Raw genomic sequence first — 70,206 nt, 5'->3', positions numbered from 1 at the left:
TTTTTGATGGACATATAATCTTCATACGCCGTCATTAAAATCTCAGACTCGTGTTTCCGTGAAATCGGCGATCCATTGAGAATGTCTTTATGTACTTGCTGTGTACGTGCATTAACCCAGGGTTTACTAAGTCGAGCGTAATTACGCCAACTCATATCCGGTCTTTTGGAACCGATATACACAGAGTAAGCAAGTTCAGGTGTATTTCAGCCAGAGTTCAGGTTTAAAGTCAGGGTAGCTTAAACATTCTTTCTGGAATACCCCCCTGTTATATCACTGTGTTTGTAACTGCCAAAACTTGCGATTTGGCGCCCCCTGCAGCTGCACATGTAGCAGCATAAAAAAATGATCTTTTTGTGTGTGTTCCAGCCGCGTGCCTATTGCGGGCGGCAGTTGGAAAGATCGGTTGGAAGAGGCTAGAATAAGGGCTGTTAGAAAACTAACGGGCAGATCAGGGCCAGCAGCTGTGATTGTTCGTGCGTTAAACTCATTACTTTGTTCTGTTTTTTTGTTGTTGTTGAAGTTCTCGACTGCAAATAAATTGTTCTTTCTTCATCACGCCTCGACTTTTGACGGGCGTAACAATTTGGAGGTCCCACCGAGATTTATTATTTTTGATTCTTAAAAGAACGATCTTTCGACGGGAATATTGAAGGATGTCGGAACAAAAAAAAGACTCTCGTATGGAAATCGAGGAAAAACTTTTCCAGCTGACTGTTGAAGATGTGTGCCTGGTGTGCGAGTTTTTCAAGATCTTGGGAGGTGAACGAGCGACAGGAAAGACGCTACGCACTCTCGTTAAACTAATCATCAATTTCTGTGAGCGAGAAGACTTGTTGCAGGAAAAGGACGAGGGCATGTCGGTGCTTCTGGAGCTGAACGATCAGCGTGAGGACGTGCTGCGGGGCCATTCGCCGGGAGGCGACACGGGAGCTGCGCGCCTGTCATCACCTGTGGGGGCGGAGCAGTCAGCTCCACCCACCGGCGGCGAGGGCCAAGCACAGCGGCCGGCGAACAGCAAAAGCACATCCCTGTCATCACAACCTCAACAGTTTCAAACAACAGTTTTCAAAGAAATTCAGGAAAAAGCGAAAGGAAAAGAGGAAGAGGAAGGAAAAGAAAGGAATTTAAGATAAAGGGACATGTGGGTGAGTCAACCTCCAGAGATACTCTAACTTTCAGCAGCTTGGAACACTAGATCGAAAGTGGCCTTAGAAAAGGTTATTCAGAGCTGGAAATAATAGAAGCTGTGATCGGAGCTGGGAGCCCTGGCCTGAAATTATGAAGCTATTTGGAGGGAAAAGCAAATCTAACTCTAATGACTCTAAGACAAATATTAAGAGGCCATTATGCAGAAAATGACGCAACTGTGCTTTACCAGCAGGTGTCAAAAGCAACCCAAGAACCTAGTGAAACAGCACTTGAATTCCTCATTCGTGTACTTGATCTACACCAAAGGGTTCTGTTTGCATCTAAACGTCCACAGTCTGGCCTCTAATACAACAAGGAACTTGTACAGAGCCAGTGTTTTCAGGCAATAACCTACGTGCACGATAGAACCTCCGGTTAACTTCCGTGTTTCGAGTGTAAGGCCGGCAACTTCCTGTTGGTCGTGTTATTGTTGTGGGGAGTTTTGTTGAGTTGCTAGTTTTAAAAAATAGGAGCGGATTTCGGGTAAAAGACAGGCGTTTGGTGTTTCAATGCGTGACAAAGACATCACAACATTGTTGTGTACCCGTGTGCGAATTTGTCAAAGTACAACAGTACTATAAGCTTTCCAGTAAATGTGTCGTGAGAGCCGAATGGATGGTGAACACGGCGGGAGGACTTCACCCCAAGCGAGACGAGTTGTGTTTTGTATTTGCAGCAATCGGAAAGAAAACATGTCATGTAAACACGCCGTTCGGAATACTTTGCCCCGGTCAGACTCGTCCGGTCAAAATTTCTTTCCGATCGATATAGCTGGGTTATACCGATCGTTGTTCATGTAAACGGTCATTCCGATCGTGTGTCACTACTGCTCTGGTTTACGTCATGCGTAGACGGTGTTTCGCTGAGAGAAAGCTTTGGAGCTCATACAGGACCAATCAGCTGCTCTGCGGACGCCCCGCGTAAAGCGCCACTCCGCTCTCGCCCCGCTGGCTCTCCCCTCTCTTTCACCCCTCACGAGGGAGATGCGGGGGGGATGCGTGTCCACTTACGTCTGGACCCGGCATCCGAGCTCTGCGTTCGGGCTCCGATGCCAGTGGACCGAGTGAACCTCTCTGAGCAGAGCAGCCGGATTTATTAATGTATTTGAGGGGAGGGTGCTTTGTTACATGTGCGTTTTGTTGTTTTGTTATGTGTGAGAATTTGGACTGCGAGCCAAACCGCCGCTCTGGGTTAGCAGCTGCCGGACTCGCGAGGACAGAGCAGAGCACACAGTGTGTGTGAGCTTTTCAGAGCAGAAATGCCGCTCAGTCCTTAGAAACTGTTCAAAAAAAATCACATGGAATTGTGTTTCTAGTTGTGCCCCGACAAAATAAAGGCTGATGTTATTCCCAGACATTTACGTGCAGCCAAGATGCAGATTGCAGCAGCAAGAGTTCCCTGGAGAGGACCACCAGACCCCAACTCCGGCCAACACCTCACAGCTTTGGTGCGTGGGGGTAGCCTTCTACTACTTCCACTCTGAAATACCTGTATATTAATAAGAAGGAGGCACATCAAACATTTACCGAGCAGATTTGATTACTTATGAGTTTTTATGACTATGTCTGCAGAAGTCCGGCAGCTATAAAACATCCTGCAGACATTAGTAAAGATGAGCTTTACTGTAAGTTTAACATGATGTCTTTTGAATCTATTCAGAAATAACAGCAGCTTCTGAGATTTTCATTCAGTGTTAGTTTGTTTAATAATGTAATCGGGTGAATATTATCTTCTTGCTGCAATAACAGAAACCTTCTCCATGAGCATTTTAATGTGTTGACGACCATGATTATTGAATTAAATGGACACAGACTGAACTCACCAGCTGCTGCCGTCGCCATGACGTCTTCTTCACCTGCAGGCAGATGAAAAGACAGTCAGTCTCCAAGAAACATCCTTTAAATTTAAACATCAGGAGTTAAGCAGAACCAAAGGCATGTGATCCACACTTGAACTATTGATATATCTGTCATTAAATTTCTACAGTTGTTTTCTATTAAAGTAAAATGTCTTTTTGTTTGTTTTAAATTACTTGTTTTACCCAAATCATCCATTATCTGTGTTCTGCAGCACTACCAGCTCCTCCTGTAGGGGGTGCTGTTGCTGTGGTGCTCATTCTTATTAGGACGGCTGGGGTCCCACTCTGTGGTCTAACAGCCTTGAGCTGAGTTTACACCGAACGCGATTCGTGCAGCGGAGGCGGCCCATTTGAATGTAAAGTCAATGTTACAGACAGGATCTGAGGTCCGGAGGTCTAATTTGAGCGGCGGGCCAGAGTTTAAAAACATTCTGAAATCTGGGGTCGCCGCATAACTTCAACCAATCAGGAATTCAACATGGGTATGTGACGTTTTCAGAGACAGCAGGTAGAAAACACATCCAATTTAGTGAATCAATCCACAGTTCTCCTGAACTTCCATGGACACAGATGGAAAGGCACCCTATTGGGCCTCCTGACATTTATATTTCCCTTATTTTTAATCGAGAAATAATAAAAAAAAATGATACCCTCATTTTATTCTTTTTATTTTTTCAAACTCGGTCACAGAGACAGAAAGACAGTCTTTCAGAAACAGCAGCAGGAGATAAGATCACTGAACGCAGAGAATCTGAAAGATCCCAGACATGGAGAGACGTGATTACAGATGTTTTCCTCCCCCTGCAAAAGAGTGCAGGCGCTTTTTCCCCTGCTCCTGCCGCTTCCTGCTTTATTTGCTTTTTAATCATTTAATTAATCATTTTTAATTATTTTACCTCATCCACAACTCCTGGAATATCAGACTGGTCATCCTTTTTTGTGACTTCCACCTATACAAATCAATATTTTTACGTCTGACAAGCCAGCGACATGTCCGGAGGAGGAAGAAAAACAAACTCCCACTGTGAACGCTGTCGGATCTACCAACAAGAAATAAAAGAGCTACAAACACGGATATTTACTTTGGAAACTGAAAATGGACTTCACAAGACCCTTCCAGTAACATCGGGTGGTAAGAAGCCTGCTCTTACTACAAATGAGAAGAATAACAGTGACATAGACCTGAGGGTAGAGCTGTGACGGTGTCGAATTTTTCATCACCGCGGTGATGAACCACCAGGGGGCGCGGTGTCGCGGTTAACCGCAGCCCCCCCCCAAAAAAAAAACAAAAAAAAAAACACAAAATCCCCCGGCGGCCGCATCGGAAATAAATACAGTTACAACGTACTATTCTTTGTTAAAAATGACAACAAATGACAACAACTAACAACTACATATCTAACTTATGAACTAACTATAGGTGTTGTAGATTGACTGTGTGTGTGAGCGCGGAGCGTCTTGTGTAGGTATAGTAGGAAGGTGCGCACACGTGTGTTGGGAGTGTGTGTTGATTCTTCTGCAGCGGACCGCTCTGGAGCTGCACGCAAGTTTCACCTGTGCTCTCTGGTACAGACATTTTCTCAGAATATTATTTATTGCCCAGTAATAAACAGACTGCAGACGCTGTCACCTTTCCGGTAGCCGTGAAGCCTGATACCCATGAAAAGAACGCGGGGCAAGAGGCTCCGCCTTTGTTTATACAGACACGTAACGTAACGTTACGCTGCAAAAAATAGATCCCAAACAAAACATGTAGTGATTTTCATGGAAATCTAACAGCGCGCGTTCATGTTTGGTGTTACGGATTGAAGGAGGACAGTAAGACCCCCCCCCCCCCCCCCCCAACACAAAATCCTCCGGTGGGCGGCCGTGTCGCGCACTTAGGAACGCACGCAGCTTGTAATGGATATGAATACAATGGAAATTAATAATTAGAAAGCAGTAAATTTGTCGTATTTTCTCACGAGACGGAAACTTCTGTTGTAGAATAAGGATGTGTGCTTCTGAAAGCGCGCGCCTGTTTGTGTAAACGGAGCCGCGTGAAGGCAGACACTGAGAGCACGAGCGCGGTGGGAGAAAAGGAGACACCAGTCTGAAAGAAAGAAAGTCTAAACACAGTACTAGCAGAAAAAGGAAATTATCAGCAAAGATGAATGTGTTTATTATAGTTCCAAACACCATATTCAAAACGTAAAAAAAAAAAAAGTGCGTAAAAAAAGTGCGGTGATGCGGTGATGAGGTCATCACCGCGATGATTACCTCATCACCGCGGTGATGCGGTGATGCGGTTATCGTCACAGCCCTACCTGAGTGATGTTGTGTCCTTTCCGAAACTTTGTGCGGAGGAACTCTGTGTCAAGCCAAAGCGTAAAGATGACAGAACATCCGAAATAAAGCTCACAAACAGATTTTTACCCCTAACACAATGTGATGTTAAAGAACAAAGTGAAATTGGACCACAGAATAGGAGTCATAATGTTGGCAACAAAGCTCAGGCAGAAAGAAAATCTGTGCCAAACGTCAAGGTCAGAGATACGCTGCTGCTTGGAGATGGTGCTATCAGTGGAGTCAGCCACAGAAGAATGCAAACTTTATGTTGCCCAAGTTCTACTGTTCCAGTGATTACAGGACTCTTATCTAAAGTCTTGTACCAAGGAGTCAAACGAATAATCATCCATGTAGGTGCTGTCGATATCAAAAAAGAACAATCGGAACATTTGAAAAAAGACTTCATCAAGTTATTTGAAGAGATTGACAAGGTAGAGGTTGAAGCATTCATCAGTGGACCTCTTCCTAACATCGATGGGGTGTCACTCAGGTTCAGCCGTCTGTTTCAGCTGAACAATTGGCTCTCCAGAGAGTGTGCTTCCAGAGGATTCCATTACATTGAGAACTTCAATACATTCTGGAAACGAAAGGACCTATTCATGGGAAGAGGCCCACACCTGAACAGAGGTGGAGCAAGAGAGTTAGTGAAGAACTTCCTCCACGCTCTGGGGCAAAGAGGCCAAGGCCCTGAAAAGGCAGTAAGGAAGGACCGAGCCAGTGTCCCAGGAACCACAGCACAACGGCAACAACAACTACCTCCACCACCGGTAAAAGACTTGGATCCGGCAGCACCAGCACCACAACCACCTCCATCTAAGGACTCAGCTGCACCAGCATCACAACAACCACCGCCAGCTAAGGACCCAACCGCAGAACCACAAAAACAACCACCAGATTTGGCCCCAGAAATACCACCATCTGACCAGCTGTGGGAGCCCCCTGCTACATCTACTCCCAGTGAAGACTCACTTTCCTTTTCGCCCCCCCCACTTTCACCCATGGCCCTACCTAGCCATTTTGATAGCCTCATTAAGTCAGGAATTAAGATGGCTCCCCTAACACCTGTGAGCCTCACACCACACAGGAGCTCTCCTACCCCTCCAGCGCCCCCTCCTTATCCTTCACCCAAAGTCCCTCCTACACGTCCTTTATCCAAAGCCCCTCCAACACGCCCCCTCCGTCGTTCACCCAAATCCCATCCAGCTCCCGCTCCTCCTGGTCCATCACCCAAACTACCCTCAACTCGACCTCCCCTGCGCGCCTCTAGACGTGCTATCCCCCAGAGCTAGGATGAAACGGGCCCCCAGTGTCCTAGGAAAGGTTATGTCAAACTGGGGCCCTGTGATGAACAGCTTCCTTCTGGTGCTATACCTGTAGTTGCACCACGTAGAATGCAAAAAAGGGCAGTTAGACTGTCCAATCAAAGAAATCTAGTTGATATCCCTTGCAAGAAGGTTTTGACCAGTCCCAAGGAAACTAATCTCAAACTTGCTGCACTCAATGTCAGATCTTTATGCAACAAATCATTTTTAATCAATAATCTTATCTCTTCTTTTAATCTTGATTTTATGTTTTTAACTGAAACATGGCTTGACAAAAACACAGGAAACATAGTTCTAGTCGAATCAACTCCTCCCAACTACAAACATGTATCGGAAATACGAGAAAATAAAAAGGGTGGAGGCGTTTCTGCACTGTTTAGAGATAATATTGCAACCCGCAGACTATCATTTGGTGTGTTTTCATCATTTGAGTATGTGTCCTTTAAGATTGAGTTAAAACAAACTCCTCCCTTACTCTGCATAGTCATGTACAAACCTCCTCAGCACAGCCAAAGTTTCATTGATGATTTCACTGAAATGCTCTCAGTTGTGTGCACAGACTTTGATGGTCTAGTCATTACAGGTGATTTTAATGTTCATGTTGATAATGTCAATGACAGAAATGCAAAAAAACTCAATGCTGTCCTTGAAACCTTTGATCTAATTCAGCATGCAAGTTGCCCCACCCACAGCAGAGGGCACACTCTGGACCTGCTCATCACAAAGGGGGTTAATATTTACAATGTCAGTGTGGTTGATGTCGCCCTCTCTGATCATTTCTGTTTATTCTTTGACCTGTCTGTTGCTCCCAAACCACCGCCTGGCCCTGCAGTTGTCCAAAGGAGACAAATAAATGAGAGCACTAGGGCACAGTTTGTAGAAATGATTAACCCTGAAACGCCTCTGGTGCCAATGTTGATGAAATGCTGAATTCTGTTACTTCTAGCATCTTGAATGTTCTGGATGCCATTGCCCCTATGAAGGTTAAATTGAGAAAACATAGACAGAAAGCTCCCTGGAGGAACGATGATCTAGTCAGGGCACAGAAACAACAGTGCCGCAGAGCTGAGCGAAAGTGGCGCAAGTCAAAACTCCAGGTTCATTATGAAATGTATAAGGGGGAGTTGTACGCTTACAACCAGATCTTATGCAGAACAAGGGAAAGGTACTTCTCTGAAATCATTGGAAGTTGCAGCAGCAACTCTCATGTCCTATTCACAACAGTAAACAGATTAACTAACCCTCCAACCCAGCTACCAATAGAACTGGTTTGCACACCTAAATGTAATGAGTTTGCTGTATTTTTTAATGACAAGGTTCAGGGCATTAAAAAAGCCATCAACTCCACAACACATATAACTATCGAACGGCCACCTACTCACTCTAAGCTGACTCACTTTGTACCTGTCACTGACCAAACTGTCCAAGAGACCATCACCCGTCTGAGCTCGTCTACATGCTGCCTTGATGTGTTACCCACTAGATTTCTAAAGTCTGTCCTGAGCAGTGTGTTACCATCAATTACTCAAATAGTTAACATGTCTCTTCAATCTGGAATATTTCCAGAGGCCTTAAAAACTGCAGTCATTAAACCTCTCCTGAAGAAAAGCGGTCTTGATCCCACTGTACTGAATAATTACAGACCTATCTCTAATCTGCCATTTTTAGGAAAAGTCCTTGAAAAAGTTGTCTACCAACAGCTCACTGATTTTCTCTTATTAAACAATTCATTTGATGTTTTCCAGTCAGGTTTTAGACCCCATAATAGCACAGAAACTGCTCTTATCAAGGTAACCAACGACATCCGCCTGAACACTGATGATGGCAAAGTCACTGTCTTAATCCTGCTAGACCTGAGCGCTGCCTTTGATACTGTTGATCATGGGATCCTTTTGCACAGACTCCAAGACTGGGTTGGCATCTCTGGATCTGCCCTAAGTTGGCTCAAGTCTTATCTGGAAGACAGGAAATATTTTGTTGAAATTGGGAGTTGTGTCTCAGACTACATGGCTTTGACTTGTGGTGTGCCCCAGGAATCGATCCTGGGACCCCTTCTGTTCAACCTCTACATGCTGCCACTAGGGCAGTTAATACGCAGTAATAACATATCTTATCACAACTATGCAGATGATACTCAGATCTATGTGTCACTGACAACAAGTGAATATGGGCTGGTGGATTCACTCAGCCACTGCCTCCAACAGATCAGTGCGTGGATGCAGAACAACTTTCTCCAGCTAAACTCAAACAAGACCGAAGTTATTATTTTTGGCCCACAGAAACAAAGAGAAAGTGTCAGCAGCTACCTTCATTCTCTGTCTCTAAAACCCTCAAATCAAGTCAGAAATCTAGGGGTAATCATGGACTCTGACCTGAACTTTAACAGCCATATCAAGTCAGTAACATCAGCGGCATTTTACCATCTGAAAAACATTGCCAAAATCAAAAACATAGTGTCAAAGCCAGACCTGGAGATACTTATTCATGCATTTGTCTCCAGTAGGTTAGACTACTGTAATGGCCTGCTTACCGGCCTCTCCAAACGAGCTGTAAAACAGCTTCAGTACATCCAGAACGCTGCTGCTCGAGTCCTGACCAGAACCAGGAAGTATGATCACATTAGTCCTGTGCTCAGGTCTCTGCACTGGCTCCCTGTACCTGAAAGAATAGACTTCAAAGCAGCTCTGCTTGTGTACAAGTCTCTCCATGGCCGAGCACCAAAGTACATTTCTGACATGTTAGTGCCATATGAACCATCTCGTACTCTGAGGACCTCAGGGGCCGGCCTCCTGTTGATTCCCAGAGTCAGAACTAAACAAGGGGAATCAGCGTTTCAATATTCTGCAGCTAAAATCTGGAACAGCCTCCCTGAAGTCGTAAGACAGGCCTCTTCTGTGTTCATGTTCAAATCTAGACTTAAAACATTTCTGTTTAGCCGTGTATATGACTTTTCTTTCCTTTCTTTCCTTTATTTTTAAATCAATTTTCATTTTTTTTTTCCTTTTCTTTTAAAGTAAATTTTACGTTGATTATTTCTATGATGTATTGTGATTTTAATGCATTTTTCTGTTTTGTGAAGCACCTTGAATTACTTTGTGTACGAATTGTGCTATACAAATTAACTTGCCTTGCCTTGCCTTGCCTAGATCTGTTCAAAATAAATACACCTGATCTCTCATCATCATCCATGTTGTCCAAGCTTTGTAAATGAAATGAACAGACACTACTCTATGTAGGGATCATCCTTCTTTTCACATTCCTCCATCCATTTTAGAAGAACATAAACACTCACCTGAGCACAGGTGTTAGCTCACCTTTGCACTAATAGTTTGCATGATTGAATGAATGATTTCATACTAGTTGGTTTAAAGGCATAAGTATACTTGTGTGAACACTATCTGTTTTGTGTACATGTTGACATGTGGACATCTTAGCAGCTAGCAGGTGTGTTGATAACATTTCAGTGGGTGTGTGGACAGGCCCCGCCCTTTTTGTACTACATTTGAACCTTACTGTAATGATAAACAACCAGTAAACCCCCCCCTCCTATTATCACCCTCCTACCCCCCCCCCCCCCCTCTCTAACATCCCTTTCCCTTATTTCCTTTTCCGTCCGGTCCAACACCAAAGATTTTCAAACATGATTCAAATGAATGAAGTTTGGCCTCAATTACAAAAGGTGTTTATTCAGACATACCTTTGGTTTGTCTGAAGATGAATAACCCCTCTTGTTAAAGTAAAATATGTCCAACACAAGAGGCCCTCAGCTCTCATCTGTCTGCCTAGCTGTTGGACAGGACAAGTTAAAAAAAATAAAAATAAAATAAAATAAATAAATAAAATTTCATATAAAAGTATTCAGTATTCATCAATAAATTGTTGTGTCTGGTATTGCCATGTCTGCACCACAATTCTGCATATATTATGAACCCTAAGGTCACATGGTTTGGGAGCTATTTAAAAAAATACCAGAATATTAACATAATAATCAAGATATAAATATATAAAGTATTTATAAGATATATATGAATAAGATCCTTTAAACACAACTTGGGGAAATGTGTCATTGTAATCCATTTCGTTTTGCAAGCCATTGATTTACTCTTGGATTGGTTCTATAATCTTAGCCATCAGTCATCCAAACTATATCTATTATAAACTTTGTTTACTGCGACAGATTGGCGACCTGTCCAGGGTGTCCCCTGCCTTCGCCCAACAAGTGGCCGGGATAGGCTCCAGCAGCCCCGTGACCCCGAAAGGGACAAAACGGAATAGAAAATGAAGAAATGAATGAATTAATGAATGAACTTTGTTTATGCAAAACAGCATGATCAGAATGTGTCAAACTGTTTTCTGGGATTACAGCTCTGTAACTTCATTAAGTGTATCAATAATAAAATAGGGTTTATGTCCTCAATGTTGCTGAATTTCTAAAGTCCATAAATGTAACAGAAGTTTGACACACATTCATCAAAATTCAATTAGAGTTCTAGCAAATATTTCAAAAGAACTTTTAAATTCAATTCATCAAGTTCAGTTGTGTGTCAAACAGCTTAAAACAAAGCAGAAAGTAACTCATCTTTTTTTTTAACAAAGAACTTTATTTACTGTTAGTTATAACACAGTGTAAATCAGCTTAAGGCTGCGGTTTGCTTTGGCCTCCCAGCAAAAGAAAATCGACATCACAAGTTAATGTACCGGTAATTTCTTTTTACTTGTTATTGATCTCAATCCTAAATTAGATCAATCGGACTTGAGTAAATTAAAAAATAAAGTTTAGTGGATTAGACCCAAAACAACACTAAGCAGTAAAATAAACCACTTTCACTTTACAACGCTGAAGTTGGCTTCCGATTCACAGCTTCCGATTCGCGAAGGCACTAAAGAAACATTCCGCTGCATTTTTCGCATTAAGATCACCCAAAACCGGGTCCTGTTCAAAAACCGCTGGACCTGGACTGCTCAAACCTGGATTAAATTATACATTAGATACTAAATAACACATTAAATATAGTTTCTGATTTGTGAAACCTTCCTCTGATTTGTGAAAATGTCAAATATGTTGATTTTTATCGCATTTTACGCACTGAGTCCACCTTAGACCAGGTCCTGTTTCAAAACCGCAGGACCTGGACTGCTCAAACCTGGATTAAATTATACATTAGATACTAAAGAACACATTAAATATACACTGTAAAAAAAGTCCATAAAATTTACAGTACAATTCAGTAAAATACCAACATAATTTTACAGTAATTAAGAAAAAAACAAAATGGTGTATTTTTTACGTGCATATGTAGCATTTAAAATAAGTAAATATCCTTGTTATTTTAACAATAAAAACATGTTAAATATGTAGATATTTCCTTGTAAAATATACGGGTCACAATAAAATAAACACAGTTGATTTGTCATTTAAAAAACAATATAATCTCATGCCACCAACAGCATAAATATGCGAAAAATACATTTGTCCTTTGTTAAGAAAAGACATTACTGTGTATAAATGTTTTTCATTGCTGATGTATTTTTGTTTTCGTGAGACCACACTTTTATAATTATATTAGTAATTATTTGTTAATACATTTTTTTTATCATTGTCGTTATATACTAAACATTTACCTATACCTCTGCACTTGGGCAAATGGAACCGGCGGAACAGGTCAGATAAAGGGCAAAAAGATACTTATTGGTGAGAAAGGGCTGCCCTTTATCACCGGTTCTGTGCATAGTCTTTACGGACAGAATTTCCAGGCGTAGCCAGGGCTAGAAGGCGATCTAGTTCAGGGAGCACAGGATTTCTTCTCTACTCTTTGCAGATGATGTTGTCCTGTTGGGTTCATCAAGACAGGACCTTCAAGATGCATTGGAGTGGTTTGCAGCAGAGTGTGAAGCAGCTGGGATGAGGTTCTCAGACATAGCGGTGCTAAGCCTGAGACTACTTTTCAGCTAAATCTGGGGCCATGGTTCTTGATGGGCGAAAGTTTGCCCTCTCTAGATGGGTGGAGTCCTCCTGCCCCAGGTGGAGTAGTTTAAAAATCTTGAGGTCTTGTTCACGAGTAAGGGAGGATCGGAGCGTGAGATCGATAGGCAGATTGGAGTGGCATCCACCGTTAAGCAGTCAGCATACTGATCCGTTGGGGTGAAGACTAAGCTAAGCCAGAAAGCAAAGCTCTTAATTTAACAGTCAATCTTCATTCCTACACTCATCTACATGATCCATGAGCTCTGGGACACAACCGAAAGAACAAGGTCCTGAATACAAGCAGCTTAAATGAGCTTCCTCCGCAGGGTGGCTGGGCACTTCCTTAGAGATGGGGGGAGAAGGTTCGTCACCCAGAGATCTCGGAGTAGAGTCACTGCTCCTCCACATCAAGAGGAGCCAGTTGAGGTGGCTCAGGCATCTGGTCTGGATACCTTCTAGACACCTTCCTATGGAGGTTTTCCAGGCATGGGCAGAGGCCCCAGGGAAGACCCAGAATGCACTCGAGAGACTGTCTCTCAATTGGAATGAGATGCCGTGTGATCCCCCTCTACGAGCTGGAGGAAGTGGCTGGGGAGAGGGAAGTCTGAGCATCTTTGCTTAGACTGTTGCCTCAGCAACCCGGTCCCCGGATGAGCAGAAGAAGATTGATGGATGGATGGGTGGGTGGATCAGAATTGGCCAAAAAAGTGCAAACTTCGAGTTAATTTTTAGTCATAAATAAGTGGATGTTAACTAGTTGTCATTAAACACGTTTACCTAAAATAAACACGGCCTGTCTGAATAACATGATTTGGCATTTTTACATAAATTCATCTTCTTTACCGTTTATTCCCTTTCGGGGTCATGGGGTTGTCGGAGCCTAACCCGGCCACTTGGGCGAAGGCAAGGGATGCCCTGGACTGGTCGCCAGTCTGTCGCAGGGTAGAATATCTTCAATCACACATCCATTTGCTCTCACACTTAGGGACAATTTAGATTTGCCATGAACTATGAAGCATGTTTTTGGACATGCGGGAGGCAGCCGGAGATCCTGGAGAGAACCCACGCATGCACGGGAGAACATGCAAACTCCACACAGAAAGGTCCCCCACTGATGTTGTGATTTTCAAGTACCCCAGCCGGGACTTGATACGGGGGCCTTCTTGCTGTGAGGCAAGAGCGCTAACCACTGCGCCACCGTGCAGCCACATTTTATTAATTTATTTATTTTTTTAATATAAAAATTGGAAATAAATAAAAAGAACAAAAGCAAAAAAAATCCTATATTGAACAGAACTGTTTCTTTAATGTAACTGTCGTTTTTGCTTATTTCAGTCCAAAAAGTTTTTTTTTACAAATGGCAATTATTAATAGTTACTTTATCTCTGCTCTAAATAACATTTGGCATTTTTCATTAAATATAGAAATAAATGAAGAGAGTAAAAACAAACAAACAAACAAAAACAATTGTAATTTTCAAAAACAGTTTTTTAATTTATTTATTATATTTTAGTGAAATATTAATTTGTCACTTTTGCTTATTTTAATGCAATATTTTATTTTATTTTTTTACATATGGGATCCATTAGTCGTTACCTTAACACAGGAATTACAATGCAACATTCCCTCCAGAAAACTGGGTTAGTCTTTAATTTCAAATTTTAGGCGCCTCACCTCCCCCTATCACTATGCAGATTAGTCTGCTTCTGCATGCTGATTGGAACAAGAGCGCACAGTCCGCCCTCCTGCTGGAACTTTCCATACGTGACCGACAGCCACGACAGAAGAGACCTGCGTGCGGTAAGCTTTTCTATTCCTTCCAAACTCTATAAAACGCTAATATTTTGATATTTTGCCGAGATTAATCTCATGTGTTTGTATTTTTAATGCTGTGGACTGACACTACTTTTGCTAATACATACAATGCTAACAGGTTTGTCATCGTTTACTTGTATTTCTGCTGCAGACCGTCGATGTTAGCTTAACATGCAGTCGTGCTGTAATGTGGCGCTAATGTTTGTTTCATCCTCACAGACAGAAGCTTCTAGAAAACTCCACAGATATGTGGGATTTATGACACGTTCTTCTTTAGCTGGGAAAAAATGTAATGATATTGTGTAATAGTATTTTATGAATTGTTGTTTTTTTTGTAATAGAGGTGAAGTTCAATCATATGCATGTTATTAGTGCTGAGAAAAGTTATATATTGGGCTCTGAGAGTTGTCAAATCACTGAGATTTTATAGAAAAGTCTAAAATCTACATATTTTTATTTGACTGACTAAATTAAGATGTTTTTATTTCTTTTATTTTTTTCTGTTTTAGAGCTTTTAGTTTTCAGGGTTGTTAGCCAGGACACACCAAGAATTTATAGAAAATTCAGGAAGCTGGAACAGGGGAATGTTCTGACAATAAACATGTCAATGTCTCTTGAACAATTTTGTCTTTGTACATTTCTGCATAGTTTTTAATTACTATTTTTCTCTCTCTTGTTTCGGTTTTTCAGGTGCAGTTATTGGGCCTTTCCTGAAGGACTATAGTTGGTAAATATGATTACATGTCAGTTTTGCAATTGAACATAAGAAACATTAAAGGGATTTACATTGTATTGTAATGTTCACAGAAATGAACTTAATACAGTGTTTTTTTTAACGCTATGACCCAAACTGCAAGCGAACATTTACTACTTGTGCTGCTTTTAAGGCCCATTTTTATCAGGTTTACAGTTTTTCCACACTAAAGATAATGCTTCTTGTGTTGGCATAGATTTAAAATGGGTTTTTGACCTGTGTGTCAACTTCATACTGTCAAAGAGCTTGTAGTTCTAAAGACCTGGTAAGGGAGGGTTGCTTTGTATCATCCAGTGAGTGGTTTTAAAAACACATTTAATGTGATGTATTTACTACTTATATGTCCAGGAAAAATAGAATATTCACATAGGAAAATATGTATGTAGTGTTCAATAAAACAGTAACTAAGCCTTCTGATGTCACTTATGCAGTGATCTGCTGCTGCCCGACTTGGACGAAAAGGAAGATGCAATGTTTTGCCATGTGGATGACGTGTGCCTTCCAGAAGAAGTAAATACAGATGATGTGAATTTGACTCCTAATCGTTGTAGTATGCGGTAAGTAATCCATTTAAATTTTGTATACTGGCAGGTGCAAATAATTGATAATGGTAAAACAGATCAGTCGTGACTTCTTATTGCACGTGTGTATATTTTTCACTAGTTGTATCTGCAATCTGTTTGACCAACCTGTGAATAGAGATAAACCAATATGCAGTTTTTAAAGGGAAACTCACAAAATGTATTAAGAAATACATAGGTCAGATTTTTCTTTAGAAGTAATTCCTTCCATTAAGGTCTCATTAAAATAACTTTTCTGTTTGCTTTTAATAAAATAACTTAAGGCTTTGTTGTTTATTTAGACGTGTTCTGCAGAGGAGCTGGAACTCATTGGAAATTTCCTTCTGAGTTGAGGCCGAAACTGTTTGCACAAAATTTAGCCTTTCACTAATTTCTCCTCAACCCTTTGTTTAAACTATAAGCCAAAACTAGCATTAGTTTAGCAAAAACTGGTGAACAACATTGGAGCAATGCAGCCGTACAGTTTTGATCCAAATGACAGCTGAGAGGAGAAAAATGAAGACCAACATGGATCGTTTTGTCTGCAAGTGGAGGATTCAGAATTTGAATAGAAGACTTTTATCCACCCATCGCTTTTTCAAACACCGGGTTTTTATCTGCTCCTCATCCAACACAATTTGAATAAATAAATACTCAGAAGCCCAATTTTAATCTTATACTATTTTATATATATTCTTCATCATGAGAAAAAGGCTACAAGAACCTTTTAAAAACACCAAAAAAGGGGGGCTTGAAAGACCCACTCCATTGGAAAATCATGTTCTTGCTGCTTTGTGGTGCAGTTTAAAAAAAGCTTGTGTTTATGACACAGCAACTGCGATGGGCGAGCTGAAGTCTCCCTGCTCTGATAAAATTGCATCTGGCTCAAAACTGTACAAATGGATAGCTCCAATATTGTTTCCACTTTTTTTTTTGCTATGCTAATTGTTAGCTTGGGGTTGTGAGGAGCTGTAAGCTAGCGAGAGAGAGTCTAAACAAAGGAATGTTGGGACACACTATATCAGTGTATCCCAACCCAAAAGTATTTACTAACCCACCCAGAATCAGGTGTCCGGATCACTTGGTCTGCCCACAGGTGCATTAAATCAAGCCTTAGGTTTTTAAAATTACATAAACCTAACCTTTTTTTCTACTCTTCCTCACTTTTAGGGCATTCATTCCTTTCTACTAGAAAGTTCATGCGAAGTCTGGATCGAAACCTTGTGCAGGCCAACATTGCTTCCCAAATTTCTCTGCTATGCAAGATGTTCGCAAACTACTAGAGCTTCAACATCCACTACCCATCCACCGGAGCTGGCATCAACTTTGGAGTTTTTACAGAGGTTTGTCTTTTTAACTTCAAGTTATAATCTTACAGATTTTGATCGCTCTAGAACAGGGGTGCTCACCATTTGTCAGGATGCGAGCTACGTTTGACACTACAAGCTCCAAAAGATCCATATATATAATTTGAAATGATCATTTCTGTGCTTAAAGACACATACTAATTGTGAAAATCAGATTTAAAATTCAATGGATACATTTAGATTAACATGTAAGATAACAACATGATAAAAAGTTTCCAGCATTTTCCCTTCAACAACTTGTTGAATCGTATCGTGTCAGCGGCTCCGCTCGGCTTCTGTGTGCGTTCTGTTCTAGTTATTTTTTTTCGTTTTTTGAGTGACTGACCTCAGGCCTGTCGAGACAAAATAACAGCTACATCTACGGTTAGGAGTCTGACACTGAACCTTCACACCTTTCTGAAGACGAGGAAGAAAAACTCCACATCTCGCGCTCACTTTTTTACTTTTAAACTTTGAGACAAGCATATGCTATTGGTAAGATCAACCAGGCGTCCCCCAGGGGCCAGCCCGTATGGGAAGGCAGTGGGGGGTCATTGTCACTTACTCAGGCTCTGTAATGGATGGGGGGGCTGGTGGTGAGAATTGGTGGCGACAGAGTGCTTGCCGTGCAGCCCAGCCAGGGCCCCGGACCTTGGGTAGGGCTTGAGAAGCACATGCTTCTGGACGACGCTGCTGCCTGAGCGGGCTCGGATCCCTTGGGCGGGAACTGCGGACTTCCCAGCAAGTCACCATGACAGGACGGCTTGATCAAACGGGGCATCTCTGTCTCGCTTCTATTTAAGGATAAATAAACACTCCTGTGGTTCGTACTGAGCCTCTTCTAGGACCTGTCACACAGCCGGGCCAATAGAGGCTCTCTCCCATGTCAGCCACAATTTGCCAGTCAATCACACATCTGGCACTCAGTGTAGTTGAACACGCATGTGCAGTGACATGTATCAGAGGATGTTTGACTGGCCATCGTTCATGCCAATCAAGTGACATCATGGTGAGGAGGATTATTCCCTGATGACAATGTTTTAAAATGTAATATTTGTATTTTTTTGAGTATTTAGTTTTGATGTCCTACGGTTTATTGGGTAACACGATTGACGTAATGAGCACCCCTCCTCTAGAATACGGGAACTGTTCACCCGCAAACTTGAGTAATATTTATTTAAAGTGAGCCCTTTCATTGAGTGTGTATTAGTAATGACTTGCACATTCCTTTCTAACTTTGACCCTCTTTTTTCTCTCTTTCTGAAGATGCTTTTTCTCCATCAACCCAGAGAGAAGGACCAGAGTGGACAAGAAGGGCAAATCTCGTCTCATCTTGAACCCAAGAGTCCTAACCTTGATTCAGGAACGGTCAGATTTTGAGTGGAGAGGCGTGTAAACACTGTAAGCAACATTGCAAGCATAGTTTTTTTTTTTTTTTTTTTTTTTTTAACTTGTCCTGTCCAACAGCTAGGCAAACAGATGAGAGCTGAGGGCCTCTTGTGTTGGACATATTTGACTTTAACAAGAGGGGTTATTCATCTTCAGACAAACCAAAGGTATGTCTGAATAAACCCCTTTTGTAATTGAGGCCAAACTTTATTAATTTCAATCATGTTTGAAAATCTTTGGTGTTGGACCGGACGGAAAAGGAAAGAGGGGAAGAAGAGAAAGGGATGTTAGAGAGAGGGGGGGGGTAGGAGGGTGATAATCGGAGGGGAAAGGGGGTAAGACCATGAAGCAGCATAGAGCAGACAGACTTACTGGTTGTTTATCGTTACGGTACGGTTCAAATGTAGTACAAAAAGGGCGGGGCCTGTTCACACACACTCAAATATTATCAACACACCTGCTAGCCGCAAAAATGTCCACATGTCAACATGCACACAAAACAGATAGTGTTCACGAACGCATACCTATGCCTTTAAACCAACTAGTGTGAAATCTTTCATTCATTCAATCATGCAAACTATTAGTGCAAAGGTGAGCCAACACCTGTGCTCAGGTGAGTGTTTATGTTCTTCTAAAATGGATGGTGGAATGTGAAAAGAAGGAGGAGGAGCGCCCAGCCACCCCCACACCCACACCCCCGCCGCAGCAGCAGCGGCAGCCGGAATTCCCCCAACGCCACACGGGAACAGGCAGGGAACAACCGCCCCCCGGGCGACCAAGACCGCCACCCAGGCCAGGGCCAGCAGGACCGCCGCGAGGCCCCCAGAGCCAGAGAGCAGGGAGGCGCAGAGGGAAAGAGAGCGCCGCCCCAGCCCAGCCAGGAAAGCAGCCCCCCGCCGCGCCGGAAGAGCCCAACGCAGGGCCCCACCGGAGAGGGACGCCCACAGCCCCAGACGAGCACCCCACCACCACCCAGGAGTTCCGGGCATCCCCCCGCCCCGACCCCAGGTACGAGCCAGGACCCCCCAAGGGAGACCCACTCCGCACTCCAGGCAGCCACCCACCCGGCCCACGGTTGGTCCAGGTAGGAGCAAGGCAGGGGCTCGCCGCCCCCGCCCAGGAGGGGGGAACCCCGGGGAAAAAAGGGCGGCCCACAAGGGGTGTTATAAATATGGCCCGACCAGGCTCGGCCATGTTGGAAGTTTGGCGGGGCCCAGCGCCCAGGGGCAAGGACCAGGACCCACCCCCCAGGGACACGAACACCCCCGGCTCTGGTGTAATATGAACCCCCCCACCGCGCGGAGAGAGCACCGCCGGGCCCAGGGAGCCGGCACCCAAGGGACACGGCCGCCATCGCCAAGGGGCCCACACCCCCCACCAGGGAAGGGGTAGGGGACAGATGGACCCAGGTCCCACCTTCCTTGTAAAATGTGTGTGCGTGTATGGGTGCTTGAGAGGGTGTTTGTGTGCATGTGTGTGTGTTTATGTTTGAATGTATATATTGAAGGGGGAGGCGTGTGTGTACTAAGGGGGGTGCAGTTAAAATTGGCGAGTAGGGCACTAAGGGGACATCTCCTGATTACTCACAGTGATGTCCCCTCACCCTCCACACCAAGGGGCCCTAAATGTCTAAGGTGCGGTTAAAATTGGCGGGTAGGGTGCCAGGAGGACATCTGCTGCTTGCTTGCAGTGATGTCCAAGCACCCCCCCTACCAAGGACCCTACATGTCTAAGGTGCAAATAAAACCGAAAGAGGGGGGGCCCACTCCATACGGCAACCATAGGAGGGGGGCCACTCCCAAGTAGCCCCCCCCCAAGGCGCATCGCAGGCTAGACCCCCCACCCCCTCACCCTAATATGAGGTTATATAAGGAAGGGGGTAAGTTGGGGACAGCTGGTAAACTGTCCCCCGGTGGTCAAACAGCCGTCCCCCAGCCCACCCCCAGCAAAGGGGCCAGGGCCACCCAGCCCAGGGGCCCACCCCCGGAGGCGCCGACACCCCAGGCCCGGCACCACCCGCCCCACACAGAGAGAAAGGAGCCAGAAAGCGTCGCCCCCCCCCGGAGCAAGCCCAGGCCCCCACCCCCAGACGCCGGCCCTAGAAGAGCTCTGGTCAGGCCTCGACGGGATCGAGGAGGCCAACCGGCCGAGGCAACCACTGATTGCCTCAGCGGAGACCCCGACCCGCTAGCCCCCCCGACCCGTACTAATAATGGGCCCCCCCTCCCCCCCAGAACGCCCCCCCACAGGACAGGGCCGACAAGCCCCCCACCCCACCCCACCCCAGACCCCGCAGCCGAAGCGGGTGACACCCAGAGCGACCGGGGGCCCCGAGAGGGTTGTCCCGTCCCGCCCCAGAGCCAGGGAAGGGCCGATCCCAGCCCCAGGTGCAGATGGGCAGCCCATCCGGCGCCGCTGGGCCCCCCCCACCCGAGCAGGGCCCCCCGCCAACCCCCCCCAGCACAGGCAAAGGGACCACCCCCCCAAGCCAAGCCAGACCACCACCCCACCCCCCCACCACGCACCCCCACACCCAAGCCCAGAGGACCACGCAGCGCCCCAGCCCGCCCCACCCAGGCACCGGACCCGACCCCCCGACCAACGGAGCCCCCCACCGCCCCCGCCAGGCACCGGAAGCCCCGACCCCCACCCCAAACCACGGCAGAAGGGCAAGGAGCAGCGACGACCAAGCCCCCCACCCCCTAAGTCATGGAGTCAACCACAGGAGACCAGAGAGACTGAATTCTTTCAAAGTTACTTGAGCTTTGGGCTGACATTTTTTCCAAGCTGATATGATCAAACAGCAGATTTCTGTGTTGACTTATGTTTATATTTTTCTTGTTTTTCCAATTTATTAAAATAGTTTTTTTGGCAATACAAAGAGTTATGAAAATGATAGATGCTAATCCTTCTTCTATATCGATGGCACTCATGTCACCAAGCACACAAAGTGACGGTGAGGCAGTGATTGAAACCTTAAGCCAGACTGATAAATCGGCACATACCTGCTGCCAGAGAGCCTGGACAGGAGTGCAGAACCACAGTGCGTGCATGTAGCTGTCGGGTAGATTATTATCACAGTGCTCGCAAATGTCTGAGTTACTGAGACCCATCTTGAACATCCTTTGTCCAGTGTAGTAAATTCTGTGAAGAGTTTTGAGATGGATTAGCTGCAGATTTGGACTTTTTGTCAGTTTAAAGGTGTTTAGACAGAGTTCTGACCAGAAGCTTTCATCTGTGCTGATGCTCAAATCTGCATCCCATTTTTTTGTTGGAAGGGCAATATTGTTATCTAAATTACATAAAAGTTTGTATATTTTGGAGAGAGTTCTATTCATTGAAAAATTAATCAGAGTGGTAACTACATCAGGTAGCTTTAAATCGTCCCCTTTAATTTTATACTTTTTAGTAATACTTGATTTAAGTTGCTGATATTCCAAGAAGTTATTTATTCCATGTTTGTCTTGAAGTTCCTGGGGAGTTATGAATCTTCTATCAATAATTACGTGCTCTAGTTGTTTTATGCCCCCTGCTTGCCAAGCTGGGAAGTGAATCATTTTTTTGTTTATGAGGATGTCTGGGTTGTTCCAGATGGGTGTCATTTTGCACGGTTGAATTGATGATTTTGATATTTTGAGAAATTCCCACCAGGCTGTTAAGGTGGCATTTATATTAATACTTTTGAAACAATCCTGTTTTTTAACTGTTTGGCTAATAAATGGTAGCTGTGAAAGGTTGATCTTTCCACATAACGCCTGTTCCAAGTCTAACCATGAGTTGGTTTCTGGATTATTTTTTAACCATTTTAAGATATATTGTAATCTATTTGCAAGAAAGTATTTGTGGAAATTAGGTAGTTCTAATCCTCCACAGCTTTTTGCAGATTTTAAAGTTTTTAGACTAATTCTTGCAGGTTTGTTGTTCCATAGAAAGCTTGATATGGATGAGTCTAATGTTTTGAACCATTTTAATGGCGGTTGTGTGGGAATCATTGAGAAGAGATAATTAACTTTGGGTAAGATTTTCATTTTAACCGTGGCTACCTTGCCCATAAGGGACAGAGGCAGGTTGGTCCAGCGTGTTAGATCGTCCTGTATGCTTTTCAGTAATGGAGTGTGGTTTAGCTGCACCAGTTCTGATAGTTTGGGGGAAAAGTAGATACCCAGATATTTGATATTTCCTGTTTTAACTGGAATTGTGAGTCTTTGTTCCATATTCCTGTTGAGTGGTAATAAAACAGACTTATTCCAGTTAATGGAATAGTCTGATATGGAGGAGAATTCATTTATGATCATTGCTGTTTCATTTACAGATTGTAAATTCCTTAAAAACAGTAATATGTCATCCGCATAAAGACTAATTTTATGATGGCTGTGTTTGGTTTTTATTCCTATAATGCTCTCATTCTGTCTTATTGCTGCAGCTAAAGGCTCAATGAATATAGCAAAAAGAGAAGGAGAGAGTGGGCAGCCCTGTCTGGTTCCTCTTCCAAGAAAAAACCTGTTTGAAGTCTGTTTATTAGTTCTAACTGATGCATTGGGGTTGTGATATAATATTTTGATCCAATTGATGAATGCTTCTCCAAAACCAAACTTATGGAGGGCAGCAATAAGGAACTTCCAATTAACTCTGTCAAAGGCTTTTTCAGCATCCAGCGATAGTACCGTCATTTCCTGGTTTTCAATGGTGGCAAAGTCTATTATATTAACTAGTCTACGGACATTATCATCCGAGTGTCTGCCTTTGATGAATCCAGTCTGGTCGAAGTGAATTATGTGAGGAGTGATTTTTTCTATTCTCTGTGCTAGTGCTTTGCAGATAATTTTTACATCTGCATTGATTAGAGAAATAGGGCGATAGCTTGAAGGACTAGTGGGATCTTTGTCTGGTTTTAGAAGAAGAATTATGTTGGCTGAGTTCATGTTAGGTGGCATTGATTGGCTCTCATTAATAGATGTGACAGTTTTATAAAATGTAGGTGCCAGTTGTTCCCAGAATTCTTTATAAAACTCAGCAGGAAAGCCGTCAGGCCCTGGTGCTTTACCATTGGGCATAAGTAACAGAGCTTCATGAAGTTCAGACAGCGAGAGCGGAGAATCTAAGTTTGTGATTTGATCCTCATTTAGCCTGGGTAGGTTTACATTATTAAGAAATGAGTCAATACTTTGCTCTGACGGATTGATCTGCGGTGTGTACAAGTTTTTATAAAAGTTTTCAAATGCGTTATTAATTTTGACCGGGTCATGGGTGACATTTCCTGTTTGGTCCATAATAGAGGTGATTGATGATTTTTCTCTGTTAATTTTAAGCTGATTAGCCAGAAATTTGCCAGGTTTATTAGAGTTTTCAAATCTTTCAAGTCGTAGCCTTTGTATTTGAAATTGTGTTTGTTTATTGATGATGTCATTTAACTGCAGCTTTAAATTTTTCAGATCTCCCAGAATGTGTTCCTGTGCAGAAGCAGCATAAGCAGTCTCCAGGGTTTTGATTTTATTTTCTAATTCTAATAAATCTGCTTTCTCTTTGCGTTTTTTGTGCGTTGAATAAGAAATGATTTTCCCTCTCATGACTGCCTTTGCTGTTTCCCAAAGAACGCACGGTGGGATGTCCGGAGTATTGTTGAAGTCTAAGAAGGTTTCCCACTCTTTTTTAAAGAATTCAATAAATTCCTGGTCCTTTAACAGAGACGTATTAAACCTCCAGGTTGAACCAGAGGGTGTGGATTTTTCCCTAGAAATGTTTACAGAGACTGGTGCATGATCACTGATAATAATTGGATGGATATTGGAGCTTTGAATATTTTTTAAAAGAGAGTTACTGATTAATAAATAGTCTAAACGGGAGTGTGAATAGTGAACTGGAGAGAAAAAGGTGAACCCTTTAGTGTTTGGGTGACATGAGCGCCACGCGTCGCAGAGACCCAAATCATTCATGTACTGCTTTAGAATACTTGCAGACCGCCATGTACGCTGATTTGCTGCTGTGCTGAGTCTGTCAAGTTCAGGGTCCAAAACAAGGTTGAAGTCTCCTCCTATAATGATTGTGGAGTCAGAGTGAACTGAGAGTGAGGTGAAGAATCTGTGAAAGAAGGAAGAGTCGTCAACATTAGGACCATAAATACTCACTATACAAAAGTCCTTATTCTGAATGGATATATTAATGATTACAAATCTGCCTTCTGGGTCAGTAACTGTATCCTTATGAGTAAAATTAAGATTTTTATTAATTAAAACAGCAACTCCTCGTTGTTTGGAGTTGTAACTGGCAGAGTATATAACTGGAAATTGTAAGCAGCACATAAGGTGATTCAAAGAATTTGATAAATGGGTCTCCTGCAGTAGAGCTATATCTGCTTTTAGACCATCCAGGTGATTTAACACTTTCAGTCTCTTTGGGCCAGAGCCAAGTCCACGCACATTCCAGCTAACGATGTTAAGACTGTTCATAACTGCTCTGACTGAAAAGGTGTAAAGCTAAGTAGTGCTTGTGTACCAGTCCGTGTGCGCGTGCCCGCATTGAGAAGCGCTGTGCGCGTGAACGTTTTCTGGCTATGTGAGCTGCGTGTCGCGTGCGTCCTATGAGAGCCTGTGTGAGGTGATTGCAGTATGTCGGCGTGTGTGTGCGGGATCGCATGTGCACGCCCCTGTGTGCGCTTGTGTGTGCGCGCGCCCGTTCCGTGCATAAATAAATACTTACCGAGGATGAGTTGCTTCCAGGTGATTTACATATAATGAGGGGGGAGAGGGGGGGGGGAGAGTAAAGGAAAGAAAAAAAGAGATAGAAGGGAAAACGAAAACAACAACAAAACAACAATAGAAACATCAGTGGGACTGAGGTGACGAAGAAAAAAAAAGACTGTTTTCCTGCGATCGAGGTGTGGATTATTGATGATCCGGTTTTCCATTCATTGAAGTAAGTTTAGCGGGTTTCTTCTGGGCAGCGCAGATGTTCTCAGCGCGGATCTGAAAGCCTTCAGCACAGCCAGGGGGTGATCTCCGGGTCCCGGAACAGCCGGCCGTCCACGTAAAGTTTGTCAACGGCCACAATCGCTCTCGAACCAGCAGCAAGATGCTTCCTCCTCAGCGGGAACAGGATCTTCCTTCTGCGGAGGATTTCTGCCGGGAACTGGTCATTAACGCTGTAATGCGTGCCTTTCAGTTCCCGTCCGCGGCCCTTCACCAACTCCTTCTGTTTGAAATGTTCGAATTTAGCCACAATAGGACGCGGGCGCTGGTGGTCGGACCTTCTTCCTCCGAGGCGGTGAACCCTGTGGAAGGAGATCTTCTGCACCTCCTCCTTGGGGAGCTTCAGGTGGACCTGTAAAAAGGATCTCACGGTGGCCTCGGGGTCTTCTCCTGCCTCCTCTGGAACCCCCGCGACCACTAGATTGTCCCTCATGCTCCTCGACTGAAGATCCAGGAGGGTTTCCTTGATGGATCGGTTCTCCTCGGAGAGACGGGCGGTGTCATTGCCCAGGGTCTTCACGGTCTCTCTGAGGGCCTGGTTCTCCGCTGCGAGCTCCCGCACCTGCTGCTGGCTGAATTCCAGAGACTCCCGCAGACCTTGAAATTCTCTATGGAGGATCTCCAGCAAATTGAGGCGGCCATCAAAGCTGGAGAGCTTTTTGTCAATCGAATCCAGGATATCGCTCATTCCGCTGCCTGGAGAGGACACAGCCCCGGGAGAGTCCTCAGGCCGTTCACGCTTGGAGGAGGGGGTGGTGGTGGCGGTTCTGGGCTTCACCATGTTGCAGGTATTAAAACACTCGTCAATGAATTTCTCCAGGTCCTCCAGGCTGACAGAAGCTTAATACTCTTAACAGGTTATGTTAGTTAGCAGGAAATATTTTAATATGGCAAGCATAGTTTTAAGGTTTCTTTGTTCTTTGTTAATCTCTTGCAAAAAAAAGTGATTACATAGTTTTCTGTTTTAGGTGCAATGTTTTTTAATAATGTATTTCATTATCTACAAATGATAAACATTTGCTGTGTTTAGAGGCAAAAGGTTGAGTAAAATAAATGAATGTAAAGACGTCTTTGTATTGAAGTGATTCTTCGGTTTGAATTTTGCTACACAGTTAGCAGATATTTTGATACTGGGTTACATTTTCATTACATTTTGTTTCTTTTTAGGTCTTAGCAAAGCTAATGAGCAAATGTAATAGACCTCAACAAAAAAGTAAACCGTGCAAATATTTTTTATCAGGATTGTTGGGTAATTCTTTAAATTCATCAGTAAGATTAGGAAACACGTAAGTTCAAATTTCTAAATTACATTTTATATTCTCTATTTGTAAAAAGTATCTTGGTTTCAAAAAAGGAATAAAACACACATGTTACTGTGATTGCATTTTTGAGAACATGAAAAAAAAGAAAAATGTTGTTATTTTTACGAAAATAAATTGGCAGCAGTGGTTGCCAGAATAAAAATGTAGAAAATACGGTAAAAATGTAAACAACTTTAAAGAACATTGTATTAATTTAACGTCATAATCTTGTAAATACAACAACACATCCTAGACTGTGAAACATCAGGTTGCTGTAAATAAGACATAATTTTATGTGAAACAAATGTTTATTGCTGTTATTTTTACCCATAATATTGGTCATATTAACCTTAAAATTCAGTATTTTCTATAAAATATGACTGTTAGAATTACAGTATAGCCCAGCAAATTCACAACATTTATCTGTAGGTTTTATCAGAAAATAATTTTAAATGACAGCTTATTTACTTAAATTAAAACATTAAATTATGTAATATTTACGGTGTGCCTGTAAAGTTGTTTACATAGTCGATGTATTTTTTACATGTTTATTCTGGCAACCACAGCTGCCAGTTTTTTTCCGTAAAAACTACGGAATTTTTTTTACAGTGTAGTTTCTGATTTGTGAAACCTTCCTCTGATTTGTGAAAATGTCAAATATGTTGATTTTTATCGCACTTTACGCACTAAGTCTTAAAATCTCAACATACAAAAGAAACTGGGAAACAGATGTCAGATTGGACAAATAGTTATGGTCATGGTTAGCATGTACCCCTGACTTAAATTTTGTTTTTTTGTTCAATATTTCTTGGTTTGTTTTCTGATTTACTTTAAAGTTCCTGTTATGGTGTTTTCCTTAAATTTGTCCTTCCCTTGTCCCCATTATCCTTAAATTGCATAAAACTCGATGAAATGATACCATTTCCCACAGCGGTGTTTGAACAGGACCCGGCCTGAAGTGGACTTAGTGCGTAAAATGCGATTAAAAATCAACCTATTTCACATTTTCACAAATCAGAGGAAGGTTTCACAAATCAGAAACAGCATTTATTGTGTTCTTTAGTATCTAATGTATAATTTAATCCAGGTTTGAGCAGTCCATGTCCTGCGGTTTTGGAACAGGACCTGGTCTAAGGTGGACTCTGGGCGTAAAATGCGAGAGAAAATCAACCTATTTCACATTTTCACAAATCAGAGGAAGGTTTCACAAATCAGAAACTGTGTTTAATGTGTTATTTAGTATCTAATGTATAATTTAACCCAGGTTTGAGCAGTCCAGGTCCAGCGGTTTTGGAACAGGACCCGGTTTTAGGGTGGTCTTAGTGCGAAAACTGCAGCGGAATGTTTCTTTAGTGCCTTCGCGAATCGGAAGCTGTGAATCGGAAGCCAAGCGTCGTTTTACGTTTTAAAATATTTACAAACTAAAATGGCGGTTTCCGGTTAACTTTGCTTCATGGTGGTTGTTGGAAAAAAATGGGACGCAAACTACAGCCTCACACAAAAAAAACTTTAAAACAAAAAACTATTTAAAAATACAACAATACATTAGCAATTTATCAGATTCAGTTTAACTGTTTTCAAAGATTTATGATTTTGGAATCAAAAAGAAAAACTGTTTGTGGCCCAAAAAAGACAGAGATCATGAAAAGACAAAATAGAATGCAGAAAACTGCTGCAGCTCAGATAAATACAGAATTGATCAGAAACTCACCTGAAAATGATCACTTTCGATTTCTCTGCTCCTCCGCGATCAGTCTGCTTGCCACAGAGCTCCACATGAAGCCACTTCCTGATCGTTGTTTGAAGTTTTTTCAAAGAACTTTTTTTTTTTTTTTTTTTTTTTCAAAGAACTTTATTAATCCCAACGATCCAATACAAAACAGTGTTATGCAATAAGAGGAAGACAAAAAGCCAGGTAGTTATGGCGGACAGGTTACACAAAGACACTGAAACTGACGCACAGATCAAGTGTTTTATTCGCTTTCTTATTGTCAGAATGTTTTATTGTATTGTTTGACACTTTATTGACAAAGATAGATAAATGAGGTAAATTATTTGTACATTTGGATTTATGAATGTTCCATTTGCATAAAACAATGAGATTAATTATGTATAATTGTTATTTTTTATGAGATGGAGAGTTGTTAGGGACAAACAGTTCATCTGCTTATAAGCAGATGTGGAATCTGAGTCTATGTGGGCGGAAATTAAATTACAAACTTTAGCCCCAGAGTTTAGTGGAAAAAGGACATGACTAAAATAAATGTACAGCATCTACAGGGTGTTCTTGACTAAAAGAGGCGGTTCCATCAATGTTTATTTTGAATCTTTGTAGGTTCAGTATGGATGGGTAGAATTTATGGATTACTTTAAAGGAGATTTCTTTCACTTTATTGGTTGACAGATATTTTGCTGGCAGAATCCAGAGCTTTTTTCACTCTAATTGCTAAACTAGGTTATTCCTATAAGGAAAAACATAGGGAATGGACACAACATCCTTCTGGAAAACTGAACGTATATGGCGATTTGTGTTACATTAAGGGGAAAAACAAATTTGGCCAATTTCTATTTTAGTTGGGTTTAGTTGAGAAACAAAGTTGGACTCTGTAATGATGAGCTTTTAAATAACATATTAACACATTTAGGAATTGCTTTTAGGACAATGTTAAACTAAGTTCTAGATATTTTGATGCTTTATTTAACACAGAATTCTTCATGCAACATCAAAGATCAGTTTGAGTCAAACAGTTGATGTACCAGAAGGATGTTTTGTAAACCAAGATGAATAAAATAAAGATTTATGTCTGTATGTAATGTATGTTGCGGCTTTCATATGATGTTGCACCGAATTACCTTAGCGTTGGGTGTTATCGAGGGATCTCTTAATTAGGACAGACCACAGGGACACGGTTATCGGGGCTAGAGCATCCACATCAGCTTTTACTCTGTGACTCCTTGTGGCATATAAAGGTCAACAGCACCATCCATTGGTGGCAGTGGAAATTACTGCTGTCTATTACAATAAACCAATAAACCACAATGTATTTGTTGTTCCATATAGTCACCTTCTTTTTTTTTTTTTTTTTTTTTTACTTGTCCTGTCCAACAGCTGGGCAGACAGATGAGAGCTGAGGGCCTCTTGTGTTGGACATATTTTACTTTAACAACAGGGGTTATTAATCTTCAGACAAACCAAAGGTATGTCTGAATAAACCCCTTTTGTAATTGAGGCCAAACTTTATTAATTTCAATCATGTCTGAAAATCTTTGGTGTTGGACCGGACGGAAAAGGAAAGAGGGGAAGAAGAGAGAGGGACGTTAGAGAGAGGGGGGGTAGGGGGTGATAATAGGAGGGGAAGGGGGATAAGACCATGAAGCAGCATAAAGCAACAAGTTTACTGGTTGTTAATCATTATGGTAAGGTTCAAATGTAGAAAAAAAAAAAAAAAAAACAACAAAAGGGGCGGAGCCTGTCCACACACACACTCAAATGTTATAAACACACCTGCTAGCTGCAAAAATGTCCACCTGTCGACATGTACACAAAACAGATAGTGTTCACACGCATACTTATGCCTTTAAACCAACTAGTGTGAAATATTTCAGTCAGTCAATCATGCAAACTGTGGTGAGCTAACACCAGTGCTCAGGTGAGTGTTTATGTTCTTCTAAAATGGATGATGGAACGTGAAAAGAAGGAGGGAGAGTGCCCAGCCATCCCCACCCCAAGACCCCCACCGCAGCAGCAGCGGCAGCCGGAATCCCCCCAACGCCACACGGGAACCGGCAGCGAACAACCGCCGCCCGGGCGACCAAGCCCGCCACCCAGGCCAGGGCCAGCAGGGCCGCCGCAAGGCCCCCAGAGCCAGAGGCCAGGGAAGCACGGAGGGAAAGAGAGCGCCGCCCCAGCCCAACCAGGAGAGCAGCCCCCCCGCCGCGCCGGGAGAACCCAACGCAGGGCCCCACCGGAGAAGGACGCCCACAGCCCCAAACGAGCACCCCACCACTACCCAGGAGTTCCGGGCATCCCCCCGCCCCAACCCCAGGTACGAGCCAGGACCCCCCAAGGGAGACCCGCTCCGCACTCCAGGCAGCCACCCGCCCGGCCCACGGTTGGTCCAGGGAGGAGCGAGGCAGGGGCCCGCCGCCCCCGCCCAGGAGGGGGGAACCCCGGGGAAAAAAGAGGGCCCACAAGGGGTGTTGTAAATATGGCCCGACCAGGCTCGGCCACAGTTGGAAATTTGGCGGGGCCCAGCAATCAGGAGCAAGGACCAGAACCCACCCCCCAGGGACCAGACACCCCCGGCTCTGGTGTAATATGAACCCCCCCACCGCGCGGAGAGAGCACCGCCGGGCCCAGGGAGCCGGCACCCAAGGGACACGGCCGCCATCGCCAAGGGGCCCACACCCCCCACCAGGGAAGGGGTAGGGGACAGATGGACCCAGGTCCCACCTTCCTTGTAAAATGTGTGTGCGTGTATGGGTGCTTGAGAGGGTGTTTGTGTGCATGTGTGTGTGTTTATGTTTGAATGTATATATTGAAGGGGGAGGCGTGTGTGTACTAAGGGGGGTGCAGTTAAAATTGGCGAGTAGGGCACTAAGGGGACATCTCCTGATTACTCACAGTGATGTCCCCTCACCCTCCACACCAAGGGGCCCTAAATGTCTAAGGTGCGGTTAAAATTGGCGGGTAGGGTGCCAGGAGGACATCTGCTGCTTGCTTGCAGTGATGTCCAAGCACCCCCCCTACCAAGGACCCTACATGTCTAAGGTGCAAATAAAACCGAAAGAGGGGGGGCCCACTCCATACGGCAACCATAGGAGGGGGGCCACTCCCAAGTAGCCCCCCCCCAAGGCGCATCGCAGGCTAGACCCCCCACCCCCTCACCCTAATATGAGGTTATATAAGGAAGGGGGTAAGTTGGGGACAGCTGGTAAACTGTCCCCCGGTGGTCAAACAGCCGTCCCCCAGCCCACCCCCAGCAAAGGGGCCAGGGCCACCCAGCCCAGGGGCCCACCCCCGGAGGCGCCGACACCCCAGGCCCGGCACCACCCGCCCCACACAGAGAGAAAGGAGCCAGAAAGCGTCGCCCCCCCCCGGAGCAAGCCCAGGCCCCCACCCCCAGACGCCGGCCCTAGAAGAGCTCTGGTCAGGCCTCGACGGGATCGAGGAGGCCAACCGGCCGAGGCAACCACTGATTGCCTCAGCGGAGACCCCGACCCGCTAGCCCCCCCGACCCGTACTAATAATGGGCCCCCCCTCCCCCCCAGAACGCCCCCCCACAGGACAGGGCCGACAAGCCCCCCACCCCACCCCACCCCAGACCCCGCAGCCGAAGCGGGTGACACCCAGAGCGACCGGGGGCCCCGAGAGGGTTGTCCCGTCCCGCCCCAGAGCCAGGGAAGGGCCGATCCCAGCCCCAGGTGCAGATGGGCAGCCCATCCGGCGCCGCTGGGCCCCCCCCACCCGAGCAGGGCCCCCCGCCAACCCCCCCCAGCACAGGCAAAGGGACCACCCCCCCAAGCCAAGCCAGACCACCACCCCACCCCCCCACCACGCACCCCCACACCCAAGCCCAGAGGACCACGCAGCGCCCCAGCCCGCCCCACCCAGGCACCGGACCCGACCCCCCGACCAACGGAGCCCCCCACCGCCCCCGCCAGGCACCGGAAGCCCCGACCCCCACCCCAAACCACGGCAGAAGGGCAAGGAGCAGCGACGACCAAGCCCCCCACCCCCTAAGTCATGGAGTCAACCACAGGAGACCAGAGAGACTGAATTCTTTCAAAGTTACTTGAGCTTTGGGCTGACATTTTTTCCAAGCTGATATGATCAAACAGCAGATTTCTGTGTTGACTTATGTTTATATTTTTCTTGTTTTTCCAATTTATTAAAATAGTTTTTTTGGCAATACAAAGAGTTATGAAAATGATAGATGCTAATCCTTCTTCTATATCGATGGCACTCATGTCACCAAGCACACAAAGTGACGGTGAGGCAGTGATTGAAACCTTAAGCCAGACTGATAAATCGGCACATACCTGCTGCCAGAGAGCCTGGACAGGAGTGCAGAACCACAGTGCGTGCATGTAGCTGTCGGGTAGATTATTATCACAGTGCTCGCAAATGTCTGAGTTACTGAGACCCATCTTGAACATCCTTTGTCCAGTGTAGTAAATTCTGTGAAGAGTTTTGAGATGGATTAGCTGCAGATTTGGACTTTTTGTCAGTTTAAAGGTGTTTAGACAGAGTTCTGACCAGAAGCTTTCATCTGTGCTGATGCTCAAATCTGCATCCCATTTTTTTGTTGGAAGGGCAATATTGTTATCTAAATTACATAAAAGTTTGTATATTTTGGAGAGAGTTCTATTCATTGAAAAATTAATCAGAGTGGTAACTACATCAGGTAGCTTTAAATCGTCCCCTTTAATTTTATACTTTTTAGTAATACTTGATTTAAGTTGCTGATATTCCAAGAAGTTATTTATTCCATGTTTGTCTTGAAGTTCCTGGGGAGTTATGAATCTTCTATCAATAATTACGTGCTCTAGTTGTTTTATGCCCCCTGCTTGCCAAGCTGGGAAGTGAATCATTTTTTTGTTTATGAGGATGTCTGGGTTGTTCCAGATGGGTGTCATTTTGCACGGTTGAATTGATGATTTTGATATTTTGAGAAATTCCCACCAGGCTGTTAAGGTGGCATTTATATTAATACTTTTGAAACAATCCTGTTTTTTAACTGTTTGGCTAATAAATGGTAGCTGTGAAAGGTTGATCTTTCCACATAACGCCTGTTCCAAGTCTAACCATGAGTTGGTTTCTGGATTATTTTTTAACCATTTTAAGATATATTGTAATCTATTTGCAAGAAAGTATTTGTGGAAATTAGGTAGTTCTAATCCTCCACAGCTTTTTGCAGATTTTAAAGTTTTTAGACTAATTCTTGCAGGTTTGTTGTTCCATAGAAAGCTTGATATGGATGAGTCTAATGTTTTGAACCATTTTAATGGCGGTTGTGTGGGAATCATTGAGAAGAGATAATTAACTTTGGGTAAGATTTTCATTTTAACCGTGGCTACCTTGCCCATAAGGGACAGAGGCAGGTTGGTCCAGCGTGTTAGATCGTCCTGTATGCTTTTCAGTAATGGAGTGTGGTTTAGCTGCACCAGTTCTGATAGTTTGGGGGAAAAGTAGATACCCAGATATTTGATATTTCCTGTTTTAACTGGAATTGTGAGTCTTTGTTCCATATTCCTGTTGAGTGGTAATAAAACAGACTTATTCCAGTTAATGGAATAGTCTGATATGGAGGAGAATTCATTTATGATCATTGCTGTTTCATTTACAGATTGTAAATTCCTTAAAAACAGTAATATGTCATCCGCATAAAGACTAATTTTATGATGGCTGTGTTTGGTTTTTATTCCTATAATGCTCTCATTCTGTCTTATTGCTGCAGCTAAAGGCTCAATGAATATAGCAAAAAGAGAAGGAGAGAGTGGGCAGCCCTGTCTGGTTCCTCTTCCAAGAAAAAACCTGTTTGAAGTCTGTTTATTAGTTCTAACTGATGCATTGGGGTTGTGATATAATATTTTGATCCAATTGATGAATGCTTCTCCAAAACCAAACTTATGGAGGGCAGCAATAAGGAACTTCCAATTAACTCTGTCAAAGGCTTTTTCAGCATCCAGCGATAGTACCGTCATTTCCTGGTTTTCAATGGTGGCAAAGTCTATTATATTAACTAGTCTACGGACATTATCATCCGAGTGTCTGCCTTTGATGAATCCAGTCTGGTCGAAGTGAATTATGTGAGGAGTGATTTTTTCTATTCTCTGTGCTAGTGCTTTGCAGATAATTTTTACATCTGCATTGATTAGAGAAATAGGGCGATAGCTTGAAGGACTAGTGGGATCTTTGTCTGGTTTTAGAAGAAGAATTATGTTGGCTGAGTTCATGTTAGGTGGCATTGATTGGCTCTCATTAATAGATGTGACAGTTTTATAAAATGTAGGTGCCAGTTGTTCCCAGAATTCTTTATAAAACTCAGCAGGAAAGCCGTCAGGCCCTGGTGCTTTACCATTGGGCATAAGTAACAGAGCTTCATGAAGTTCAGACAGCGAGAGCGGAGAATCTAAGTTTGTGATTTGATCCTCATTTAGCCTGGGTAGGTTTACATTATTAAGAAATGAGTCAATACTTTGCTCTGACGGATTGATCTGCGGTGTGTACAAGTTTTTATAAAAGTTTTCAAATGCGTTATTAATTTTGACCGGGTCATGGGTGACATTTCCTGTTTGGTCCATAATAGAGGTGATTGATGATTTTTCTCTGTTAATTTTAAGCTGATTAGCCAGAAATTTGCCAGGTTTATTAGAGTTTTCAAATCTTTCAAGTCGTAGCCTTTGTATTTGAAATTGTGTTTGTTTATTGATGATGTCATTTAACTGCAGCTTTAAATTTTTCAGATCTCCCAGAATGTGTTCCTGTGCAGAAGCAGCATAAGCAGTCTCCAGGGTTTTGATTTTATTTTCTAATTCTAATAAATCTGCTTTCTCTTTGCGTTTTTTGTGCGTTGAATAAGAAATGATTTTCCCTCTCATGACTGCCTTTGCTGTTTCCCAAAGAACGCACGGTGGGATGTCCGGAGTATTGTTGAAGTCTAAGAAGGTTTCCCACTCTTTTTTAAAGAATTCAATAAATTCCTGGTCCTTTAACAGAGACGTATTAAACCTCCAGGTTGAACCAGAGGGTGTGGATTTTTCCCTAGAAATGTTTACAGAGACTGGTGCATGATCACTGATAATAATTGGATGGATATTGGAGCTTTGAATATTTTTTAAAAGAGAGTTACTGATTAATAAATAGTCTAAACGGGAGTGTGAATAGTGAACTGGAGAGAAAAAGGTGAACCCTTTAGTGTTTGGGTGACATGAGCGCCACGCGTCGCAGAGACCCAAATCATTCATGTACTGCTTTAGAATACTTGCAGACCGCCATGTACGCTGATTTGCTGCTGTGCTGAGTCTGTCAAGTTCAGGGTCCAAAACAAGGTTGAAGTCTCCTCCTATAATGATTGTGGAGTCAGAGTGAACTGAGAGTGAGGTGAAGAATCTGTGAAAGAAGGAAGAGTCGTCAACATTAGGACCATAAATACTCACTATACAAAAGTCCTTATTCTGAATGGATATATTAATGATTACAAATCTGCCTTCTGGGTCAGTAACTGTATCCTTATGAGTAAAATTAAGATTTTTATTAATTAAAACAGCAACTCCTCGTTGTTTGGAGTTGTAACTGGCAGAGTATATAACTGGAAATTGTAAGCAGCACATAAGGTGATTCAAAGAATTTGATAAATGGGTCTCCTGCAGTAGAGCTATATCTGCTTTTAGACCATCCAGGTGATTTAACACTTTCAGTCTCTTTGGGCCAGAGCCAAGTCCACGCACATTCCAGCTAACGATGTTAAGACTGTTCATAACTGCTCTGACTGAAAAGGTGTAAAGCTAAGTAGTGCTTGTGTACCAGTCCGTGTGCGCGTGCCCGCATTGAGAAGCGCTGTGCGCGTGAACGTTTTCTGGCTATGTGAGCTGCGTGTCGCGTGCGTCCTATGAGAGCCTGTGTGAGGTGATTGCAGTATGTCGGCGTGTGTGTGCGGGATCGCATGTGCACGCCCCTGTGTGCGCTTGTGTGTGCGCGCGCCCGTTCCGTGCATAAATAAATACTTACCGAGGATGAGTTGCTTCCAGGTGATTTACATATAATGAGGGGGGAGAGGGGGGGGGGAGAGTAAAGGAAAGAAAAAAAGAGATAGAAGGGAAAACGAAAACAACAACAAAACAACAATAGAAACATCAGTGGGACTGAGGTGACGAAGAAAAAAAAAGACTGTTTTCCTGCGATCGAGGTGTGGATTATTGATGATCCGGTTTTCCATTCATTGAAGTAAGTTTAGCGGGTTTCTTCTGGGCAGCGCAGATGTTCTCAGCGCGGATCTGAAAGCCTTCAGCACAGCCAGGGGGTGATCTCCGGGTCCCGGAACAGCCGGCCGTCCACGTAAAGTTTGTCAACGGCCACAATCGCTCTCGAACCAGCAGCAAGATGCTTCCTCCTCAGCGGGAACAGGATCTTCCTTCTGCGGAGGATTTCTGCCGGGAACTGGTCATTAACGCTGTAATGCGTGCCTTTCAGTTCCCGTCCGCGGCCCTTCACCAACTCCTTCTGTTTGAAATGTTCGAATTTAGCCACAATAGGACGCGGGCGCTGGTGGTCGGACCTTCTTCCTCCGAGGCGGTGAACCCTGTGGAAGGAGATCTTCTGCACCTCCTCCTTGGGGAGCTTCAGGTGGACCTGTAAAAAGGATCTCACGGTGGCCTCGGGGTCTTCTCCTGCCTCCTCTGGAACCCCCGCGACCACTAGATTGTCCCTCATGCTCCTCGACTGAAGATCCAGGAGGGTTTCCTTGATGGATCGGTTCTCCTCGGAGAGACGGGCGGTGTCATTGCCCAGGGTCTTCACGGTCTCTCTGAGGGCCTGGTTCTCCGCTGCGAGCTCCCGCACCTGCTGCTGGCTGAATTCCAGAGACTCCCGCAGACCTTGAAATTCTCTATGGAGGATCTCCAGCAAATTGAGGCGGCCATCAAAGCTGGAGAGCTTTTTGTCAATCGAATCCAGGATATCGCTCATTCCGCTGCCTGGAGAGGACACAGCCCCGGGAGAGTCCTCAGGCCGTTCACGCTTGGAGGAGGGGGTGGTGGTGGCGGTTCTGGGCTTCACCATGTTGCAGGTATTAAAACACTCGTCAATGAATTTCTCCAGGTCCTCCAGGCTGACAGAAGCTTAATACTCTTAACAGGTTATGTTAGTTAGCAGGAAATATTTTAATATGGCAAGCATAGTTTTAAGGTTTCTTTGTTCTTTGTTAATCTCTTGCAAAAAAAAGTGATTACATAGTTTTCTGTTTTAGGTGCAATGTTTTTTAATAATGTATTTCATTATCTACAAATGATAAACATTTGCTGTGTTTAGAGGCAAAAGGTTGAGTAAAATAAATGAATGTAAAGACGTCTTTGTATTGAAGTGATTCTTCGGTTTGAATTTTGCTACACAGTTAGCAGATATTTTGATACTGGGTTACATTTTCATTACATTTTGTTTCTTTTTAGGTCTTAGCAAAGCTAATGAGCAAATGTAATAGACCTCAACAAAAAAGTAAACCGTGCAAATATTTTTTATCAGGATTGTTGGGTAATTCTTTAAATTCATCAGTAAGATTAGGAAACACGTAAGTTCAAATTTCTAAATTACATTTTATATTCTCTATTTGTAAAAAGTATCTTGGTTTCAAAAAAGGAATAAAACACACATGTTACTGTGATTGCATTTTTGAGAACATGAAAAAAAAGAAAAATGTTGTTATTTTTACGAAAATAAATTGGCAGCAGTGGTTGCCAGAATAAAAATGTAGAAAATACGGTAAAAATGTAAACAACTTTAAAGAACATTGTATTAATTTAACGTCATAATCTTGTAAATACAACAACACATCCTAGACTGTGAAACATCAGGTTGCTGTAAATAAGACATAATTTTATGTGAAACAAATGTTTATTGCTGTTATTTTTACCCATAATATTGGTCATATTAACCTTAAAATTCAGTATTTTCTATAAAATATGACTGTTAGAATTACAGTATAGCCCAGCAAATTCACAACATTTATCTGTAGGTTTTATCAGAAAATAATTTTAAATGACAGCTTATTTACTTAAATTAAAACATTAAATTATGTAATATTTACGGTGTGCCTGTAAAGTTGTTTACATAGTCGATGTATTTTTTACATGTTTATTCTGGCAACCACAGCTGCCAGTTTTTTTCCGTAAAAACTACGGAATTTTTTTTACAGTGTAGTTTCTGATTTGTGAAACCTTCCTCTGATTTGTGAAAATGTCAAATATGTTGATTTTTATCGCACTTTACGCACTAAGTCTTAAAATCTCAACATACAAAAGAAACTGGGAAACAGATGTCAGATTGGACAAATAGTTATGGTCATGGTTAGCATGTACCCCTGACTTAAATTTTGTTTTTTTGTTCAATATTTCTTGGTTTGTTTTCTGATTTACTTTAAAGTTCCTGTTATGGTGTTTTCCTTAAATTTGTCCTTCCCTTGTCCCCATTATCCTTAAATTGCATAAAACTCGATGAAATGATACCATTTCCCACAGCGGTGTTTGAACAGGACCCGGCCTGAAGTGGACTTAGTGCGTAAAATGCGATTAAAAATCAACCTATTTCACATTTTCACAAATCAGAGGAAGGTTTCACAAATCAGAAACAGCATTTATTGTGTTCTTTAGTATCTAATGTATAATTTAATCCAGGTTTGAGCAGTCCATGTCCTGCGGTTTTGGAACAGGACCTGGTCTAAGGTGGACTCTGGGCGTAAAATGCGAGAGAAAATCAACCTATTTCACATTTTCACAAATCAGAGGAAGGTTTCACAAATCAGAAACTGTGTTTAATGTGTTATTTAGTATCTAATGTATAATTTAACCCAGGTTTGAGCAGTCCAGGTCCAGCGGTTTTGGAACAGGACCCGGTTTTAGGGTGGTCTTAGTGCGAAAACTGCAGCGGAATGTTTCTTTAGTGCCTTCGCGAATCGGAAGCTGTGAATCGGAAGCCAAGCGTCGTTTTACGTTTTAAAATATTTACAAACTAAAATGGCGGTTTCCGGTTAACTTTGCTTCATGGTGGTTGTTGGAAAAAAATGGGACGCAAACTACAGCCTCACACAAAAAAAACTTTAAAACAAAAAACTATTTAAAAATACAACAATACATTAGCAATTTATCAGATTCAGTTTAACTGTTTTCAAAGATTTATGATTTTGGAATCAAAAAGAAAAACTGTTTGTGGCCCAAAAAAGACAGAGATCATGAAAAGACAAAATAGAATGCAGAAAACTGCTGCAGCTCAGATAAATACAGAATTGATCAGAAACTCACCTGAAAATGATCACTTTCGATTTCTCTGCTCCTCCGCGATCAGTCTGCTTGCCACAGAGCTCCACATGAAGCCACTTCCTGATCGTTGTTTGAAGTTTTTTCAAAGAACTTTTTTTTTTTTTTTTTTTTTTTCAAAGAACTTTATTAATCCCAACGATCCAATACAAAACAGTGTTATGCAATAAGAGGAAGACAAAAAGCCAGGTAGTTATGGCGGACAGGTTACACAAAGACACTGAAACTGACGCACAGATCAAGTGTTTTATTCGCTTTCTTATTGTCAGAATGTTTTATTGTATTGTTTGACACTTTATTGACAAAGATAGATAAATGAGGTAAATTATTTGTACATTTGGATTTATGAATGTTCCATTTGCATAAAACAATGAGATTAATTATGTATAATTGTTATTTTTTATGAGATGGAGAGTTGTTAGGGACAAACAGTTCATCTGCTTATAAGCAGATGTGGAATCTGAGTCTATGTGGGCGGAAATTAAATTACAAACTTTAGCCCCAGAGTTTAGTGGAAAAAGGACATGACTAAAATAAATGTACAGCATCTACAGGGTGTTCTTGACTAAAAGAGGCGGTTCCATCAATGTTTATTTTGAATCTTTGTAGGTTCAGTATGGATGGGTAGAATTTATGGATTACTTTAAAGGAGATTTCTTTCACTTTATTGGTTGACAGATATTTTGCTGGCAGAATCCAGAGCTTTTTTCACTCTAATTGCTAAACTAGGTTATTCCTATAAGGAAAAACATAGGGAATGGACACAACATCCTTCTGGAAAACTGAACGTATATGGCGATTTGTGTTACATTAAGGGGAAAAACAAATTTGGCCAATTTCTATTTTAGTTGGGTTTAGTTGAGAAACAAAGTTGGACTCTGTAATGATGAGCTTTTAAATAACATATTAACACATTTAGGAATTGCTTTTAGGACAATGTTAAACTAAGTTCTAGATATTTTGATGCTTTATTTAACACAGAATTCTTCATGCAACATCAAAGATCAGTTTGAGTCAAACAGTTGATGTACCAGAAGGATGTTTTGTAAACCAAGATGAATAAAATAAAGATTTATGTCTGTATGTAATGTATGTTGCGGCTTTCATATGATGTTGCACCGAGTTACCTTAGCGTTGGGTGTTATCGAGGGATCTCTTAATTAGGACAGACCACAGGGACACGGTTATCGGGGCTAGAGCATCCACATCAGCTTTTACTCTGTGACTCCTTGTGGCATATAAAGGTCAACAGCACCATCCATTGGTGGCAGTGGAAATTACTGCTGTCTATTACAATAAACCAATAAACCACAATGTATTTGTTGTTCCATATAGTCACCTTCTTTTTTTTTTTTTTTTTTTTTTACTTGTCCTGTCCAACAGCTGGGCAGACAGATGAGAGCTGAGGGCCTCTTGTGTTGGACATATTTTACTTTAACAACAGGGGTTATTAATCTTCAGACAAACCAAAGGTATGTCTGAATAAACCCCTTTTGTAATTGAGGCCAAACTTTATTAATTTCAATCATGTCTGAAAATCTTTGGTGTTGGACCGGACGGAAAAGGAAAGAGGGGAAGAAGAGAGAGGGACGTTAGAGAGAGGGGGGGTAGGGGGTGATAATAGGAGGGGAAGGGGGATAAGACCATGAAGCAGCATAAAGCAACAAGTTTACTGGTTGTTAATCATTATGGTAAGGTTCAAATGTAGAAAAAAAAAAAAAAAAAACAACAAAAGGGGCGGAGCCTGTCCACACACACACTCAAATGTTATAAACACACCTGCTAGCTGCAAAAATGTCCACCTGTCGACATGTACACAAAACAGATAGTGTTCACACGCATACTTATGCCTTTAAACCAACTAGTGTGAAATATTTCAGTCAGTCAATCATGCAAACTGTGGTGAGCTAACACCAGTGCTCAGGTGAGTGTTTATGTTCTTCTAAAATGGATGATGGAACGTGAAAAGAAGGAGGGAGAGTGCCCAGCCATCCCCACCCCAAGACCCCCACCGCAGCAGCAGCGGCAGCCGGAATCCCCCCAACGCCACACGGGAACCGGCAGCGAACAACCGCCGCCCGGGCGACCAAGCCCGCCACCCAGGCCAGGGCCAGCAGGGCCGCCGCAAGGCCCCCAGAGCCAGAGGCCAGGGAAGCACGGAGGGAAAGAGAGCGCCGCCCCAGCCCAACCAGGAGAGCAGCCCCCCCGCCGCGCCGGGAGAACCCAACGCAGGGCCCCACCGGAGAAGGACGCCCACAGCCCCAAACGAGCACCCCACCACTACCCAGGAGTTCCGGGCATCCCCCCGCCCCAACCCCAGGTACGAGCCAGGACCCCCCAAGGGAGACCCGCTCCGCACTCCAGGCAGCCACCCGCCCGGCCCACGGTTGGTCCAGGGAGGAGCGAGGCAGGGGCCCGCCGCCCCCGCCCAGGAGGGGGGAACCCCGGGGAAAAAAGAGGGCCCACAAGGGGTGTTGTAAATATGGCCCGACCAGGCTCGGCCACAGTTGGAAATTTGGCGGGGCCCAGCAATCAGGAGCAAGGACCAGAACCCACCCCCCAGGGACCAGACACCCCCGGCTCAGATGTAATGTGAACCCCCCCACCGCACGGAGAGAGCACCGCCGGGCCCAGGAAGGGGTGTGTGTACTAAGGGGGGTGCGGTTAAAATTGGCGGGTAGGGCATTAAGGGGACATCTCCTGATTACTCACAGTGACGTCCCCTCACCCTCCCCACCAAGGGGCCCTAAATGTCTAAGGTGCGGTTAAAATTGGCGGGTAGGGTGCTAGGAGGACATCCGCTGCTTGCTGGCGGTGATGTCCAAGCACCCCCCCTACCAAGGGCCCTACATGTCTAAGGTGCAAATAAAACCGAAAGAGGGGGGGCCCACTCCATACGGCAACCACAGGAGGGGGGCCACTGCCTAGTAAACCCCCCCCCCAAGGCTCATCGCAGGCTAAGCCCCCCACCCCCTCACCCTATTATGAGGTTATATGAGGAAGGGGGTAAGTTGGAGACAGATGATAGACTGTCCCCCGGTGGTCAAACAGCCGTCCCCCCCCCCCAGCAAGGGGGCCAGGCCCACCCAGCCCCGGGGCCCCACCCCCGGAGGCGCAGACACCCCAGGCCCAGCACCACCACCCCCACACAGAGAGAGAGGAGCCAGAAAGCGCCGCCCCCCCCCGGAGCAAGCCCAGGCCCCCACCCCCAAACGCCGGCCCTAGAAGAGCTCTGGTCAGGCCTCGACGGGACCGAGGCAGCCAACCGGCCGGGGAAACTGCCATATAGTCACCTTCTTAATCTTAGATGACCCCACCCTTCCATTGAGGTGTTCTCCCTACCATGACAAAGGTGGATAAAGGTGGAAAGATTTCATGTAATCCATGGACACCAGTGAAGATCACAAATCATTGAAGGAAAAAGGTTCAGAGCACTGTCTAGTGGGTCTAGATGACCCAACTCCCAACGATAAAGTGCCTAGGATAGCACAAGGGTTACAATAATTGCTTAAGTCATTTTTTCAGATTTTTCGTTTGTTGCGGTCTTCAGGAACCAGAATAAAGAACCTTAGAAGAGGTTAAGTCCCAGTGCCTCAGGGTGGGAAAGGTACACTACATTATTGTATGGCTCTTTCGAAATTACATTTCAAAATATGTGGCGTTTATGGCTCTCTTGGCCAAAAAGGTTCCCGACCCCTGGTCCAGATGCAGCAGAGAAACTATTGATCAGATCAATAGCTGACAGTACCTGAGAATAATCCTTTAGGAACAGAGTGTTATCATCAGCCAGTTGACTGATAATGACTGGTTTGCTATTGAGATACCTTTTCAAATTCAAATTAATTGTATTTATATAGCATCTTCTATGTTAAAAACAGCTAATGGTGCTATACATAAAAACAAACATGAATGCAGAAAACACCAATCCCTATTCATGCAATAAAATTATTAAAAAAGCCCCTCACAAAAAAATACACAAAAACAAACACAAGTAAAAGAGAAATGACTGAAGAAAAAAAGCTAAAGAAGAGAGAACCCACAAGGCGCCGTCTGCCCTGTCCTCCTGTTGGCCGGGGTGTCGGCATAGACAAAAACACCCCAGCTAAGGGTGAGAAAACACTCTAACAGTCTAACTTGGCTAAAAGACATGAAAAAAATAAAACGTGTTAAAATATCATAAAATGTAAGAGCAGAATGTCTTGATTAAACAAATATGTATGTAATAAAATATCATAAGATAGAGTCAAAATTCTAGATTAAACAAGTAAAACAATAAAATGATGTGATAAAACATCATAAAACATAAGAGTAATGAAAAAATGATTCTAGCTTAGAAAATATATGATGTGAAATTAATTAAAAGCTGATTGAAAAAGGTGTGTATTTCATTTCTTTTTAAAAACTTCAATCCTTTTAAGTACCTCACATCCTCAGGTTGGCTATTCCACAGACGAGGCCCGTGGTATTTAAACGAGTCCTTGCTTTGGTTTTTTGTCCTGACCCTAGGGACCTTCAGCAGGCCTGCACCTGAGGACCTAAGGGCTCTGGGAGGTTCAGAAGTTAAAAGCAAGTTGAATATAAAAGAAGGACCAAGACTATGGACACTCTTGTAAACTATTAAAAGAATCTTAAAATCAACCCTGAAGCTGACGGGGAGCCAGTGCAGAGATTTTAAGATCGGTGTAATGTGCTCCCTCTTCCTGGTTCTCATTAAAAGGTGAGCAGCCGAGTTCTGGACTAGCTGCGTGCGATTGAGAGTGGTTTTCTTTACACCAGAAAGGAGGGCATTACAATAATCTGTTCTTGATGTAATAAAGCATGAATTAAGATTTCAGCACTGGCTCTAGAGAGAAAGGGTCTCACTTGGGCGATATTCCTTAGATGGTAAAAAGCAGTTTTAGTTACTTGGTTCACATGTTGGTCAAAGCTCAGACCTGCATCTAGAATCACACCTAGGTTCCTTACTGTATCACATGTAGTCATAGAATTGGTTGACGGATAAAATTGGACCCCATCCTTCTCAGCTTCAGAACCAATTTCCAAGATTTCAGTTTTGTCCTGATTGAGCTGCAAAAAGTTCTATCCCATCCACATCTTAATATCTAAAATACAGTTTAAAAGGCTGTCCAGGGGTCCAGTGTCGTCAGGAAACACAGCTACATACAGTTGAGTGTCATCAGCATAGCAATGAAAGTTAATGCCGTGTCTCCTGATGACGTCACCAAGCGGAAGTATGTAAAGATTAAAAAGTGTGGGACCCAGGATGAAGCCTTGGGGTGCCCCAAGGCTCCATCCTGGGTCATGTCAGTTAGTGCCTTCCAGATAAAAAGTCATTTAAATTGATAATAAAATCTCTATCTGTAAAATAGGATTTAAACCAACTAAAAGCTGTCCCCATTAATTCCAACCATGTCGTGAAGTCTGTTTCAAAGGATAGAGTGGTCAACTGTGTCAAAGGCTGCACTCCGGTCCAGTAAGACTAAAACAGATACTTTCTTCATGTCCGCATTGGACCTGAGATCATTTAAGACCCTGACAAGTGTCATCTCTGTTGAGTGATTAGGTCTAAAACCAGACTGAAACTTTTCTAAAATGTTAATTTCATTAATAAAATCATTTAGCTGGGTAAAAACGAACTTTTCTAAAATTTTACTTAAAATGACTGGTTGGACACCGGTCCGTAGTTATTTAAATTGGACACGTCTAAACCACTCTTCCTCTGAATGGATCTTACCATAACAGTCTTTAGGGATGCAGGGAAGATTACAGTCCCAAGAGAGCAGTTCAAGATGTTTAGTAACTCTCTCACAGGATGTGAAAACTCACTTAAAAAGTGAGGTGGGGATGGGATCAAGAGAACAGGTTTTGGTTTCCATTTGGGACATCACTTGTCAGAGTGCTGCGGCATCAATCAAGACAAAACTTTTAGTGGACTGAATTTTATAGTTAATATAATTTGTTTCATTAATTTGATGTTATGCTTTGAGTTACCAGTGCCGAGGGAACCATTGCTGCTCCTGCTGCCTTCTGCTGCTGGAACCATCAAGTCAGCCTGACACAAGAATGCATGTCAGTCAGCAGAGGCCTTTTATTCAGCAGGCAGCTAATTGGACTAAACCATCGCCCAGGGGACAAGAAATTATTTTGTGTTGCTTTATATTAGTTTCTATTTTGATGTTCTTTATTTTCATTCATTTGTGAATGTTAATTTACCACAGGATAGACATTAGTTAGTTTGTTTGCTGTATTTTGTCTTAGTCTTTTTAAGTTCCCCCGTGTGTGTCTAGTTGGTCTGATCAGCCACTAAATATGTTTCCCTGTGTTTTCAATTGGGGGGGTCAGTCAGTGTTGCCAGATTGGGCAGTTTTCCGCCAATTGGGCGGTTTTGGTTCTAAATTCGCGGGTAAAAATGGCTTTGGGCGGGTATGCATAATTTGGGCAGGTTCAGGTTCGGTTCGGCGGGTTTTTCCCCCTCATGAATATATAATGGCGGACTACATTAGGCTGGGTGGCTGTTGAAGTCTTATGTTCTGAAGCTCCGTGAACGCACCAGGCAGAGACGCTGAATGGGCTCTGTCATCTAACCTGTTGATGGGGGTGTGCCGCCCCGCCCCTCCTCTTATAAGTTGCGTTCTTTAAAGCTGACACCGTGGCCGCGTGTGGGAGGAGCTACCAGCTAAAGTTATGGTCTGATCGCTGCATGTCTGTGTATATCAGTGCATGGTAGACATGGAGAATGTGGAGAGATCAGGTTTATTATTTTGGAGAGTTCTACTTGGTAATCATGTTTCCATGTTTGAGTTCAAACAATCATCCCAGAGAATATCTCTGCTTCAACTCCCGCAGTGAAAGCTGCGTCTTAATCTGACGTGTTTCAATGTCTGACAGAGTTTGAAGCCAAAGCCCCTCCCCCACCTATCTACCTGCTTTCCTCTCCACCTGTTCACATCCACTGCATCTGAGGGTTGTTTTCCCCCCCGCGCTCTTCCAGCGTGTCCTACACAGAGAGCGCTAAATACGGTCATCATAGCAGCAGTATGACGCGATAGTAGTCGGGGCGCTCTGGTGCAAGCGCAGCACAAGGATGGAAGAGATTATAGCGGGTTAAAAAAATGAACGGAAGAAGGCAGGTCAGCTGAAGAAATATTTAATACTGTACTCCTTTTATTAAAAGCGAGTAATATCACCTTTCTACATGATATGTGAATGTCTAATTCATTTGACTTGATCTCATTTTTGTGGATTCTAAATTGTGTTATTTAAGTGAAACTGCTCTTATTTGTGTTTTGATTACCCCCCCACCCCCACCCCCGTGCGGCGTTTTTTTGCGGGGTCTGGCGGTTTTCAGATGACTTTTGGTCTGGAAAACTGTGACTCTATCTGGCAACACTGGTGTCAGTTTAAGTAAGTTTGTTTGTCTGTTCAGTTGTCCTCTGTTCAATTTAAAGTTTGAGTTAATTTTGTTTCTTTGACCTCTTTAAGGGCCCATTTTTTGCCCATTTACAAGTTTTTGAAAAATAAATTTGAAAAGTTTTGATTGTTTACTGTCCTCGTCTTATATTGCTCGGTCCACCACACAGGCAGATTGGACGCAAATTGTCTATGAGAAGTAAATCATTTTATTTATTTATTTCATCCATTTTCTATACCGTTTTTCCCTTTCGGGGTCGCAGGGCTGCTGCAGCCTATCCCGGCCACTTGGGCAAAGGCAGGGGATGCCCTGGACAGGTAGCCAGTCTGTCCCAGGGTAGAACGTCCACAATCACATTCCCTCTCACAGTCATACCTATGGTCAATTTAGAGTTGCCAATTAACCTATGAAGCATGTTTTTGGACAGTGGGAGGAAGCCGGAGAACCCATGCATACATGGGGAGAAAATGCGAACTCTACACAGAAAGGTCCCCCACTGACGTGTTATTCAATATCCCCCAGCCGGGACTTGAACCAGGGGCCTTCTTGCTGTGAGGCAAGAGCGCTAACCACTGCGCCACCGTGCAGCCCTTAAATCATTTTAAGTTTGGGTATTAATGTTCTAAGGCCCTGGGTTAAAGAAGGAAATAGTCGTCTAAACTTTCTAAGAAATGGAGGAGGAAAGCAGCAAGTTGATGATTCAATGAAGTTCATTGTGTCTATAAGTTCTATTAAGCACTTAAATTGTTTTTTTTCTTTTTTTTTTTTTTTTTTTTTTTTTTTTTTTTTTTTTTTTTATCAGACACTGGGTTTGTTTTGTGTAAAACCTACCGACATGTTTCGGCGGAATGCCTTCCACCTTCGTCAGGGTCGTCATCAGATGGTGGCGTGTGACGTCTTTAAGAACAGCTGATTTGTGACTGAGGCGGAGTCACCTGTCAAACTTTGACAAGTGACTCCGCCCCTTGATGTCCGTCTTTCTCTGGAGGATGTTGCTCCAGGTGTGAGAGAGCAGGAAAGCCCCCTCATCCCGGTTCATGGAAGTGTGGGCTCGTTTTCTGATCTCCACCGCCTCCATGATCCATCTGCGGTGTCTGTTGTCTTCGGTGCGGAGGACTTTGGCCTTTTCCCAGTCCATGATATGGTTTTCTTGTTTGCAGTGATCCGTTATGGCTGATTTCATGTTTTCTTGAACTGCCTGTTGTCGTCTGGCTCTTGTTAGTATTTTGTTTGTTTCCTTTTCGCATTCTTTTTGATGTTCTGTTTTTCTTGTGATGAAGGAGCGTCCTGTTTCTCCGATGTATGTTTTATTGCAGGTGTGACATGGGATTTCATAAATGACATTGCATTTTTTATTTTGTTCAATCTTATCTTTTGGGTGAACCAGTAGTTGCCTGAGTTTTTTATACGGTTTCACTGGGGTGCTGATGTGATGCTTTTTCATGGCTCTTTGGATGCGTTCTGTGATTCCTCTGATGTATGGCAATGTAACCATTCCTTTGTTTTCTGGTTTTTTCCTCAGTTTTTCCTTCTCTACTTCCTTGCATTTCCTCTGCTCCACCTGTGTTTGTCCCTTTTTTATGGCCCATTGAGGATATTGACACCTGGTTAGTGCATTTTTTATGTGTTTCTTCTCCTCCGTTTTGTCCTCCCCGTCCGTTACCAGCTCTGCACGCTCAAACAAGGTTCTTACGACAGATATTTTGTGAGTGGTAGGATGTTCTGAGGTCCATAATAAATATTGGTCTGTGTGAGTTGGTTTCCTGTGTATTTTTATTTTTATGTCTTTGTTTTCCATGTGTCTGATGTTGATGTCCAGGAAGTTGATGGAGTTGTCTTTTTCCTCTTCATGTGTGAATTTGATTTGTCCCGTATCGTCCATCGTGTTCAAATGGTCTGTGATCTCCTGCGTGTGTCCTGCTTTGATCGTTTCCAGAATGTCGTCAACGTAGCGTTTCCACAAGGTTGGACGGCAGTGCTCTGGTGCGGATGTTATTGCTCTCTTTTCCAGGTCCTCCATGAAAAAGCTGCACATTGTGGCTGATAGTGGGTCGCCCATGGGAAAGCCTTCTTTTTGTCTGTAAATTGTGTTGCGGTATTGGAAATACGTGGATGTAGTAATTAACTGGAGGAGTTGTGTAATGTCATTAACTGTAAGGTTTGTGCGTTTCCTTAGTGATTTGTCTGCTGTTAACTGTTCCTGCACTATTTGTAGTGTGGCTTCTACTGGAGTCCTGGTGAATAATGATATTACGTCATGTGAAATGAATATCTCGTTTGCTTCCATCTTTGTGTTTTTGAGTTCTTCTGCCAGCTGTTTTGCATTTTCACAATGGTAATCTGTGTTTCCTAGGAGGGGTTTCAAAATATCTGCGATGAATTTGGATAGGTTGTATGTTACTGATCCCATGCTGTCTATTATGGGCCTTAGTGGTGCTCCAGGTTTGTGTATTTTTGGAGTGCCATAGATCCGGGGGATGATGCTGGCTGTCGGTATGAGATGGTTATAGGTTTGTTTGTCTATTTTCTTTTCCTCCTGTAACTGTTTGAGTACAGTCTTGAGTTTTCTCTTCTTTGCTTCTGTGGGGTCTCTTTTCAGGACCTCATAGGTGTTCCGGTCTTGAAGCATCTTATTCATTTGTTTTTCATATTGTTCTGTGTCCATGATGACTGTGGTTCTGCCTTTGTCTGCTGGTAGTATTGTGATTTCTCTATTGTTTTTCAGATTGTGGATGGCTGCCATTTCTTCTTTGGTTATGTTACTAGGTGGTAGTTTTGCGGTTTTGAGAATGCCTGCTATTTCATTGCGTAGTGCTGCTTTTTCTCCTGGGTCCTGTATTTTTTCACATGCTAATTCGGTGGCTACGATGAACTCCTCATGCGGGATCTGTTTTGGGGTTATGGCGTAGTTTAATCCGTGTGATAATACACTGCGTTCAGCTTCGGATAGTGTGTGTTTTGATAGGTTGGAAATCCATTTATCATTTATGGTATTTTTTAGTTCTTGCTTTTTTCCTGCTTTGGCTATTAGTTTTTCAAGTTTTTCTATGTGGCGTGTTTTTGTTTTTTCGTACTCACTGCTGTGCACGTTGCGTAGATGTCCTCTCAGGTTTTCCTCTGTTTCTTTGTCAAGCGAGTGTCGCTGTGTGAAGTCCTGCAGTTCCCGCTCCAGCTGTGTTTCCAAAATGTTGATCTTGTTCGTTGTGCACCGGATTCTTTCTTTGACCAAAGCCCTCCGCACTCTTTTGATCATCCGCTCTGCGTTGTCGGTTCTGATCGGGTTCTTTATGTTGAGACTGGCTGGAATAATCCCTTCATCCCGGCAGCGGAGGTTAAACCGCAAATGGTTCCTCTGGCGCGCCCGTTTACGTTCCAGTTTTTCCAGACGCCGGAGTTCTCTCATGCATAATTGTCCGAAACTTTTTCGTAATGATTCAATGAAGTTCATTGTGTCTATAAGTTCTATTAAGCACTTAAATTGTTTTTTTTTTTATCAGACACTGGGTTTGTTTTGTGTAAAACCTACCGACATGTTTCGGCGGAATGCCTTCCACCTTCGTCAGGGTCGTCATCAGATGGTGGCGTGTGACGTCTTTAAGAACAGCTGATTTGTGACTGAGGCGGAGTCACCTGTCAAACTTTGACAAGTGACTCCGCCCCTTGATGTCCGTCTTTCTCTGGAGGATGTTGCTCCAGGTGTGAGAGAGCAGGAAAGCCCCCTCATCCCGGTTCATGGAAGTGTGGGCTCGTTTTCTGATCTCCACCGCCTCCATGATCCATCTGCGGTGTCTGTTGTCTTCGGTGCGGAGGACTTTGGCCTTTTACTAATACTAATACTAACAAGAGCCAGACGACAACAGGCAGTTCAAGAAAACATGAAATCAGCCATAACGGATCACTGCAAACAAGAAAACCATATCATGGACTGGGAAAAGGCCAAAGTCCTCCGCACCGAAGACAACAGACACCGCAGATGGATCATGGAGGCGGTGGAGATCAGAAAACGAGCCCACACTTCCATGAACCGGGATGAGGGGGCTTTCCTGCTCTCTCACACCTGGAGCAACATCCTCCAGAGAAAGACGGACATCAAGGGGCGGAGTCACTTGTCAAAGTTTGACAGGTGACTCCGCCTCAGTCACAAATCAGCTGTTCTTAAAGATGTCACACGCCACCATCTGATGACGACCCTGACGAAGGTGGAAGGCATTCCGCCGAAACATGTCGGTAGGTTTTACACAAAACAAACCCAGTGTCTGATAAAAAAAAAAAAAAAAAAAAAAAAAACAATTTAAGTGCTTAAAGCAGCAAGTTGTTTGGAGAATTTTTTGTAAAGTTCAGAGGTTAAGCCATCTGTGCCTGGAGATTAATTTAATTTAAGGTGTTCAATTGCTGACATAACTTCTTGTAACAATAGTGGTTTATTACACGATTCCTTCAAATCAGAATCAATAACCTCCAATCACAAATCTCTGTGAGAGATTCTAAAAAGAGACAAGTAGTTTCCTCACAATATTTAGATTCATAAAGTTTTTAATCTGTTTTTGAATATTTCCTTTTTGTATTGAATTACTATTAGCATTAAATCTTTCAAAATGAAAGAAATATGCAGTGTTCTGCTCCCCTTCCTCCAACCATCTCCTCTTGTTTCATATAAAAGCTCGCCCAGCTTTTTCTCTGTACATGTCAAAGATGATATTTCTGAAATTAAACTTCCCTCTTCAGATCTTTTAGCTTAAGCCAAAGCTTCTTTGTTGTTGGAAAATATAATCTTTCGCTTTGAGATTACTTTCCGTGTTGCATGTTCAAAAAGGTCGAGAAGAAGAAAACCACGGGATTCGGCCAGATTAAGTTTAACAAATTTATTCCCTAACAATATTTCTAAAAAGTAAAAGATAATAAAACAGAATAAAACAGATGGATCTGGGTGTCCAAAACCAAGGCCTGCAATACGCAAGAGGTTACATTCCGAATTCACATGCAGCTTGTCTGGAGACACAGGAAAATTCCTTGAGTTCAGACTTTTAAGCATGTGGTCAGAACATCCTCCCCCGGGAGCAAGATGGCCGCCGAGTCTCCGCCTCTGGTCGCTAGAGATTGGCTGACAGAGGAGCCCGCCTACTTCCTTCAGCCCATCACAGCATCTGGTCTCTGGGGGGAACCTCACAGATGGACATGGTACGGAATCCCCATGGGTGGCAGGAACTGTCACCGCAGGAAGTCGATCCTAGAGCTTTGTTCTTCACACGGGAGCAGATGCCTGTGGCGGTTCCCAGGGATGGAAATCAGTCTCAGAGATGATTGATTTATGATCCAAGTCAGACCTACAACCAAATGGCCTCAGAAGATCAAAGACCGTTTTCTCCTGCAGGGGATGAGTTCGAAACTCCAGCATCACAACCTCTTTACATATGGAATGTTCAGGAAGCCCCTTTGAAATTCAAAGTAGGGGAACCTCACACAGTAAACCTGTAAGAAAACCTTCAATGTAATAAAGATAAGATAAAAGCCTAGGATAAATGAGGACCACAAAAACTAAATTCCTTCAGTGTTCAAAAAGATTCAAATAATTCCATTTTTAGGAGTTCCCAATTTCTACCAAACTGTTTTTCTAGAGGCTTTTTGCCAGACACATTTAATTGATAAACAGACAGTTTCATCATGTTGCAAGATATAGTTTTAATTTAATTTAAGTTACAGTATGAACTTCTGTTCATAAGGAGCCATCAGCAGGCAATCAGAGTCAGAACAGGGTCAGGAGATCAGGTCCAAACAATTAGAATCAATTCAGTTTGGTTTGTATAGCCCAAATTCACAACAACAGTCATCTCAATGGGCTTCGTACCGGTAATTGTAAAGCAAGAGTTGATTGAGTTTCAATATGACACAGAGCTAAAAGAAAATTTGCATCACTACCCCTGGGGATTTTTATCCACACGTGTCAACACAAAGGTATCTACAGATGAAAAAAAACGCACAAGTAATGCTATCTCTGTTTGCAGCAGCTACATTTGTGAGCAAACATTTAATCCTTGTGCTATCCTAGGCACTTTACCATTGGGAGTTGGGTCATCTAGACCAGTGTTTTTCAACCAGTGTGCCGCGGCACACAAGTGTGCCGTGGGAAATTGCCCTCATTAACTGATCTAAAAACATTTCCCATCTCCAGGATTTCAGCTCTCTGTTCATCCAAACAGGCCCTGATAAAACACAGAGTAGTTAGGAATATAAAAGCTCATAAAATACCTTTTCTTTGCGTTTATTTTATTTTATTAAAGACATTTTGATAAGAATGACGGTACAGTACCGCGATTCAGCTGCACCTTCAGCTGTATTTTGGAAAAGTCCCATCCCTTTAACTGTCTCCACCAATCATTCTTGGGGGGCTTAATCACATGTCATCAGTCCGACCAATCAGAAATGGTTAAAGTCTTCACTTCCTTGTTCTAAATTCTGCTGAAAACGTTGCTCAGTTCTAAGACAAATACCAGCTAAAGCTCGTCTTTAGCGGTGTAGCTTTCCACAGAATCCGGTGTCAGATCGTGGAACAAGAGAACAAAACCATGAAGCTCAGAGACGCTAGTCTGTCTGCGCTCCGCGGATTATTGAACTACATCTCCCATGATGCATTGGGTGACAGCGTGAGCGTCTGGGTGCATGACTCTCTCCTCTTAACGTCGTGAAACCACAACGACCACAAATCACTTTTTAAAATTTTTAACTTAACTTTTATCACATCTTAAAAAAACAGCTGCAGCTTCCAGCTTTTTCTGCCAAAATTATCACAAAAATGCATGTGAGATCATCGAGGGACTGTAGATCAATACAGACCTAGTTTCTCCTTTTTTTTTTTTGAATGCCGGTGTGCCGCGGGATTTTTGTCAAGGTTGAAGTGTGCCGTGGCTCAAAAAAGGTTGAAAATCACTGATCTAGACCCACTAGACAGAGCGCTGAACCTTTTTTCTTCAATGATTTGTGATCTTGACTGGTGTCCATGGATTACATGAAATCCTCTGCACCTTTATCCGCCTTTGTCATGGTAGGGAGAACACGTCAAAGTAAGGGTGGGGTAGATAGCACAATGGTTAGTCTCATGAACCTGAACAACACCAAACTCAGGGGGACCCTCTCAGACTGACACTTTTAAGACATTTTAACATTATCAGTGAGTAAGCTGCAGCCCATCGAGTCAGTGATGAAGTCAAAAGACCAGCTCCACGTCTCTCATTAAGGATTCCAGTTTGCTGTTTTCATGTTTGTTTTAGCCAAATCTTGTTTTTTAGTTAAAAATGGCCAGTGAGGCCTTGTTATATTTTAGGGTCCAAAATGTTACTTCATTTTTGTGTGTTACCTTGATAAATGTGGAATCAAAATAAATAAATTAAACCCTATTCTTTATTTTCTGCTTCTATTTCATTGCATAGTCTCTCCCAAAAGGCCAAGAGACCCACGTGATGCTCTGCACATTTTAAAATGTTTCTTCTTGTCTGATAATTCCAGGTCTATTCTAGTCTCAGATTTTTCTGTAATCTCATGCTTCACCTTCAGGAAGTTCAAAGTCTCACTTTGTTCATATAAAAACTATTGTAATGTTTATCACTTTATGGTTCCAGCTTCCTCTGAGCTTTCTGCAGGATTTGACTGATGGTTTTTAGTACTTTTCCATTTTAAAGTATTTCTGTTACTCTGCTTAGTGTGGTTCATTTGTTTTTAATTTTCTTAACCGTTTTTCCCTTTCTGGGTCACAGGGCTGCTGGAGCCTATACCAGCCACTTGTGGGCAAAGGCAGGGGATGCCCTGGACAGGTCGCCAGTCTGTCACAGGGTAGAACGTCCACAATCACACACCCATTCACTCTCACACCTATGGTCAAATTTAGAGTTGCCAATCAACCTATGAAGCATGTTTCTGGACGGTGGGAGGAAGCCGGAGATCCTGGAGAAAACCCACGCTAACCACTGCACCACCGTGCAGCCCTAGTTTAATGTTTTATAAAATGTCCACAGATGACTCAGAAATGTGATGATAAGAAAGTGTTTGGAGATTTTAAACTACTGTTTGTTTTGTACAAAAACTATAAAGAAAATGTTACACATTTGAAGCAAATGTGTAACATAGTATGCTCTCCTGTATTTAAGAGATAACCAAAGAACTACTTTACCCATTAAGGTGACATGAGGCCTTGGAGCTGCTCTCTGCAGGAGCAGCATCTTCCTCCTCCTCAGATGTTCTCCAGCAGAATTTGTTGTTTCTTTAAAGTAACAGGATGTCTGGAAAAACTGTTGATTGTCTTTTTCTGTGAGCGTCTCTGCTTCTCCTCTTTGAGGTTCTAATGTTGTTAAAAAAGGAAGGAAAGTTTGAAACTAAATAAACTTTCTGAACATTTTAGCCTGAACTGTCCATGAGAGACAAGTGGATGCAGGAGGCAGGTCTGCAGCTGCAGATGTGCAGATTTATTTGAAGAACCAGACTGCAGGGGTCCGGGTCAGCCTGAAGGACTCCAGAACCAGACTGCAGGGGTCCGGGTCAGCCTGAAGGAATCTGATTTTCTTGTCTTTGCAGAATTTCCAACAGCTTCTGGTCGTAGATCTGGGCTCGTAGAGGCCTGTGAGAGTTCTGGACAGAAGGAGGGGGGTCTCTGTGGTCTGAGGTTGCTGCCTCTCACAGGCTTTAGTCCTTCTCTGCTGCTGACCCCCCTTCACAGCTGGGGGGGGGGTTGGCGCTGATGTTTCATGGGTGAGATGAGAGACTTCCTGAAACGGCAGAGCAGAAAGTTTCATGTGAAGGAAAGAAAGTTCCTGCAGCCGTTTGTTCCACAGAGAAGAGGAAAAACTGAAGTCTGATGATGTTCAGACTGAAGTTTTTCTGCTGGTTTTTATGTCATGAAACTCTCAGAGATCCTTTCAGAAGGTTCTGGAACAATCTGTAACGTCTGCTTCATCCTTCAGGTCCATTTTTGAAGAACCTTCAGGTCAGAATTAGAAGGTAGAACCAGAGGAGCATCCAGCCTCACAGCTCAGAGAGAAGATGGCTCCTCTGTCATAAAGGAGCTTTTTAGAGAACAAAGACACGGTTCATGAAGACAAACCTGGATTGTTATCAAGAACATGACAACTTCCAGACTGAAAGCTAAAGTCCAGGTGAGTCTTCATTTCCAACTGCTGGTCATGTTCTGTCAGACTGCAGTCCTGCTTCTTCACAGATGTTCAAACATCCAGGAGTTCTGCTGTGACATCTGTAAAAGTTCATTAATGATTGTTTGGGACTTTTATCTTCTTAAGTGTTTTTCTGGATGCTCTTTTATTTTGATAAGTTTTTATCAACATTCAGAGGAGCTCTGTGATGTTGGATCAGAAAGTGTCAGAGTGGAGGAGCGTCAGTCTAACAGCCGTCATGAACTTCATGATAGTTTTTGTCCTGATGCAGCAAAAGTCTGTCTCTTTCAATAAAGTCATCTCCAAACATGTTTTATTCAAATGTAAATAAATTGTAGAAATAAAGAATAATTAACACACATGGATGCGTTTCTTTAAACTCAAATGTCTCCTAAGGCTAATCATAAACTAAAACTTTCTGATCTTTTCTGACTTCAGCTGGAGAATCTCAATCGTCTGTGAGGTCAAACAGAGAAATCTGCTGCAGCAGCAGGAGGTCCGTCTGGTACCTGGGGGCGTTCTTCAGCTGGAGCGCGCTCTGTGGCGTCCTGACCTCCTCTTCCGTCTTCAGCAGCTGCAGCCTCCTGCTCAGCTCCTCCACGTCCTGAAAGTGTAAAACGGGGATGAGATGAAGCAGCAGCAGCTTCCTCCATCTTTGAGTCCTCAGACACAAACTCTCTAACTTCCAGCAGTGGTGGGACGGCCCTCCTTTGGCTCCGCCTCCAACAGCTGCTTTGAGATCCTGAAAAGCTTCAGTGGTTTAGTAAAGATCAGAGGTCCTCATACCTTTTTGAGACTGAGGATCTGCAGCGAGTCCTTCTTCATGTTGGCCTTCACTTCCTCCACCTCACTGCAGTAGTTCCTGAGAGAGACCTGAAGAACGCCTTTCTCCTTGAACAAAGCTTTGTTCTGCTGCAGCAGGAGCTCTGACTTCTCCTTCACCTCTCTGAGCTCCTCCTTCTTCTCCTCCATCATCTGTGCCAGCCGGCTCTCCAGGAGCCTGTTAAATGTCTCCGTCTCCTCTGCTTCATGTCTGTTGGAGGACAAAGAGTCAAAGCCTGCGGTCCATCCAACATGGACAGGCTTGGATTCTCTGTCAGCTTTACTGTTTGGGATCTGAACACAGCTGTTGCTTAGCAGATTGGACTTTAGATCTTCGTTGGAGCAGCTGCTGCTCAACGCTGGGCAGCTGCTGCTTCAGCTCCTCCTGCTGCTTCAGCTCTTCCTGCTGTTCCTTCATTCTAGCGGCTGGGAGGGAGGACAGATGAGGAGGAGAGGAGGTGTGCAGCTTTCCATGGAGGAGCATGTTGGATGCTCACCTTGCTGTGTGACCTCAGAGCTCAGCAGGTCCATCCTCTCCTGAAGCTGCAGCTTCTCCTGGTGGAGCTGCAGCTTCAGAGCCTGCAGCTCTCGTGTCTGGACGAGCTGCTGCAGCTTCAGCCGCTCCTCCATGTCCTGGATCTGCTTGTCCAACTCAGCGGAGTGGTGCGGCAGGAACTGCTCCATGTCCTTCCGGTCTTCCTCCAGCCTGCAGCTCTGAGCTGACAGCAGCCTGTTCTCAGACCTCAGCTTTTCACGTGGGAGTCTGCATCTGAAGCAGGAGGAGGAACACAGAAGACCACAACTTCTTCTGCTTTCTCAAAGATTTCCTGCTAAAAGAGTTGGAGTTTACCTCTGAAGCTCCTCCTCCAAACTTTGGATTTGAGCTGAAAAACTAAAAGTTTCTTTGTTGTCGTTCATCCTAACGGCAGACTTTTCTTCTTCTTCTCCTTCTGAAAATGTCCTGCTTTTCTCAATTCAACTGAAGTTTTGAAAACCTGTTGTTGCCGTGGTGATGAGGCCTTCAGGGCCTTCACGGACTGTTGATGATCATATTCTTACTGTAATTCAAAATAAATAAATCCTTAATTTAACTTTAATCTGACACTTTCATTATTTTGTGAAAAACAAAGAGCTGCAGTTTAGCAACAGAAAAAAAAACTATGTGTAAAGTGGAGCTGTGTGTCACCAGTAATTTCCAGAATTGATTCTATTCAGTTTTTTAATTTACTGGATTTATTTCATTTTGAATTAACACGGGTTATACATTAGTAATCTAATTATGTTTTAAATATTTAATATTAATCAGATACAGTGCACATGCTGGATAATTTATTAGTGATATAATAAACCAACACACAAATGAACACAAAGAGGCTACAGATGTCTTGATCTGATCACATGATCAGAAGTTGGGTCTGATCGCATAGTTTCAGACTCCCACTGTACATAAATAGAGACAGTGTGGAGAGGGTTCACTCTTTTAGCTACCTGGACGTGCAGATCACTGAGGACCTCTCCTGGACTGAAAACACCACAGCAGCAGTGGAGAAGGCGGTGGGAGGTGGGAGGACCTCCTGAAGTCCAGGACCAGCTCCTTTGTCTTTCTGGTGTTTAGCAGCAGGTGGTCAATTTCACACCAGCCAACAAAGTCAGAGATGACCCCCCTGTACTCCTGCTCGCCCCCCCCCCCCTGAAACACAGCCCACAATGGCACTGTCATCTGAGAACTTCTGCAGATGACAGTGGTGGGAGTCGTAGATGAAGTCTGATGTGTACAGGGTGAACAGGAATGGGGAGAGCACAGTCCCTTGAGGTGCCCCCGTGCTGCAGACCACCACATCAGACACACAGTCACGCAGCCTCACAAACTGTGGTCTGGGAGGTAGTTGATGGTCCAAGCAGTGAGATGTTGGTCCACACCTGCAACCTCCAGCTTCCCCCTCAGCAGTGATGGCTGAATTGTTTTGAAAGCACTGGAGAAATCAAAAAACATGACTCTCACAGGGCTCCCAGGGGCCTCCAGGTGAGACAGGGCCCGACGCTGCAGGTAGATGATGGCGTCATCCACCCCGATGCCTGGTCGATATGCAAACTGCAGCGGGTCCAGTGCTGAGCTCACCTGGGTGCGGAGATGGCTGAGGATGATCCTCTCCATAGCCTTCATCAGGTGGGAAGTCAAGGCGACAGGTCTGAAGTGGTTCGGTTCCGTAGGACGAGGTACCTTTGGAACCGGAACCAGGCAGGAAGTCCTCCAGAGGAGTGGTACCTTCTCCAGTCTGAGGCTCATATTAAATATGAACAGCCCCCCACACACACACACACACACAGAGCTGGTCTGCACACTCCCTGAGGAGCCTGGAGGTGATATTGTCAGGGCCTGTTGCCTTCCTGGCCTTTGTTCTTCTTAACTCCATCCTAACCTGATTCAGGGTGAGGCAGAGGGGGGTTGGAGGGTGGGTGGGCGGTGGCTGGTCTGGTGCTGTGAGTCGTTGGGGGCGTCCCTTTGCTTCTGTTGGAAGAAGGGCAGAGTGGACCGGTTGGTGCTGAGGTGGTAACAGCTGGAGCTGGGAGGAGACGCCTGAGCTGGAAAGGTGTGAAGACGGGGGCCGTGTGGGTGGAGACTGGGGGCTGGGCAGAATCAAATCTGTTAAAGAACAGGTTCAGTTCATTTGCCCAGGCTTGGTCAGCTGTGACCTGGCGACCATTTCCAGCCTCAGCATGTCCTGAGATGTGTTTCAGACCCCTCCACACATCACGGATGTTGTTCTGTTCCAGGCGCTGCTCTAGCTTCTTCCTGTAGCAGTCCTTGCACTGCCTGATGTTGTATTTCAGGTCCCTCTGTACTCTGCGTAGCTCCTCCTTCTCCCCAGAGAGAAAAGCCCTCTTCTTCTCATTTAGGAGGGTCTTCAGCTCAGGAGTGACCCAGGGCTTATTGTTGGAAAAACACTGCACTGATTTTGTTTGCACTGTGTTTTCCACACAAACATTGACATAGTCCGTGATGCAGTCAGTGAGACTGTCAATGTCCTCCCCGTGTGGACTGCAGAGAACGTCCCAGTCTGTGGGGCTAAAACAGTCCTTTAGTCGCTCTGTTACCTCCTCAGTCCAGATCTTCACCGTCTTAACCTGTGGTTTCTGCTGTTTCACCACTGGAGTGTAAGCAGAGGAGAGATGGACCAGGTTGTGATCAGAGCGTCCTAAAGGAGGGAGGGGGGCAGCAGTATATGCATTCTTGACGTTAGCATAGAAAAGGTCCAGAGTTTTTCTGTCCCTTGTATGACAGTTCACATACTGGGTGAAGTTGGACAGGGTGGCAGAGAGGGGGGTGCATGCATGGTTAAAGTCCCCAGAAATCAGGATCAGGGCCTGCAGTGTTGTGTCTGCAGCTGGGACACGGTGCTGTGCACGCGCTCACAAGCAACAGCAGCGTCGGCCGACGGAGGGATGTAAACAGTCACCACCAGCACATGGGAGAACTCCTGTGGAAGGTAGTACTAGTAGTACGGCCGAACGCTGACTGCCACCAGTTCAATGTCCTTGCTGCAGTGCTGTTCTTTCACAGTGATGTGGTTGGGGTTACACCATCTGTCGTTCACGAACACTGCCAGACCACCGCCTTTCTTCTTTCCAGTCTGCGCCACGCTCCGGTCCGCCCGCACCCAGTGGCGGTTCTACACTAACTTACTCCCTGGGCGAGTAACCCCACAGGCGCCCCCCCCCCCCCCCCCCGCACCGCACCCATACAAAATTTGACAACATCCTGTTGTGTTCCCTATCTTCTTTTTAGCAATTTTACATAAAAAAATGCATGCATTTTCTAGACTCGTATTACAGGGGGGTCAAACTCAGTCAAACACGCTTAAGGTTTTTGGCCGAAGAAGATAAACATTTACTGAACACACTAAAGCTAAACTTTTAAACCTTTTAAACTGAACTTTTTGAACATAAATATGAATAAAAACAGGAACACAAGTTAACTTAAACCCTAAATAACTTGTAATACTTAGCTCTCCATAGAAATATATTCTGTCAAAATTATACAAATATGAACATGCTGCAGAATAAAACAAAGAAAGCCTGGAAATATTAATAAGAAATTACAATTCAAATATTTCCGTTTTTTTTTTGCTCTTTTATCATTTTTTAGAGCATTTTTTTAAGCTGGACTCCTGCTTCATTTTTAGCAATAATTTCTTAATGTGTGACGTCCTGAGTGAGTCTTTGTGAAACATATCAGAGGGATTAGATCTAAAAAAAAAACGTATTGTTTTTAATATGTTTATGTCTTATAGAACATAAAAGACTAAATCATAGAATTCATCAGTGGGATTACTCCAAAAATATTTGGCATTTCCCTAAATTTGTGCAACACCAACAGTAGAAATCCTCCAAAAAAACTCAATCCATAAAAAATGGTCTGCACCCAGCACCCCTGTTACGGTTTCTGTTTCTTTGCCCCTGTGGTTTGTTTCCTTTTTGTTCTGGCATGATTTGAGTTTAACTTCCTGTTTTATTTTGTAGGGTTTCCTGTTTCGTTTTTGTTGTGAGTTTTACTTTGGTTCCCCATCCTTCCTGATTGTGTTCACCTGTGTCTCGGTTGTCTGTATGTATTTAAGTCTTGTCATTCCCTTTCTCCTGGGCTGGTCCATAGTATGTTAGTCTGCTCTCCCCGTTTCGAGTGTTTAGTGTTTCTAGCCTCCCGTCTGCAGTGGTTTTGGTTTTGCGTCCTTAGTTTTGTTTATTAAAGCCCCCGCCTCCTCTCGCTCTCTGCGCCTGGGTGCTTCCTCCCTTCTCCCCCCGTAACAATCCCTCCCCCTCCCCTTCCCTCTGACACACGCGGCTCCGTCTCTATGACGGAAGGCACAGCTGCGGCCCAGAGTTGATTGTCAGATAGAAAATTCTCCCAATCACCTCTTAGCGTGATTCAGCCAGCCACCGGCGAGTTGCGCCCCCCTCTCGAGTTTTTGGACTTATGCTCCAAAGACTACCGCAAAGAGGTGTGGCCGCAAGCATCTTGCAGCAGAGGGCGGTGGTCACGCGTGCGTCGGTTCTGCTGTGTCGGAGCAAAGAATTATGGGAAATAATCCCCATTGCCTGCTTTTGTTGAAATTGGGTTGAGCACGGGTGTTTGTTCTGCCTAATTCCTTTTCATGTGCCTGTTTTATGTTGTTTCACTCTGAGTTATTTCATTTTTTTTTTTTTTTTTTTTTTTTGCACCATAAGTGTGAAGAGGAAACAGGATGAATACATTCTTAAGAGTCTGATGTTTCAATTTAAAAGTGTTAAGTGTCGGCAGCTGAAGCAATTTCAAATTAAAAGCGCAAAGCTTCCTCCTAGAATAAAGTAGCCTCTTTGAATATAGTTGCACAGCATCGGGCACGGCAAATGCCGCCCCCTATGAAGTGCCGCCCTGGGCGACCGCCCACATCGCCCATATCAAAAACCGCCACTGCCCGCACCAGCGTGAATCCGTTAACTGAGACCACGGAGTTTGTCATGTCCTGGTTGAGCCACGTCTTGGTGAAACACAGCAGGCTGCTCTCACGGTACACCCGCTGCAGACGCATGAGCGCCGTTAGCTCGTCCAGCTTGTTAAGGCCCGTACACACCGGGACGAATATTCGCCAGGTGTTATTCGCCAGCGTTTTTCGCCACGTTTTTTGTGTTCACACCCAGGCGATTTTCGCTGAAGATGAGCCGAGCAAACATGCAATTTCATTCCCTGACATTAGATGGCGCTTAATGTAAACAGAAATGCTCCTGTACACAAGGTGGCGCTGCGCAACTTTACGCTTCTTAAAGTCGCTTTTCACTCAGAAGAAGAGAGCAAGTATTTACGCGATTGTCAGAATCAAACAAAGAAGACATGAATATTTCAAGCACCAGTAGCTCCAACTGGTGCTCGGTTCGGGGATATTTTAGAATGTCCGTCATTATTTCTTCGCGGCAGTGTAGACGCTACTTGGCGTCTATCTTCTTCGCTGGTATGTGTGCTCAGCAAGGCAGTTTTGTGTTTGAGCGCCCCCAAGTTGTGTTTTACTGTAACTTCAGAAGCTCCAGAAACGTGGGCAAAAGCGCCATTCTCATTGGTCGAGTAGATTTCGACGCGATGCATCGAAAAAAACAAACAAACCCGAGGCGTTGTTTTTTTTTTACGCTTTGACGCGTGGCGTTTTTTCGCGTCGGTGTGCACACTCTCATTGGTGCCCTTTGTTTAGTCACGAGGCGTTAAACGTCGGCGAAAATCGCCGGCGAAATTCGTCCCGGTGTGAACGGGCCTTAAGAGAGCGCGGACAGCTGATCTCGAGTGTAAACAATGGAGCTGCATCGCAACTGATCCCCCAAGGCCGGTTCAAAAAGTTGAGAAAAAACAAAAAAACAAAAAGCAAAAGTAATGATGTTCCTGTCTTTTGTTGCAGAACTTTGTATTAGTTGTTGAGAAATACAAAAAACACAAATAAGGTGGAAGAAAATATTAAAAAAACGCAAAGTAAGGAACACAAAAGGGTAGAGCTGCCCAGATATGCTGCCACACACGCGACGCCATGGTAACCGGAGTGACTGATGGTGTCAAAAAAAGATAACAAAGATAGCACAAGGGTTATATTGACGCATATAAATGTAATTATTTCACAGAGCAACTATTTGCGTCGGCAAACAGAAACATTTAACTTTTTCAAAGCTCAAAGGTATAAATGAAAAAAAAAACAGTTTCTTCTTTCACTACTATACTTTTACAGTAGTTAGGGGTTAGAGTAGGAATTCAGACACAACCTTACATAGTATAAAAAATTTTATTTTCACAAGTTGTTCAAACGTAATGTATTATGGTCTATATTCCCCAATTTACTGAGCATCTATGCACACTGTTTTATTGCAGAGACTTCTGGGACTACAAAATAGCAAACGCACCATAGTGAATGGTGAAGGAATTTGGAGACAACCCGGAAATTTCCGTTATGATAGTTATCTATTTCTTTACCATTGTTGAATTCTTTTCTTTTCATTTTCTAATCTCATCGTGCACATGTCGAGATAAACATTGAATCTTTTTAAATGAAAGAGAACTGTTAAACCATTCAAATATTCCAGGTTAATTGTCTGTGAACAGCTGTCCCTGGTAGAGGCTGTGGACTTTTTAGAGTCCAAACAGTTGTAGAAACAAACATGCTTTTCTGATGGTCACAAATGTTGTGTTGATTCAATGTCTTTCCTTAATCTTTAGGTTAGACCTTCAGAGCTCATGTATTCTGAAATGGAGATAGTCTTTCTTTAATGATTTTCTCTTAAATAAACATTAGTAGCAAAATGATTCAAGGTAACATTACAGCTAAACCCAACTGTTTATCTTTGACTATTTAGATTTCAGGTTTTTGTTGGAACCGAATAATTATTTTGGTCTTTTAGACCTAGCATTTATTTCATTAGTACATGCACAAATGTAGTTTAACATAATTTCACAGAGCAGATATTTGCATTGTCGGAGCACTAAAACAGAGGTTATCTTTTCCATAACTCTAAGATATAATCATAAAAATAAAACACATAAATTTTGGATTTGACCCCAACATTTTTGCTCCTTCAACAATCAGAAACTCCCTCAATCTTTTTTATTTCATACGTTGTTTAGTGCCTCTGGTACTTTAACAGTCAATATTAGCAAATCTAAAATATTTCATTTTGTTTTAACCACAACAATAATAAAAAATAAGAATAAGCAAAAAAAAAAAAACATTTATTTTTTATTCTTTAGAAAATTTTAGATTGTGGTGAATTGGAATTCTTCATCTTTCATTCGACTTAGTTGTCAACTCTGACGTCTTCCCTGTAATGAACTAAACTGAACCAGTTAAATGACATGTGGCTGATTTGAGTTTAGTAAATGATTACTTGGTGAAACATAAAAGCTCTGCAGAATTTGGGCAAATTTCTCCACACTATTTAAATTTTTTGAATTTTATAAATGAAAGTTTAGTTCTTTGAGTGGAATTTTTGAATTAATTAATACACTTTTCTGTGATTTTTTTTGGAAAGAGTTTGTAGAAGCAAACACATTTAAATAAATTCAGAAATTGTTTCACTTATGGTGAAATAAAGTCTGATCAGGCAGTGAGAGCTCTCAGCTGCACGTATTGAAAAATGGCTCATTTTCATTAAGATTGTTTCTGGTCTTTGAAAATGAGATAGAAAAAAAGCCTAAAATGATTTGCACTGGCTTAATCAGTTCATTTGGATTGTAAAAATGTTCAGATAAGTAGGGATGCACGAACTAGTATGGAATATAAAAATTCAATTCAATTCAATTTTATTTGTATAGCCCAAAATCACAACAGTCGTCTCGATGGGCTTTGAAGTAAAATATGAACTCAAAAGGATCACAAATTCATAGAATTCAAAAGGAAAATACTAAATTGAACTAACTAACTGGCTAAACTAAACTGGACATCCCTGCCCTTAGACCCCCCTTCGCGGTAAGAAAAAACTCCTAAAAAAAACGGTTCCGGAAAAAACGAAGAAACCTCAGGGGTGTCCACATGAAGGAGGGATCCTCCCCCAGGACGGACAGGCGATTTACCAGAACTCTTAGAGATGAATTAACTTATCTAAATCAACAACTACATATTTAAAGTCCAGCAGACGAGCTTCATCCAGCCGTGGTTGTGGGGACAGTCAAAGGCGCGAGTCGAGCCGGAGACAGGATCCACAGCCAGGTGTAGGAGCGGGAGCAAAGGCGAGGTAAACGGTCAGGAACTGGAGCACGGATGAAACAACTGGAGTCTGGAAGCACTCCCACTCCCCAGGAGGGGAGAGGAAAAGAGGGATAATACATGAATCGCACTGTACCAAACAGAGGCATGGGGAACTAAATGATGAATAATGATCAAGAATAGAGGAGAGGAAGGGTAGAAGTAGAAAAGAAAAGAGGACAGAACCCCAGTGCACCATAGTTACCCCAGCTTCAACTTCTAGCAGCCTTTTAAAACAAATAGTTATTATTAAGTTTAATTTAAAGACATTAACATTAAGTTAAATAATCTCTGAATACTAACTAGTCTGACAATAAGCCTGTCCAAAGAGGAATGTTTTCAGTCTAGCTTTGAATGTAGAAACTGAATCGGTCTCTCTTACATGAGCTGGGAGTTTATTCCATAAAACAGGGGCTTGGTGGCTAAACGCTCTACCTCCAACCGTACTTTTACTAATTCTAGGAACCACAAGCAGTCCTGCATTTTGCGAGCGAAGTGTTCTTATTGGATGGTAAAGGACTATGAGGTCCTTAATATAGGACGGGGCCATTCCATGTAAGGCCTTATAGGTTAACAGGAGGATCTTGAACTTGATTCTGGAATCAACTGGGAGCCATTGGAGCGAAACTAACACAGGAGTGATGTGATCTCTTCTGCTAGTTCCTGCTAACAATCTAGCTGCTGCGTTCTGAACAAGCTGGAGACTTCTTAAGGAACTCTTAGGACACGCTGCTAACAAGGAGTTACAGTAATCCAGCCTCGACGTAACAAAAGCATGGATGAGTTTTTCAGCATCAATCTTAGAAAGTATATTTCTGATCTTACCAATATTCCGCAGGTGAAAAAAGGCAGTTCTGCACGCCTGAGATATGTGAGCCTTAAATGATAAATCCTGGTCAAATAAAACCCCAAGGTTTCTAACTGTGGAATTGGAGGCTATACTTATGCCACCCAGGGAGACTATCTGAGCAGACAGAGTATCTCTGAGGTTTTTAGGACCAAGTATAATGACCTCAGTTTTTTCTGGGTTCAAGAGGAGGTAATTAATTGTCTTCCAGGTCTTGATGTCTCTGATGCAGGCGTTCAGTTTCTCTATTTTGTCATTCTGGTCAGGCTTCATGGATAAATACAACTGCGTATCGTCGGCATAACAATGAAAATTAATGCTGTGTTTCCTGATTATGTTTCCTAGGGGTAGCATATAAAGCGTAAACAGGATGGATTATAATGGAATATAAAAAGGAGCCTTTGCACCCACCAAATGTAGTAACTGTTAGTAAACCCACAACTCATCCAAACACACAATACACAGCTATTGCACAGACAGGTTGTTTGTTCTTCACATAAACTTTGTGTTCTACCTTTTTCCCCAGGACAGGACGTTTATCCACAGCTCCATAAACCATAACATGATTCGTCTAGTCTGCATTCAAGGACTGTGAGATAAACTGTGGACTGTGCAGATATGAACCTGTTGTTTCTGCACAGATCACCACTCTGACTTCTCATTTGGACTGATGAAAGTGTTTTTGTATCAGCCCCGTGCTGAGGATCACATGTGTGTGCTTTTACTTTTTAAATGATTGCTCAGAATTGTAATCTGACCATACAGCTGGTCTAACCACAGCCTGTGATTTATAGAGCCACCTGTGCTGGTATCAACCCCTACACCACATTTCTGACCACGAGGAGTTATCACAAGGCCTTGGTTATGATCATTTGTTTCATACATGACACTTTCGTAGTTCAACAACAGAGTAGCACACTACCAACAGACACAGCAGGGCGGGATTTCTACGCATCATGGGGTCCTTATAAACCACTCCAAGGATGGAGCAAAAAGCATCTCAGTTGCTGCCTGATCCAGCTACCATGAAGGGGGCTTTGTTGACCTGGTTTTGGTGTTTTCTTAATGGCTTTTTTTCAGTCAGGATTGCTGCGCTGAGGGGAAACATGAAGGCAGAGTATCAAGTGACTGTTTACACCCAGGACATGGCCTATGCTGGCACCAAGGATGATGTGTACATCACTCTGGTGGGTAAACGGGGGAGCAGCCAACATGGGAAGCTGGGAAGAAACAAGTTTTTCTTCCATAGAGGGGATGTAAGTATTGATCATATGAGCCACACCTGCTACTGCACTGCTGCAAATTACCAATAGTGTAAAGAATGATGCTTCTGGAAGACCCAAATAGAGAAGACAGGGGCTTGTGGGTAATTACTACTGAACAAGTAAAACAAGACAAAGCCATGAAAAATATGAATTAAAATGATAAAAGAAGGGACGAGAAATCTGTTGTGATCTACTGTGCTGCCAGACTTCCAGCAGCTGTTTCAATCTGGTCTCTTCTTCTTCTGCTTCGTCCCTTCAATCCCAATGGCCTGATTCTTCACTGTGGAAACAGGAGGACCTTGTACAATAACTGTGTGAAGGTTTTGGACAGGACTAAGTTGCAGAACCAACTTCCCAGTGCATAGACTTAAAAACTGCTAAGGGGGGTGGGGGGTGGACTGCATTGGAGAGTTCATAACCAGGCTCCTCTGAGGAAGAGAAATAGTGACCTCCAGTGGAAGATCTTACATCATTTTCTAACAATAATCTATTTTATCTCAGTTTTGAACCCCAGGGTTTCTGACTCCTGCCCTTTTTGTGACCTTAGAGAGACAGTTTTTCATGTTTTGAGTGTGAGAGGCTTTCTGGCGTCTTTTTAATTGTGATTTGTTTTTTACCATTCATTGTTTTATTTATGTGTCAGGGTAAAAGATGCTGGAGTTGTCTTTCTTCAGACTGTTGGGTCGTTTGTCCTGTTTTAAAAAATCGTGGGTGTTTAGGAATGATCTTTGCTTTGTGTCTGATGGTGAATTGTTTTTGGCGAATATTTTGTGTAACGGATTATTGTTCTTGCTATTTGTATTTCCCAGTTATCAACGATGTTTTAAAAAAAATCACAACTTTTGGTTCTATGGCGCTTGGCACACAACTTTTAGGTATATGCAGTGTGGATCAAGAGTTTTATTTATACCCATTTATTTTTAGTGTCATTTCATCCTCTGTTATTTTAACGTATTTTTTTCTCTTTTAATCTGATCTGTTGCCACACTCTGCTCCCTCTTCATCAGCTTCATTACCCTCTCTTGTTCTGAGCTGCACATACTCGTCTGATACTTTCTGATTCTCTGCTAGTTTGTTGAAGACCAGATTATGTCATGTTGTGTTACCTTTCTGTTCCTAAATCTATTTTTGGACCTTGAGTTAGCTGAGGATTTACTGACTGTTCTGACCTTCTCCATATACCTCTGTTTGGATGAACCCTTTGGACTGTTTGCTGGGTTTTTCTCTCAATGCACCCAGATCAACATACTGTAGCTCTTCATCCTTAGTTCTCTGAAATACAAACCTTCCTGAATGTCTACAAATTAACTGTGTATACCACTCCTGAGTTTCTGCCTTTCTTGGGTTGTTCATCTTCAGACATTAGTGACCTGTATGCACTTATAAAATAGGCTCTGTGAGAGCTAAACATACACACACAAGTACGGCATGGTGATCTGAAAAATGAGTGACAATAAAATAAAATAAAAAACGAAGTGAATCCATTGGAGATGCAGCTTCATTCAGCTGACTTCAGTTACTTGGGATGATGTTCTGAAAGCGTTTTCTCCTAAATCCAGGAGTCCACCTTCACTGTGACCTGTTCTGCAGACCTCGGAGAGCTGCTGCTGATCCATCTTGAAAAACGTGGGCTTGTAATCAAAGACAGTTGGCTCCCTGCAAAAGTGGAGGTGAGGTCTTCTAATGGAAAGCTCTACGTGTTTCCCATCTACCACTGGTTAAAAGGAAACAAGAAGCACTTCTTCAGGGAGGGGGCAGGTCTGTTCCTCTCACATGTACTTTGCTGTCCACATGCTGTCCTCCAGAATGATCTGACCTGCTTCTGGGCTTTTCTTCTCTCCTCTCAGCTGTGCTGGACTTTCAGGAGACGAATCATCAGATGATCAAGACGAGGAAAAATGAGCTGAAGAATCAGAAGAATCTCTACAGGTCAGAGTTCAGATCTTAAAGATGTTCTTTATGGTGATGCTCCATCATGATCTTAGCTCGGACTAGTTTTTAGTTAATTTATTCATGGTGTTCTAACTCATCCGTGCTTTGAGTTGTTTCAACCATTCTAGTATTGAAATGTTTTTGATACTTTATGATAATTTTATGCTCATCACAAAAATGAAGGTCTCATTGTGCCGGTCCCAA

General features: G+C 43.3%; 4 protein-coding genes and 1 long non-coding RNA gene across 10 annotated transcripts in view; 3 read left to right on the top strand and 2 right to left on the bottom strand.

Annotated features, from left to right (window-relative positions):
* Window positions 1-14,352: 14,352 nt before the first annotated feature.
* LOC144994367 (uncharacterized) lies at window positions 14,353-18,577 on the top strand. Its single transcript, XM_078952109.1, has 5 exons — window positions 14,353-14,464; window positions 15,170-15,206; window positions 15,665-15,743; window positions 16,964-17,136; window positions 18,406-18,577. Exons 1-5 carry the CDS (start codon window positions 14,353-14,355, stop codon window positions 18,533-18,535), a joined length of 531 nt encoding a protein of 176 aa, XP_078808235.1. The 3' UTR covers window positions 18,536-18,577.
* A 14,086-nt stretch (window positions 18,578-32,663) lies between these two features.
* On the bottom strand, window positions 32,664-42,829 carry LOC144994386 (uncharacterized). Of its 4 annotated transcripts, none has more exons than XR_013657910.1 (2): window positions 39,809-42,829; window positions 32,664-35,909 (listed from the first exon to the last, which is right to left on the bottom strand). XR_013657910.1 is itself a non-coding variant. In XM_078952144.1 (2 exons), the coding sequence occupies exon 2, from the start codon at window positions 37,482-37,484 to the stop codon at window positions 36,804-36,806; it is 681 nt and encodes a 226-aa protein (XP_078808270.1). In that variant the 5' UTR covers window positions 37,485-37,568; window positions 39,809-42,824; the 3' UTR covers window positions 32,664-36,803. The 4 variants fall into 4 exon arrangements, 2 of the variants coding, with proteins under 2 accessions (XP_078808270.1, XP_078808269.1); XR_013657911.1 differs by lacking the exon at window positions 39,809-42,829 and having other exon boundaries at window positions 32,664-32,975; window positions 35,790-39,801; XM_078952144.1 differs by having other exon boundaries at window positions 32,664-37,568; window positions 39,809-42,824.
* A 12,880-nt stretch (window positions 42,830-55,709) lies between these two features.
* On the bottom strand, window positions 55,710-58,220 carry LOC111947937 (uncharacterized). 2 transcript variants are annotated; one of them, XM_023958817.2, is made up of 6 exons: window positions 58,062-58,220; window positions 57,709-57,980; window positions 57,496-57,637; window positions 57,176-57,422; window positions 56,899-56,993; window positions 55,710-55,987 (listed from the first exon to the last, which is right to left on the bottom strand). In XM_023958817.2, the coding sequence occupies exons 1-6, from the start codon at window positions 58,127-58,129 to the stop codon at window positions 55,933-55,935; spliced, it is 879 nt and encodes a 292-aa protein (XP_023814585.1). In that variant the 5' UTR covers window positions 58,130-58,220; the 3' UTR covers window positions 55,710-55,932. The 2 variants fall into 2 exon arrangements, with proteins under 2 accessions (XP_023814585.1, XP_078808268.1); XM_078952142.1 differs by lacking the exon at window positions 55,710-55,987 and adding an exon at window positions 56,385-56,469 and having other exon boundaries at window positions 58,062-58,201.
* On the top strand, window positions 55,976-58,298 carry LOC144994385 (uncharacterized). The gene is made up of 2 exons (XR_013657909.1): window positions 55,976-56,374; window positions 56,828-58,298. It is a non-coding gene; the product is annotated as an uncharacterized LOC144994385 (long non-coding RNA).
* A 9,411-nt stretch (window positions 58,299-67,709) lies between these two features.
* Window positions 67,710-70,206, top strand: part of LOC101165239 (polyunsaturated fatty acid lipoxygenase ALOX8-like) — a 16,204-nt gene continuing 13,707 nt past the window's right edge. The window contains exons 1-3 of one of the 2 annotated variants that reach the window (XM_078952132.1): window positions 67,710-68,061; window positions 69,630-69,828; window positions 69,918-69,999. In XM_078952132.1, coding sequence (XP_078808258.1) covers window positions 67,789-68,061; window positions 69,630-69,828; window positions 69,918-69,999 — 554 coding nt within the window. In that variant the 5' untranslated portion in view covers window positions 67,710-67,788. Of the gene's footprint in view, window positions 68,062-69,629; window positions 69,829-69,917 lie in introns of both variants that reach the window. The other variant, XM_078952133.1, reaches the window with a different exon arrangement.

This window comes from Oryzias latipes, chromosome 9 (assembly GCF_053564925.1).
Source record: "Oryzias latipes strain Hd-rR chromosome 9, Olatipes_Hd-rR_3.1".
NCBI lineage: Eukaryota > Metazoa > Chordata > Actinopteri > Beloniformes > Adrianichthyidae > Oryzias > Oryzias latipes.
The sequence above is the reverse complement of the archived record's forward strand: the minus strand, read 5'-3'. Positions and strand labels throughout refer to the sequence as shown.

What these genes read in the sequence shown, in the direction of transcription:
- LOC144994367 (XM_078952109.1), top strand. Translation starts at nt 14,353, where the DNA reads ATGCAGATTAGTCTGCTTCTGCATGCTGATTGGAACAAGAGCGCACAG. An exon ending in ACAGAAGAGACCTGCGTGCG is followed by an intron (nt 14,465 to 15,169) that starts GTAAGCTTTTCT and finishes TCGGTTTTTCAG; the next exon opens with GTGCAGTTATTGGGCCTTTC. An exon ending in TTCCTGAAGGACTATAGTTG is followed by an intron (nt 15,207 to 15,664) that starts GTAAATATGATT and finishes TCACTTATGCAG; the next exon opens with TGATCTGCTGCTGCCCGACT.
- LOC144994386 (XM_078952143.1), bottom strand. Translation starts at nt 37,577, where the DNA reads ATGGTGAAGCCCAGAACCGCCACCACCACCCCCTCCTCCAAGCGTGAA.
- LOC111947937 (XM_078952142.1), bottom strand. Translation starts at nt 58,129, where the DNA reads ATGAACGACAACAAAGAAACTTTTAGTTTTTCAGCTCAAATCCAAAGT. An exon ending in TTGGAGGAGGAGCTTCAGAG is followed by an intron (nt 57,981 to 58,061) that starts GTAAACTCCAAC and finishes CTCCTGCTTCAG; the next exon opens with ATGCAGACTCCCACGTGAAA. An exon ending in CAGCTGAAGAACGCCCCCAG is followed by an intron (nt 56,470 to 56,898) that starts GTACCAGACGGA and finishes GAACTTTTACAG; the next exon opens with ATGTCACAGCAGAACTCCTG.